The following is a 72089-nucleotide window of genomic DNA, read 5'->3' on the forward strand; positions in this document are numbered from 1 at the left end:
AGTCATTGTTCAATTTAATCCATGTTACCAAACCCCCTTTTGCCCTCCCCCTTGAGCTCGGGGTAGCTGAAATGAAGTAGTGTAAGTATCCCTGAATTGGATCTGGTTCAAGCTGCCAAGTCTCCTGTAAGAGGATTATGTCTTTTGAATCCAGGAAAGTTAGCAGATCCTGAGATAGAATCTTATTTTTTAGCCCTGCAACATTCCAGGACATTAAAGTGCGTTGAATATTAATTATGTCACTGGTAGATTTAGAACTATCAGTTTGACCTTCACACTGTTGTTGGCTAAGATGGTATTCGCTTGTGTTGTCATCTATACCAGCCAATTCGGAAGACAAATTTTCATTTGGCTCATTTATAACATTATTAGCAATTTGTTTGGAACATTCAAAAAATTGATAAGCATTATTCATATTACCAAGCACATCGTGGATATCGATTACATTAATCAAAGCATCAGTTACTCCAGTATTTGACCGAGTGGCCGTTTCCCTTACATCATGAATATCAGCAGGGATTAAAAGGTTCTCAGGACTATTGCCCAGTCAATCACAATCATTTAACCCTGATAAGGCTTCATATCTATTGCCTAAAACCATACCCCACTCGTTAAAGGGAACCCCTGGGCCTCTATTATTTCTCACGGTATTCCACAGAGGGCCAGGAGTCCTTGGAAAAGTCACATTCTGTTGCTCTCCATAGAAGAATTTTAAGGTAAGGGGAACAACAGATCCTGCTCTTCTTTGGGGGGGGTAAATATGGTTCAAAAGATTGGGCAAAACACCTGAATGGGAGAAAGTCACAATGACACAGTCTCCCTTGAATCTTTTTGGGCGATTTCCAATCCACGCAACCCTCTTGGTGGATTTAATTTCAGATGCGAGTTGGTGTTTTCCTCCTGGTGCCATTTGCGTGTTATTTGTTAACCAGTAGAGTGCCTTACTAGTCAAAGATGCCGGCGTTTCAGGTTGTGCATCTGTTGGCAAGGGAACATTGGCCAGGACCAGAACAACTGGAGAGGCTTCTTCAATGAATTGAAGGGGATCTGTTTCTTGCCGGTTTGTTGACACATTGACTGTTGGTCCTGGTGCCCCTGCAGTATTCACGGGTCGGCTGGCAGAATGAGTTTCATTCCTGGGGGGGCTTCCAGGAAGCGTAGGGCTACTCTCTTTTTCTGTAGAGCTCCTTGCCTTAGGTTCAATTGGTTTCGCCATTTGCGTCACTAAGATATTAGCCATCTCAACCCCTTCGACAACTTTAGCTTGAAGGCCACTCATCTTTTTTACCTCCGCGTTTAGTTTGTCAATTTTGGCGATTAAAGGCTTAATGATGGTTTTGATTTTTGAGTCGATAATATCTGCTATTTTCTGAAGCAAGTCGTCCTCGTTATGGCTTTTATCATGGTTGCTTTTATCGAGAACATCATTGTCGCCATCATCTGAGATTTTTGCCTTGTTTTTTCCTGTCGGGGTAGCTTTTTTCCTCCTGTTTCCTGAGCGTAACCCCAACCTCCTTTGTTGAGTTTTCCTATTCTTTCTCGAAGGTCGAGTCTCCTGCTCAGGGGATAACAGTTCGTCAACGTTATGCGTCAGAGTCTCGTGTTCAAGATCAATATTTAGTTCTTGATCTGATGCGACTATGTTTGCTACATCATCCAGGATAAGGCTATTCTGATCAGCCAAATTTGGAGTAGGGTGTACCGTAATGTCTATTAGGTTGATAGAGTCGTCAGGTGCTTCATCGCCTGAATGTTGGGGACTTTGGGTTGGACTTAGTAACTGTAAGTTGGGCGACTGACTTAATCCTAATGATTGTCTTCTGTCGTTATTTATTTTAGTTACGACTTGGAGCATATAATTTTCTATGGGCTTACAATTGACAGATGGCTGTTTTTTAGTAGTTTTCTTAGACATGGTAAAGCTATGTTGTTAAATGACTAAATATAAAGCCAGATATACCGCTTCCACAACTGCCCACCGGGCTTAGTACGTAGCTGTGCAAATCCTATGTGCAGGTTGTTGGATAGGTTTTAGCGATTGTCACCGGCTAGTTTAGTAAGGTTCGTGTGTCAGTGGATGTACGTTAGTAGCACACTTAAAGCCTTTCTAGGCAACACTGCACAGCAATATTAGTAGTAAATCAATTTTCTTACTTGCTTGGGTTGCGGATGTTAGGGAGGTGGTCCAGTCCAGTCCCGGCCAGTCTAGGACTGTCTAAGACTGTCCCGCCCTTGTCCCGGGCTTCTCCCGCGCGCGACTCGCGAGGCGAGTAGGGGGCGTCTCCCTTTCAGCGCCGCGTGGCGCTCCTGCCGCGTCACGAGCGCGACTCCCCTGGTGCTGCTGGGGGCTGTAGTGCGCTTGTGGACAGCGCGTTATCCCGGTCGGCCGTTTCCCTCACGGCTACACTGCCCGATGGCTCTGCTTTACTCTCCTCACGGTAAGCCTCTGAAATGATGCCAGCTGTGAGTCCACGAGGCTCCCGGCGGCGTCTCCCTTTCAGCGCCGCGTGGCGCTCCTGCCGCGTCACGAGCGCGACTCCCCTGGTGCTGCTGGGGGCTGTAGTGCGCTTGTGGACAGCGCGTTATCCCGGTCGGCCGTTTCCCTCACGGCTACACTGCCCGATGGCTCTGCTTTACTCTCCTCACGGTAAGCCTCTGAAATGATGCCAGCTGTGAGTCCACGAGGCTCCCGGCGGCGTCTCCCTTTCAGCGCCGCGTGGCGCTCCTGCCGCGTCACGAGCGCGACTCCCCTGGTGCTGCTGGGGGCTGTAGTGCGCTTGTGGACAGCGCGTTATCCCGGTCGGCCGTTTCCCTCACGGCTACACTGCCCGATGGCTCTGCTTTACTCTCCTCACGGTAAGCCTCTGAAATGATGCCAGCTGTGAGTCATGTTATATGTTTGCACTGCGTCATTGCTACACATGGCTAATATTCGCACACAGGCTTATAGTTGTCCCTCACAGTAAAGTCACAAGACTTTAGAATGTAGTCACTATAGATGTATGTATGTATGTATGTAGATAGGGCGTGACTCCAGGCGGGGGACCTCCGGATAGTGAGTTGGAACATCAGAGGAGCACTAGATAAAGTCAAAAGAGGGGCTCTACTTCAACAGGCCAAATGGTACCAAGCAGACATCCTGATGCTTCAGGAGACGCATTTAATGGGTAATACATTTCGTCTCCTCCGCGATGGCTGTGTGTAAGTGTACCACTCTGGCTTCACCAGGGGGTCCAGTGGGGTAGCGATTTTAATTTATGGTAGTGTCTCATACCAACATATAAAGGCATGGACAGACATCCAGGGGAGATACGTATTTATATGGGGGGTACCATGTATGAGGAAGAAGTGGTATTGGGCTGTATATATGCCCCCCGCCGCTGCAATGGACGTTAGTCAAGCGTCTCTTGACCCTGTGGGCGGATTTACCAGACGGATTGGCAATAGTAGGGGGGGGGGAGTGGAAATGATGTAATCGACTTGGCCATAGATAGATGGGGAAATTCAAATGTGCTCTACGGTACCAAACTGAACTCCATGGCAACTGGACTGGGATGGGTGGATCTATGGAGGGGGCTGTATGTTGAGGAGCAGGATACACATGTTTTTCGACAACCCATGATTCTTACTCTAATATTTATACCAATAGGAGCCATGGAGATTCTCCCTAGGGGTCTGTTAGATTAGTCCCCAGTGGTTCGGACAACGCAGTTGGGTCATGATAAACAGCTCTTTTGGTGGCGTCTCTCCTCCTGACATATGCAGGATGAGAAATATTGGGATTACATAGAGCAGGCAATCGAGCACTACCTGGATATAAATGTGGGAACAGTCGCAGAGGCCAAAATCCTATGGGAGGCTATGAAGCCCACCTTACGAAGGTAGACATTTCATTCTGCGCGGCAGCACGTCTAACATGGCGGGAATAGCTTATGCAATCGGAGGCCCATATAATGGAACTAGAGCAGAGCAGATGGGGCGAGGGAGGGAATAGGGTGCTCTGACAGCTGGTGCTGGTGCAACAGTCCCATGCTGACACTCCGATAGATGAGGCCCATCTTGCGTGGCTGGCGTTCCGTATCAGAATTTACCAATGGGGTGACAAGTCCAGTAAATAACTAATTAGAATTAGTCAAGGGAACTTGCATCCAACATTTCTCCGGAGCGCACCCGGTTTCAGTTGGGAGGGCTCTTAGCAGAGAGTTTTGCATGAAACTTTGCAGAGCTAAAAACCCCTAAGGAAAGCCTTCCCACACTCTGTACAAACAAATGGGGTCTCACTGGTGGGTATACTCTGGTGTGTGCACAAAGATGACAGTTCCCTAAAACCTTTCCAGCACACGGTGCACTTGAATGGTCTCTCACCAGTGTGTGTCCGCTGGTGATGTCGCAATGATGTTGAGTTGAATCTCTTTCCACATTCACTGCATTTGTAGGGATTCTCACTAGTGTGTCTTTGTTCATGTTGAGAGTTAGTCCCGAAAAGTGAGTGAAGCAGCTTCCACCCTCCTTACGTGAATATGGCTTCTCTCCAGTGTGTATTCGTTGATGTGTATCAAATGACCATCGGGCCCTAAAACTCTTCCCACACTCAGAACATGTATATACTTTCTCTCCAGTGTGAATTTGAAAGTGCTGAATCAATGCTTCTGGGAACCTACAAGTCTTTCCACATTCTGAGCACAGCTGGGCTTTTTCACCCACATGTTTTTATTAGAGTCAATCATTTTTATTATTTGGAAATCAGAATCATAGTACACAGCGTCCTGCATACATCCTAAGGCCGGCGGAGCAAAAAATGAATACCAAAGCATCGCTATAAGACATACAATGTGAAGGATTAACACAGTAAAGGCCAACGAGTAGGACTGTCATACTGATTTCTTATTTATGGACATCGATAAGAACAAAACAGCAAATCAAAGAAGAGGACAATCGAACTAAACAACCCCCACCTCCCAACCCCTCCCCCACCCACCTCCGCACCAGTTCCATCAATAGATGAAGACCCTCCATCATTCCTTCCGGATATCTGCAAAATCCACCTAAGATTGAAAGGGGCCCAAGGACTCCAGGGGGGCAAGCTTGAGGATCTGTAAATATTTCAGGCATGTCACTTCTGTCATGTCTTGAGTGAGGAGATGCAGGAAAGGTGCCCAGAGTTTCACTAAATCTTTACCCTTCCAATCCACGCTTAGTGACATACGCCCCATAGCTAGGAGATGCTACAGGTGACGCACCCACGTGTTTTTTGTGTGTGTCAGTTTAATTAGATTTTTCGACTAAATATCATTCCGCATTCATCACATGAATATGATTTCTTACCTTTGTGTATTTGCTGATGCCTATACAGAAATGATGAAAACTAAAACTTTTCTCACACTCAGAACACGTGTGTGGTTTATCACCTGTGTGTTTTTGCTGGCGCCTATACATTAATGATGGGTACGTCATTCAGTGCATGCATAAGGTTTCTCATCAGTGTGTTTTTTCTGGGCCGTACTCATTGCTGATAGGTCACTGTAACTATTTCCATACTTGAGCTCATAGTTTCTCAATAGGCGGTGCCCTTTGACTTGTTTCCAGTCGATATGTAAAAATGAAACATTTGTGTACACTTTTAGTTCATTCTTGATTCATGTTGTTTGCCGATAGATTCTGCTGGCTGCCAACCGGTTATTTCTTTATGTTTTGTTTTACGATGTTTTCTGCTCAGTGCATTTGCTGCCAAAGTCATTAGAGAGCACCGCAGATGGAACCAGTGGAGTCGGAATGTCCGTTTCATTACTTGACGTCCATGCCCTGTAGAATATAGAACACAAATTACATCAGGATGTTATGCTGACTACATTCTCCTTTCAGAGCAGTGGTGACCATGCAGGCTCAGAATGGACAAGACCAAGACAGATTCTCGGGATAACCACTGATTTGACATTTAAGTTTCATTTAGATTAAGTGAATGCAAATGCATTTGATGTGGACATCCTAAAAAGATGGATTCTGGGTCTACTTTGGCTCCATATGATTCAGAGATACAGATACACGCGCACACACATTCAAGGCACTCCACAGCTCAGGCCCCAACTACTAGAACAGCCTGCACACACACACACACACACACACACACACACGCACACACACACACACACACACACTCTCAAGGCACTCCACAATTCAGGCTCCACCTACCTGAACAGTTGCATCTCCTTCCACCAACCATCCTGACACTTCAGCTCTGCAGGAATTCCTACTTGCAACCATACCCACACATAGACGGAACTAGATCAGAAGGATGAGCGTTCTCTGACATTGCTTTTTAATGATTGGAACAAAATCCCTCTCCACATCAGAGCCTCCCCTCTTCTTGAATTTCACAAGAAGCTAAAGAACTGGCTTTTCAATTACCCAACGTACCATAGGTAGGGCTAGGTACACAAGGCTATTCAGTGCCAGGATCCCTCGCAGGTTATAGTGCACTTTACGGATACAGTTACCATAACATGTGACAGGAAACAAGCACTACTTGCAAAACCTGCCCATTCTTTAAAGTCCATTTTAGGAGATTATTAGACTAAACACTGAAAGATCCACAGTGTCAGAAACATCATATTGTGTACATTTTTGAGTGACAAAATTGTGAATTTTAACACATACAAATAAGCATTTGATATTGAGCAGTGGGTCAAGCACATAAAAAGTAAACTCTGCTGTCCACTCAATAAAATCTGATCTAATATACAAACCCCAACCTGGTTAACACTGTTGACATTCCCAGGTCAGTGTCAAGGTCACCGGGAGCTTGAAAACATATTTTGGATGTCTTTGAGTTCACATTTATCAACAGGCGGGATAGAAGAGAAAAAGATGTTATCAGTAAGAGGTTTAATGACAACTCAAGACTCTGCTCGTGGAATATCCTTGGTCTGGAGGACAAGATCAGTGACCCCGAAACACTGAGTTATCTCCACACATTCTCAATCGTAGCGCTCCATGAAACCTGGGCACCAGAACCAATCTCAATTCCGGTATTTATCAATGCCAGGATTTACTCATTCCTCGGTCCCTGCCACCTAAGACCCAAAATATGGTGGATGGAAAGGTGGCTTAGGAGTATATTTATCAAGGGCTCATAAAGTGAGGAGCAAGAACACAACAACAGAACACAACAGACTCCAGATACTGCGTCGAACTCTTGTAACTAAGGGAAGGACCAGGATCTCGTGCTGAGAACATGTACATGCCACCAGCACGGAAAGATCACGGGAGCTATAAAAAAGCTGATAGAACACATCATCCAACTGCAAGGACGTCATCCAGGCACCCCACTAATAGTGACAGCGGATTTCAATATGACGCGTGTAGGACACTCCATGAGGAGAGAAGACACTGAGGCTCAGGAACGGGAGTGGAGTATCCCCAAACAAACCCAAATCAGCACAGGGAGAAAGGATCAAATGGGCCTAACCCTGGTCAGGATTTGGGGCTGCATGTTCTAAATGGCCGCACCAACAGAGACACTCCCCCAGTCCTTTCGTTTCCCTCTCAATCTGGAAGCTCACTAATAGACTACACCTTGGTATCTATTCCCCTACTACACTCAGTTCTCTCATTTAAAATAGGCTCAAAGCCCAAAAGTGATAATCTACCCCAGGAGCTGGAATTTGCCATAACTCCCACAGAAAGTAAGTGCACAGCAGAAGCAGTAGGGTCCCATTTTTCAATCAATTTAAAAATAATTAAATTGTCCTCTGAAACAATAGGGAGCCTGGTACAGGAGGCAGTGCGCCATCTGCAAAAGGTTCAACAACTCCACGGCACAGCCGAAGATGAATGGAGGCATTTACAGACACTGAAACAAACCAGTTCACCACAAAAGTAAATCCAGCAAAGGAGCAGTACGGACACATCATATTGAATAGTCAAAAACTATACAAGACGTGCACACAAACAACTGAAATGGAAAGTTCATAGAGCCCAAGAGCCGTCCGACGCTTCCCACTCAACGAACCAAATGCGCCAGCTTGAAGGCAGCCAAATGGGACTTTAGGAAAGAAATATGGGCCATCAAGAGGCAAAATACAGAGACCTTCTGGGCAAAGCTCATCTGGGACCTTAAGCACAACTCGAGTAAGTGCTGGCAGACAGTGAACGCTTTGAAAAAAACACTTATGGGAAGCTAGGTTCAGACATCCCGGAAGTCTCCTGGACCACTTTCCTGCACGCCCACTTTAATCCACAAGCTGCTCCAGATACATCATGCACAACTCGGCGTCTGATCACCCGGCACCGGACCTCAGAGCGGACGTGAGGTGGAGCCGGACACGTGCGACATCTGCACAATCACGCCCGATGAGGTGCAGCAGCAGATAATCAAGGGGCAGAACACTGGGGCCCCTGGTCCAAACGACATCCCCCAGGCGATATATAAAACAGAAAAAACCCCTTTGGGAAAGCATACATACACATATACAAACTTTCATTCACAGCCCAGTATCACCAACATGAAAAAAATGGACATAGGAGCCACAAAATCAAAACATCAAAGAACAATATAAATGTATTCATTATACATGTATACAATTTACTGCACAATAATTATATTAAAACATGTTAAAAGACACAGTCAATTCATAGGTACAATTAGTAATGCCTATAAAAACCTAACCAGTACTCTCATTAAAAAGACACAAAAGTGTCCTGTAGCAGCAACATATAGCAGCAACACAAACAGTTGGGAGGAAAACAGGAAAATAATTCCTAATTATAGAGAGAGCCACTAAATCTTAAATGGCTCACCGTTACTGTACTATTACAAGAACATCATTCATACTATGTGCTCAACAACAGTTGTCCAAATGGATTCGTAGTGGGCCTCCCTTTTTTTTGAAGCGTCAACGCGTTTCGGTGGGTTCTATTATGTAACCAACACCTTCATCAGGACAGTATCTTAACTCAAAAGCTATAATTTCTCCAGTAGTTGACTAGACTTGATCAATCTAAGTCTCCTTTAGTGAGGGCAACACCTTTACCTTGCTCCTACCGGTATCTTAATATTTATGTCACACTATGTTTAAACTCGAAGCTCGCCTCAGGAATGTACACTGAAGACGCAGTCTGATTCCCAAATAAGATCCAATGCCTATTATGAAGATGAAAAACTCTAGTTCGTCAGTCAAGATCAAATGTGAGTAAAACTGATTTCTTACTTATGTGAATCTGATATTCTGTAAATATTAGGGGACAGATTTACAAGCCCCTTGCGCCACTTTTGCGTCACTTTTTCCATGTTAAAAGTGATGCAAAAGTGGCGCAAGGGGCTTGTAAATATGCCCCTAGGGGTATACTTCGTATTACGTCCAATTTCAGTCACTCTAATCACGTTTAGTGCATCACTTTCCCGTTCCAGTATCTGTACTCAGTTCCCCGTGTTGCTCCGAACCGAGTACGGACACTGGAACGGGAAAGTATGAAATAGTATGAAAGTTGAAATATATAAAACAAACCAACAAAATAGGCCGCAGATAGGGTGCCACTTTTCAATCACAATCTAGCAGGGGGACAATCCCAGCCTCCTGGAGAGGATCCACAATTTCATCTTTAAAGGAGGAAATAAACTCAAACCAGGAAATTATTGGCTGATAGATAGCCCTGATTGATAACGAGGTGAAATAATACGCTGGAGTCCAACTTGAGCACCTAAGCGACTGGAGCAATTTAAATCCCATCATCCCTTTCAGCCAAATGGGCTTCACCAGGAAAGCAGGTGCCACAATAAACGTGATGCCAGCCTTGTCTCTTATATTTGACTCTTCCAAAATCTCAAAGCTCCCCCTCTATTTCTGCTACATTGATTACCAAGCTGCCTTCGACAGTGCGGACCGTAACAAGCTCTGGGAAAAACTGAAGAACTGGAAAATCCCCCCCACACCTCCTGGAAGCAATAGAAACCCTATACTCTAACATCAGGGTCAGAATCAAATTGGGGAACGGAGGCAACCTTTCAAGGGTCACTCCAACAACAAGCAGTCTCAAACAGGGGTGCGTGCCGGCACCAATGCTAATCAATGTATTTATTGCAGACCTCCCCCCAACACTCTCCTCCTTCCACTGTCGAGACAGCTGTCCATCCGTCTGTACGCTGATGATCTGGTGTTACTAAGCAAAGCTTGGGTTGGGATTCAGGGTCTCTGGGAAGTGCCCGAGCCCTACGCCGAAGCGAATGGGCTGAAAATAAACTGTAAACAAAACAAAATTATGATTTGGGCTTTGAAGTCTGTGAAGGGGAAGGTCAGCTGGTGCCTTGGCGAGAGCAGGATTGATCAAACAACCTGCTACAAGTACCTCGGTCTCCTATGCAACAATAACAGCTCCTTCAAGTCCCATAAGGAGGAAATCAAAAGGAAAGGGATCGCTCTTGCGGCTAGCCTGGCAGCAATATTTAAGAATCTGAAGGGCACGAGTCTTGAAATCACTAGAGCAAAAGTGGTCCTAACCCTGGCCTATGGCAGCAAGGAACTTTGAGGCAGAGACATACTGGCCTTGGAGAAGACAGTAGTTTGTATACATAGGCACATCTTGCAGGTACCCCAAAACCCCTCACCGGCCCAGACCTGGCTTGAGTTTGAGCTAAGAAAGCAGTTCTATGCCGGACACGCAGCCTTTGCCATCTTTTGACGCAAGCTCAAAAACTCAGAGGAAAACTTCATCACCATCACATCTGGGAGGAGATCACAGAGAAACCACGCTCAACAGCTCATGAACATCTCAACAAAACTATCGACTTTACTAGGACTGGCTGAACTTTGGCCAGCTGTAGTAAGCAACGATCAATAAACAAACAGTATCAAAATCCAAGAACATATCAGCCTCGCTAGAAGACAGGGCAGCACTAGCAAAAGGCTCCCACGCCTGGGTCACACTAAACAGCTCTAAGACCTTGGGACCCCAGCAGTACCCGGGCAAATTTCTGCATTGCCGCTTGGGCAATTTATCATCACAACCGCACAATGGACCCTGGTTGAGGTCAGAAGGGGACACGACATGTCGGCTCTGTGTCCTCGCAACTGAAAACATGGTCCATACCATCTGCCTCTGTGAGACCACCCTAGGCATATGGCGCAAATGACTGCGCAGCAATAGAACCTGCAAGGGGTGCGCACCTGCAGAGAAGCCATTCTGGCAGCTTTAATTCCTCAGACCAGAGATCAATTTCTCCAACTGTTAAGGCCCTCCAGGGCATAGAGAGGACCCTCAGAAAGGCAGCAGTCGCAAACATCTCCGGACACAAACCAACCCACCGCCCCAGCAACTCGACCCTCAGCCTTCCTTCACACGAAAACAGACTCTTTCCTAACAGGGGTACTAGCAAAGATCCCAAATCTATACTGCCCCACCCGCACTTGGACCATTGGCTCCTCTTCCTTTAATTTATGTTTCACGATGCACATTCTGATCTCTTGCACATTGCTCAGGTTTTTACTGAAGCGACGTTATTTTACCATGACCCCGGCATATTGTAACAATTATAATTAACTTAACAATAAAGACTATTTATTATTAAGTGGTTTAATGAAAATAAGTGAACAATCTGACCCCCAAAGACATTGTACATTTTGCAGCTGCAGAGCACAACTTGAGGGCAAAAACTGCTCAAAGAAGGGATGTGGGGTGAAGGGTCACCATAGACCTTAACACCATCTCATCCCACGCTGCAATATTTGACCATTATAGGGAAACTGTCCAAGATTCAGATTGCTTGAAGCAACTCTCAAATCTAGACAGCGAGAGTTGAATTCCCCAAAGTGGAATTGAGCAGCAGGATTGTGTGCGTGTGTGTGTGGGTGTGTGTGTGTGTGTGTGGGTGTGTGCCTGTGTGTGTGTGTGTGTGTGTGTTTGGATGTGTGTGTGTTTGTGTGTAGGTGTGTGTGTGTGTTTGTGTGCGTGTGGGTGCGTGTGTGTGTGTGTGTGTGTGTTTGGGTGTGAGTGTGTTTGTGTATGTCTAAGCATGTGTATGTGTGAGACACAGTAAAGGCTAAGAGCCATGTGAAGTTGCTCGCCGTCTCCCGGCATTTTGGTAAATTGACGTTCATGGGCAGGCGTGAGGCAAGAAGTAAAGATACCAGAGACACTGATGGAGTGACTCCATAGGCAGAAGGAGTGTAGGTTCCTGAGAGATTGAAGAGTGCCTCCATTGACACTGGAGGAGTGAAGCTACCCGAGAGATTGGCGGAGTGACTCAAGATGCAGGAGAAATGAAAGCACGCGAGAGACGGGTGGAGTTACTTCAGAGGCAACAGGAATGAAAATACCGGAGAGACTGAAGGAGTGACTACAGAGGCTGCAAAAATAGCAGAGAGCCCCCAGGGAATGAAGGAGCGAAGGTATCTGCGAGACTGATGGAGTGACTCCAGAGGAAGTAGGAGTGTAGGTTCCTGAGAGAATGGATAAGCATCTCCCAAGGCAGAAGGATTGCATCCCGAGGGAGTGAAAAGGTTTGAAGAAAAGGGGAAGAGAGGCCTCTGACCGTCTGCAATGCAGCGGAGAAGGCATTTCATCACATCATATGCAGCGTGATAACTTAAAAACTTGAGTCTTCTAAGCACACAGCGTCCCACAGTATCTTCCTTCAGCAAACAGATACCCACATACTTCTTTTTTAGGTCTCGCGCCTGCGATGCATATGGCAAAGCCATATGCCATCGCGCAGGCGCGATACTATTGTTGCCGGGTCTGCTTCCCAGGAGACAGGAGATGTCACGCGCACGCTCTGGAAAGCGATCGGCGCCGGCCGCGCGCGCGCGTTTCCCAATCTCCTGTCTCTCTGGGAAGCACACAAGCAAGCCCAGCAAGCCCCGCCAAGGTAACTTTGAAATAATCTTTATTTCTTGTACAGACTGACCGTGAGGTGGACAGAAATGAAGGTTTACTGTTTGCTCGGAAACACTCGATGTGAAGTTCTCGGGACTCACTGGGCACCTTCCTCAGTCATATGAGGGCCGGCCATTTTAACCTCACTTATGGTGAGATTAATCTATTGACTGCTGGGCTAATCGCATCGGAGCTCCCTCTGGCGGCTTGTGATTGTAGTGTAGCCGGAGACTGAGCTCCCTCTATCGGCCGGCGCCCTTTGCTGTTGCTCTGAAGAAGCCCCCCTCAGATGCTGCGGCAGCCTCGAGTCGCGCAGTGTTGTCCCTGGACACCTGCGAGAGGAAACTCCAGACGCTATAATGCAATGCTGGCGAACTAAAAGTTTTCACTACGACGCGATATATAAAGGTCTCGTGTGGAAATATTTTACACCAAGGGTGACTTTGCAGAGGAAGGCCAACTATCTGTGGACTCTGTGCTTTCCATCCCCAACTTACAAACATATCACTGCACGAGCAGGAGCACAATTAAACAGAATAACCCAGCCCAAAGTAGCAGTTGTACACCATGGCATTATGGGTATGCAAATGAGCCCAGGAATGGCTTTTTTCTCCACATTGCAGTATGCAACGCTGTAAAAATTGAAGGCAGCATTTCAAGTCTCGTGGGAAAAAAATGACAATTTTGCAGTGAATCTCGCGTTTATTCAAAGACAGTTAAATAAGTCGCGCACACTTTCTTTGAGATATTCAGTGTAATTTCTTAAATGATGACTACATGTGGTAGGTATAAGTAGTTTCTTTATTGGTAGACGGAGCGCCGGGGACATACAACAGATCACCTTGAAACGGTCGGCGCCAATGAATAAAATGGCCGCCTTCCGTTTCCGTTTCCCGTGTTTCCTGTTCCGCCTAGCGGAACACTAGTGCGCTAACGCAAGAGCGTTACCACATATCTCCCCCCTTTACTCACAATGAATCAACAATAAAAGTTCTTACTTCCAGTCCATGTTAAAGTCCTTAAACCTCTCTGGTGTCTTCACTTCTCTTCCCACTCTGGTTCTCACCTTCATCGCTCCCTCTCTGCACTCCTGTTCCATGCTTTCTTTACCTTGAGTACCACTCTTGTCTGTCATGTCCTTGTTCCTCTCTCCCTTCCTTTCGCCCCTCTGTCCTTCTTGCTCTCCTGCGCCATTGTCATCCTCGGCTACCTCCTGCTGTCCTTCTTCTACATTCACATTTCTTTCTCTGCTACTTTCTTCTTCTCCATCTTCTTCGACATTCTCTGGACCATCTTCCACATCACATTCCTCTTTGATTGTCCTGCTGCACTTTGCCATCCTGTCCTGCGACCATACCTTTCCGTCGCTCAGCAAGGCCGATCGGTCGTACGGCTCCAGAACTTGTAATGGCGGCGAGAACTTGCTCTCACCCTTCTTCTTGTGGACTGCTAGTTTGACTCTTACCCAGTCCCCTTTCTCTAGCTCTGCTCTCTTCACTTTGTGGTTCTTATTGAAGTGTGTCGTGTAGATCTCCTGTGCTCTTTCCAGGTTCCTTTTTACCACTGCCGGAGACCATCTGCTCTGTATCACCAACTTCCTCCATGCCTGATTGTCCTTGGTGAACGCTTCTCTCCCCCTCAAAACCTTGAAAGGGCTGTACCCGGTGCTGCCCGGTGTGATCCGGTATGCCCAGACCATCTTTTCCAGCTCCTTTTCCCAATCTAAACCGTTGTTGATGGCAGCTTGGATGGTTCCCATGATCACACGGTTAAACCGCTCCACTTGGCCATCGCCCGCGGGATGGTATATGGGTGGGTGCTTCACTTCTATCCCATTCCTTTCGGTGAAGGTTGTCCATTTTGTCGAAGTGAACTGAGGACCATTATCACTAATGATGATCTTCGGAATACCTTCTCTTAGGAATGTGGACTGTAGGAAGTTCACCACCGCCTCCGTGTCCATGTTTTCTCTTACTTCAATTTCCGGCCATTTGGAGAATTTGTCCACCAGAGCTACTACGTATTTCTGAGTCCCTGCTTTGTTTAGGACTGGTCCTAAGATGTCCACTGATAGCATTTCCCACGGTCCATCCGGTGTGGGGAATTTCCCCAGGGGTGGTCTGATTAGATTTTGAGATTTGTCTGCCTTGGCGCAAGATTCGCACTGTCTCACGTGCCTTTAAACCTGTGTATCGATGGCCGGCCACCAGTAAGCTTGCCTGGCCAGGGCCTTGGTCTTGGTGATGCCCTGGTGTCCTTCGTGTACTAAGGCCATCAGATGTTCCAGTACGCCCTTAGGGGGTATCACCTTGTCTCCTCTCAATATGAAGATGGAGTCCTCGGCTAGCGACAGTTCGTCTCTGACCTCCCAGTACCTTCGGAGCTCTTCTTTTAGATGTCTTTTCTCCGGCCATCCGTGGACAACATAACCTTTGATGGCTTCCAGATCAGTATCCTCTTTGTACGCTTCCTCCCACTCTTGCATACTTATTACTTTCTCTGCCTCTTGGATAGTGGCGACCACATAGCCTTCCCATTCTTGGTCCTCTTGGTAATTTCCAACTTCCATGGCCGCTGCTCTGCTCAGGAAGTCCGCCACTTTGTTTTGTGGCCCGGGGATGTGTTCCACATCGTACATAAAGTCTAACAGGCGCAGAGTCATTTTAGCAATCCTAGGTGTGGCATGCGCATGACCACTCGATGTTAAAACTCGGACTAAGGGCTTGTGATCCGTTCTTACTAAGAATCTCGCTCCCCACAGGTACTGACGGAATCTCTCCATGGCCCACACCACTGCCAGCATCTCCTTCTCCACCACGCTGAACTTTTCTTCGTTGGGGGCTAAGGATCTGGATGCGAAGCTGACAGTGTGTATCTCTCCCTTTTCAGTTTTCTGCATTAGGACTGCCCCCAGTCCTCGGTCACTTGCGTCCGTCGTGAGGATTGACTCTGCTTGGGGATCGAATCCCTGGAGTGGGATGGTAGTACTCATCTCTTTCTTTAGTGTTTCGAACTCTTCCTGTTCTGCCCGACCCCACTGGAATCTGTTCCTCTCTTTGAGCAGCTGTCGAAGGTGGTGCGTCTTGGAAGCGAATTGTGGCACAAACTTGCTGTAGTATTCGGCCATTCCTAAGAATGACCGAACGTCCTCCTTCTTGCACGGGGTAGGTGCATCTTGAATGGCCTTCATGTTGGCAGTTTTGGGCCTGATCCCGTCTTCACTTATTTCGTGGCCTAGATAGGTGACTGATTTCACTCCCAATCTGCATTTCGACCATTCGGCTGTCAGTCCGTTGTCCTGTAGGATCTTGAATACTTTGTGGAGCTTCTCATTGTGGTCGTGCATGGACTTCCCCATTACAAGGATATCATCTTGAAAGAATTGAACGTCGACGACTCCTTTCAGCAATTTGTGCATCATCTTTTGGAAGACTGCGGCTGCCGAAGCTAAACCAAATGGCATCCTTAAGAATTCATAACAACCAAATGGTGTGATGAAGGAGGTGAGGTGTGTACAGGAGGGGTGTAGCTTGACCTGATGGTAGGCCGACGACAGGTCCACCGTTGAAAACCATTTGATGTTCTTGGTCTTTGACAACATCTCGTTTATGCGTGGCAGGGGGAACTTGTCGACGAGTATATTTTTGTTCAATTCCCTCAGGTCCACACATAGCCTGACTTTGCCATTGGGTTTTTGGGCTACCACCAAGGGAGAAAGCCACTCTGCACTTTCTATGGCTCTTATCACTCCTTCTTTCTCAAGTCTGTCTAGCTCTTGTTGTACTGCCTCTCTGCTCCTGAACGGGATGTTCCTCACTTTGTGCACCACTGGCGTTGCTCCTTCTTTCAGCTTGATTAGGTGCTTGTATCTCGCCAGCTCCCCGATTTGTCCATTAAAAACTCTTGGGTACGCCCTCTTCCAAGACTCCACGTCGTCTCTCTTCTCCATGTCCATAAGCAGGATTTTCTCGATTCCTCCCGGATTCAACTGGATCCCCAAGGCACCCTGGTCTCTCCAGCTCAGCACCGAGGGGCCTTTCTCCGCTATGTACAGTTTGCACACGGCTTGGCGATCCCTGAACTCGAACGACAAAGGACAGTACCCCAACATTGGGATCTTTTGCCCGGTGTATGTGACAGGACGCAAGTCCATAGGACGTAGTCTTTCTCCGTGTGTGGACGCAAATTTGTCTTCCCATACTTTCCTCTGAATTATTGAGATGGGAGCTCCGCTGTCCGCTATCATCTCCAACGGTATCCCTCCGATGTGCATGTCTAATCGGGGCTTGTCATTTCCTGAGTCGTCCATCTCCAATACCTGGACATCTATGTACAGGATTTCCTCTTGGTCATCAGTTTCTTCAGATTCGTTGGTGTCGTCTTGCTGCTCTCGGTCAACGAACTTCACAGTAGTTCCTTTCGGTTTCCGGCGGCACACTTTCTCGTAATGACCAAATATTCCACAATACGAGCACTTTGCTCGGAACGCCGGGCATGCCTTGTCGTTCCCCAGATGGTTGACACTCCCACATCTGTAGCAGCTCGGACGTCCTCCCTTATTCCCTCTCTGGTCTGTGGGATTGGCGGACTTCTGCTTCCTGCCATCCAGATGTTTCAGCGGCTGCTTTTGCTTAGGGCGTTCCCCTCTTTGTCGTGTCGATATCTGGCACACCGACTGCATACCTCCTGTTTCTTTCTTAGCTGCTTGGGCGCAGCGTTTTGATAGTTCAGCTTTCTTGACCATGGCCCAGATTTATTTGAGTGGGGCATCTCCGTTCACCCATAGTTTTTCCTGGACATGGGTGCTCGACGTGTGCATGATGATCTGGTCTCAGATTAGATCGTCGTGTAGTGCGCCGAATTTGCATGAGCAACTACATATTCATCTACCGTTTCACTGCTCTTTTGCTTCCTTTGGAAAAAGTTGTGACGGTCAATCGCGACACACACCACGGGCCGGAAGTGTGCATCTAGGTCGGCTATGGCATGGCTGAAGACATCAGTGTCTCCGGCATCTCTTTCCACCTTCACGATGGTGTCGTAGATTCTGATCCCCTCCGGGCCTAGGTTGTGTAGCAAGATTTTTTTTCTTCTTTTGCTGGAGTATGGAACGCCTGCCTCCTCCTCTAACGCGTCGAGGTAGTTAAGGAAATACCTCTTCCAGTCCTCCAAAAGCCTCTCCGGTTCCCCTGGATTGGTTAGGAACGGTACCAGTTGCGTGAGGGACGACGAGTGCACCGCCATTCTTCCCGCTCTGTTCCTGGTGGGTTGGACAGAGACTGTCTTCCCTTGGGGGCTGCCTGGAGTGTTTTGCTTGGTCGGGTCCCCTTCTTCAGGGTCACTCTCGCTATCTTCTCCTAGCTGTGCGTGGGAAGGGGTGGGTAGTGTCTGCGCCCCTGCCCCTCCTACCGCATGAGCGTCTGCTGTCTCTTCAGGGCGAGTGGTGGATGACTCCCCTCTGCCCTCTCTCTGTTCTGCCAGTTTGCTTGGCTGATCTTATTCTCCCTGGGGCGATGCTCCCACTGCCCCTCGGGTCGCCTCCTATTCGCACGGGCACTATCGCTATGCTCGCTCGCTCGAGCTTCTGTGGTGCTCGGTGCCCTGAGCGCTTGCAGGCTTACCTCCGCTTCCTGATTTTCCAGTGTGCTTCAGGTCGGGGTGCGCTCCTTGAGATGCCAGGTGTAGCCCTCTGCCACGCTCCGTCTTGGTGTATTGCACCTTGGTTGCCAGCACGCTCGATTGCTCGACCTCGATTGCACTTCTGCAATCTTTCCTGGGGTTCTGCGTTATATCTGAAGCCTCGTCGCCATTGTAATATCTTAAATGATGACTACATGTGGTAGGTATAAGTAGTTTCTTTATTGGTAGACGGAGCGCCGGGGACATACAACAGATCACCTTGAAATGGTCGGCGCCAATAAATAAAATGGCCGCCTTCCGTTTCCGTTTCCCGTGTTTCCTGTTCCGCCTAGCGGAACACTAGTGCGCTAACGCAAGAGCGTTACCACATTCAGGACCGGCGCAAAATACAATTCAGTGTCAAAATTACATTCTGTTCGGTTTTCATAAGTAGACGTGCTCCGCTGGAATTCATTCACCTTGACCCATCCCCGAGATGAACGTTAACATTGAAGTGCTTAAAAATTATGACACAAAAAAGTAGTTTGTCAAAGGCCAGTGCTGCTGTGCGGGGCGCACTTTATAGCCAGCCAGCAGACACCACTGATGTTTATTGTGGCCACGATCTGTATATTTCACAAAGTTTCCAGCAAGCAGAGCCTGTGACTCTGTACAGGATCCTGAGAGTGCTTACACCCCAACTGCTAGGGCTTTAATCACAGAAATGTAGGGCCTCAGTCGCGGCAAGCAGGTGGGTGTGATCTGTTCTGTGTTGCCGACCAGCAGACCCTCTGAAGCTCATTGCTGCCCCCATCTGTACCTTTCAAAGAGATGCCTGCCAACAGAGCACACAGTCTGCAGGGCTAGCGCCACATCTCTTACGACTTTAATCACAGAATACAACATCTCCAGTTCCCGCAAGATGGTCTCAAGGGCACCCTGGGGGGCGCTGGGCATAATTTGGGTGTGGGGGTGATTGTCCCTCCTCAGTCTCCAGAAGGGGCAAGGCTCTCTTTGAGGGCAGCTGCGTGCCCTCCTGCCCTGTCTCTTCCCCATGGTTGGAAGTCTAGCTCCTTACAGATGACACTGCGCAGCGCAGCTCTAGGCGCTGTTGGGTGAGGGCAGTTCTCTGCAGACTGCTGTTCCGATAACAGTTTGAGGCCAGTGATTGACTGGGAGGCAGTTCTCGGTATTTTTCACAGGTACAACAGTAGTTGTGTGATTGTGTTAATAGATCTTCTTTTCCTTCAGCAGGTCGATGTGAAGTTCTCAGGACTCACTGGGCACTTTCCTCAGTCATATGAGGGCCGGCCATTTTAACCTCACTTATGGTGAGATTAATCTAGTGACTGGTGGGTTTAGATGAATCTATTGACTGCTGGACTAATCGCATCGGAGCTCCCTCTGGCGGCTTGTGATTGTAGTCAGGAAAAGAAAATAGCCAGAGAACTGCCCTCACCCAAGCAGCGCCTAGAGCCGCGCTGCGCAGCGTCATCTGAGGAGGGACAATCACCCCCACACCCAAATTATGCCCAGCGCCCTCCAGGGTGCCCTTGAGACCATCTTGTGGGAATGAAGGCCTGGACTCGACAAACTTAATGTGGAGAAAATGGAGGGGCATGATTGAAATAGAGAAGCCCGGGAAACAAGGCAGATTGATTGGAATGAGAGGATTCAAAGCGCAGTAAACTCCAAACCATTATGGATGTCCTGTAGCGCTTGAAACGGTGTAATCTTCATAGAAGCCACCAGTGAGCTTTGTGCAAGTTCAAATGAAGAACAGGGGGCAGAAAAACAGAAATCTAGGACAAAAGTTTGGGAAAGGATATTAAGAATGAGCAGAGTGGGAGGAAAGTGAGGCAGGTTGGGGTGCTTGCTAGAATTTGAGGAAGAAGTAGACGTGTGGGTTGTAAAGAATAAAGGAAGGCAGGTATGTTGTACAGAAAGAAATACTTGTATTGGCACTTCACAGCTCGCGTAATTATTAATGGCATTTGTGTTATTGCTCATGCTGAGTTCCTGGAGTAGCAGATGTAGATGTTTGATCACTGCCTGCATAGTTATGATATGCAGACTCAGGACTCGAATCCAAGCCCAGATCACCAGGATCCAACCTTCTCCGGAGTTGAAAACCCATGTATTCAAGCAACTTCCATAACTGTGTAGCCTCTTCAGTGCTATCTGCTCCTAAAAGGAGGAGGGGGTAGGGTAGACATGGTCCTTTCCAAGGGCAGTGGTGTTATGGGTTAGTCCACCGCTGTGCTCAAAGGCAGTGAGGTACATTTATTTTCCCCCACATTTTCAGTGGGTACTTGCTGTCCTGCAGCAACGTTTGCAATTGTGACCTGGGCACCGGAGCAGTTGTCCTCTATACCACATTGAAAACAAAATGAGGTGAAGGGTCCTTGTGATAGCTGCAGTAGCACCCTCTCTGCTTCTGAATAGGGTGCTGGAGCATGTTTCGCTGTCCTGGTCCTTCTTGGCCTACAATGCTTTGAGGTACTGTCACCGTCTTCGAAATTTAGGGGCAATGGATTTCAGGACACTTGATAGTTATCAAACCAGTACCATAAGATCCAACATACATCCTTAGAAATCAATGACATTTCCTGAAAAAAACTAAATTTTAAGACAAGACAAGGTTGAGCATGGTTTTAATAGTGGCTACAGTGCAAAACCAAATTGTCTGCCAGGGTTTCTGTTGCTTTGTCAAGCCTCGCCAAAGTTACCAGCAAATTAAACAAGCATTTGCAATGCTACAGGTGTCGCATTTACTAGAGTTTGAGTTATTGGCATTGTAGATTACAATGCCTTTTATTAATGTGTTGGTTTTTTAAACAAATAAATAAAAGGCATTGCCATTTACAATGCCAATAGCATAAACTCTCGCAAATGCGAGACCTATTGCATTGTAAATGCTTGTTTTCTTACTGTGAACCTCTTGCCTTAAGCAACACAACCAGCCCACTTTCCTCCAGGAAAAAAAAAGGCAGCAGATGTGTTTTAAGAAGTAAATTCACTCTTGCCAATAGGTTGTGTCTACGAGTGTCTTCTACCGGCGATGCCTGCTGTGTTTGAAAACATAATTTAATGACTAGACAGTCCCTTGCAGTGGGATTAAAAAAAAACAGGTATTCAAGCAAAAGCACCTGGAAATGAAAACGCGGGCTGAAAGATCCATTTTAGACGTGTTGGCATTTTAAGGAACAGAGATTTACTTATGTCCCCCCGTTAAAGAAAACTCTTCAAGGTAGACCAATGTTTGCCCCTCACCACCTGGAGAGAGGTTGATGAAAATATGCTTCTAAAAAGCAGCAGGAGGGGGCACACAAAAAGGTCTTCACAATTGCAACAAGCATTTGCAATGCAATAGGTCTCGCATTAGGAAAGTTTGAGCTATTGGTCTTGTAAATGACAATTTATTTATTTATGTGTTGGTTTTGAAAATAGCTAAGTTACAATGCCAATAGTTTTAACTTTCGCAAACGTGACACCTATAGCATTTGTAATGCAATATGTGTTGTATTTACTTGACTTAGATGTATTGATATTACAAATAACAATGGCTTTAATTTATTTTTAATAATTAATACTCAAATAAAAGTTATTGTAATTTATAATGGCAATAGCTTAAACTTTTGTAAATACCTTTTGTGAAGATTATGTTCAGTGTATTTTATTGTGACTAAAATCCAAAAACAGAAGTGAAATATTAAATTTTTTGTGACATTTGTAATAAAGCTTGAAACATTGAGAGAACATATTTGAACCAGTTGTTGTTGAATGGTTGCAGGGATTGATGCTGTGGTGGCGCTGAGTGATGTTGTGGTGGCGACGAGCGATGCTGTGGCGTTCAGTGATGCTGTGGTAGCGCATAGTGATGTTGTGGTGCCCCTGAGTGATGCTGTGGGGATGCCATAGAGTGAGTGCAATAGATAGATAGAGCGAGGGAGATAGATGAATAGACAGATAGAGTGCGTTAATAATTTTCTGCTGTGGGCAGCGTGCTCCTCAGAAGCATTCCCCCGGTAAAGGGAGACTTTGTGTGAGCCGCATTCCAGGCAATTTACAGTGACCTTATGACGAGAGAGGCAGATAATGTGATGGGAATTGCTGAACTGCAGGCCTCCATTTTTGCTGATGCGCATGAATCTCAGTAATTAGTCTGCACACAAAGTGATAAATGTATCTCCCTTAGCCGTAGCCGTTGAACCACTGGCCCTATGTGTTGCATGCATGCGTTAACGTGTCTATTTTGGCCAGCAGGTGCACTCACAACACAATGAAAATGAACTACTGTTACCCAATGTAACTGTACTCAATTCATCCACCTTAGAAGCTGGAAGTGTGAGTTGGTCCTGCCAGGATGTGAATTGATGACCTTTTTTACATAACTGAAGATGTCAGCAGCGAGCGTTTAAAACACAGAATAATCTTGCTGTGAATGTGTGTGTGCGTGCATGCGTGTGAAAGAATTGGCACTAAATAGCACATGTGTGAGTTGGTCCTGCCAAGATGTGAACTGATGACCTTTATTACATAACTGAAGATGTCAGCAGCGAGTGTTTAAAACACAGAAACATGTTGCTGTGAATGTGTGTGTGTGCGCATGTGTGCATGCATGTGTGTGAAAGAATTAGCACTAAATAGCATGTGTGTGAGTTGGTCCTGCCAGGATGTGAACTGATGACCTTTATTACATAACTGAAGATGTCAGCACCGAGCGTTTAAAACACAGAAAAATCTTGCTGTGAATATGTGTGTGTGTGTGTGTGCGCGTGCATGTGTGTGAAAGAATTAGCACTAAATAGCATGTGTGTGAGTTGGTCCAGCCAGGATGTGAACTGATGACCTTTATTACATAACTGAAGATGTCAGCAGCGAGCGTTTAAAACATAGAAAAATCTTGCTGTGAATGTGTGTGTGTGTTTGTGTGTGCATGTGTGTGAAAGAAATAGCACTAAATAGCACATGTGTGAGTTGGTCCTGCCAGGATGTGAACACATTTTTTTTTTTAAATGTTTTTTATTGCAGAACCAAATGCGCAGTACATTTATCACTATGGGAACTTATCAGTGCAGATTTCTCATCCTCTTATCCCCGCACCCTTTCGGTATACACAGCCATTCAGCCCATATCCCGAAGGCCGGGCGGCGTCATTTGTTTTCTTGGTGCATTTTACATTTGCTATCATTTGTGGTCCCCGTATGGGGCGATCCGCTGTCTGCTTTACCAGTTTTTCTCCCCAGCCCCCTCTATCATCAAGCAATATTCATCCAGTTACATCTATTATGGTCGCTCTCAAACCTTCCCTCCCCCCTAACCCCCCAGTGTCATTGCCTACGCCTAGCTCTGAGAAACATGATCACGTGGTGGTGGACAGAAGCATCTTATCGTTTATTGGGTGTGTGTGTCTGGTGAGGGTCCCGGCACCGCGGCAATCCCAGCTGGGTCCTCAGGTTCCTCTAGCTCCTCCTCCCCTCCCCTTCCTCATCCACTGAACTATCTCGCAGTGCCTGCACTAACATCTCCCAGGCCATCGCTGCTTCCTGGGCGCGCTCATCCGATCTACGGCGAGCCAGTTGGTACCTGACCGTACTCTCGCCCGCCGCCCATTTTATAAATTCCTTCAGCCATCTCCGGTGTGTCGGCCCCGTCTTTGACTTCCATCCCTTGGTTAACTCCCTCTTAGCTAATATCAGGCCCATGTCAATGAACTTGCTCGATATTTTATTTTTAGGTGTGTGTGGGAACCAGTGTAGTATGCTAACCGCCCTATCGTATTGCAAGTCCCTCTCCGCCACTTCATTTAGCGTGTTGCCTATCTCCCTCCAATAATCCTGTAGGTGAGGGCAGTCCCTCAGCATATGCACCAAGTCCGCTCCTATCTTATTACATCTGGGGCACGCCGCGTCCTCCACTCTGAAGTATTTCGCGATTTTGCTCGGGGTGAGATAGGCCCTATGAATAATGTAGAAGTGTATTAGTTGAAAGCGCGCATTTCTAGTGCTCTTCCTAGCCCTCCGCACTAATTGGGACCACGCAGTGTCCGGGATTTCCATCTGTAGGTCCGTTTCCCATTTGGTCTTCAACGCCTCAAGCGGCCGCAGGGTCTCAGTCAGCATTCTTGAGTAGAGGCACGTTACTGCCTTAAAGGTGCCCGCCGACATCATTGTGTACTGACAAGCCAGTGTAGTCGGTGGTTCGATCAGTCCTTCCCCCAAATGTGCCTGAATGGCTCTCACCACCGCAGTAGGTAATCCCCCCTCGGGAGATCATAGCGTTCCTGAAAAGTCAGATATGGGGCCATCACACCGTCGTCGTATAGATCCCCCACCATCTGCAACCCTGCTTCCTCCCATAACTGTAGTCTCGACCAATCTCCGCCGTGTGTGGTTCTTTGAAATCTGAACCTGTGTTTAACTGTCATAATTCTGTTATGATTTTGATATCAGCGAACCGTAAATGGCGAGTTTAATATGTGCGTGTGGTTTCGTCACGATACAATGATGTATTCATGAATTATCAACAGATTCATTGTGAGCCCACAGGTTCCATGTTGTGAACAGCAGCCATTTTAGGTGTTGCCCTCTACATAGGCATACACATAGGCCAATGATTCTGGTAGAGCAAGTCTTAAAGGACACATACTCCTTAGCTCAAGTTCTTCCTGACTTCTATTTGACCTGAACAAGCTGACTCTGCCTACGTGATGCTGGCCTCGTCAAACCAGTCCATGCCCTCTAGTCAATCTATATTAAAGATCTGAGCAACAGACATTGCAATGGTTTATGACCTATTCATGCTTCTCTATCTCACTCTATTATCTGTTTCTGTTTGTGCCTTGTGGTCCTTTATGATGGGGAGGTGACCATTTTTATGATGAGGAGGTGACCAGTTCTATTATGAGTTCTCCGGCCTGCACAGGAAGGAATGTTTATCCTTGACAAAGATCAGTGATGTATTATAGGTTGGACAAACAGAATGGAATTTGCTGTTATAACATGTCTTGTTGTAGTAACATGGGAGTGATCTACAAAAATGTACTTCAAAGCAAGAATGTGCGCCCAGGGCATAATACAGTGTATAAAAGGCCTGCCTGAGATATCTCAGGCAGGCTGCCTCTTTCAGTTGTCAAGTACAGTTGGACGACGGAGCCTCACAATTAATTGTAATAAAGATGTCTTTTAATTTTCCAGATCTTCTGTCAATTCCTTTGCTGCTTTTAAATGCAAAACTATTGGATAGATCCCTGAGATGGAGTAGGAGAATTTTTTCATGTTCTACAGTTGGCGCCCAACTCGTGGCTCGATCATGAAGTGGCTATCTGGAGGAGTAATTGTGTCAGAGGATGGAGAACTAATTGGGAAGGCAAGACAGAATTCTACTAAAAAGAGGTACTCTGGGCACAGAGGGTTCTGGGGGATTATTTGTCTTTGCGGCCCAGCATGTTTTTGATTTTTCTGACTCAAAATCTCCAAAAGATGCCACTCCTGATTGAGAAACCCTTTCTTTTTTGTGGCGTAAGTATTTTAAAAGAGACTGTTAGGACAGTTGGGAGTTGGCAGTTAAAATGTGGACAAATATTTGTTTAGTATATAGCGTTGATAGGTTTAGGTTTGTATATGCGAATTGCAATTTGTATAGGCAGTTAATGAAGAGAGTTTTTTCTCCATCTGCTTTAGTTAAAGAATAAAGTGGGTCGCTCCCAGTCCTTAGTCAGTTTGGTTGCTTTCGGTTGCTTTTGTTTGGATTATCCCTGGTTGCTCTTGTTTGGATAATCATTGGTTCTGAGTCCTTAGTTATTTATTGATCTTGGTTATTTGAAGTCCTTAGTATCGGTTCCGAGTTCTTAGTATTGGTTCCTTAGCTTATTTGAACACTGCAGTATTCAAAAACCGAGGGTAACGCACATTTGCGAGTATATCGTTGGAGATAGCCCCTTGAAGTTTGAAACCCGATCAGTGAGCGAAGATGCCAGGTCGCGGTATTTTGTATCTGGTATTAGTATTGACTGGGTTGCAACAAGGATTCCCGAGTGGAGGATTCGTGTCTGATACCTCCGGTTGGAACTCCAATTTATGAGCTCTGTTTAAAGGTCTGTGAGGCTGTCCTTTTTGCAGCTTTTTGGAAAACTAATGAAAAACGTTTTTTTTGTTGTAAATACGACTTACAACGAGTATTTGCAGGTTATTTTTGAGCACAGTCTATAGGCTGTTCCTTGTTTCTGTCCTAAGTGTTGACCTATGGGTTAAAATGTAAGTTTAAATGCCTATTTTGTTTGTGGGTTTTGTTGTAAATTGCGACGGCGCTATTTACAAGAAATGGTTAGAGCGCGCTGTATTGTGTGTCCAGAGTGTTTGACCCCTTTCTGTTTGTGTCTGGAATGAGCTCAGTGTATGTGTGTGTGTGGGTCACATTCAATAGATATAAATAAGGCCCAGAAAGAAAGAAAACTAAAAAACGAAATTGCCTATTTTTGCAAAAATAAATAAATTTACAGCATTTTCTCTAGATGCACGATGTTAGATGTTCACAGGCAAGATTTTTCAGCTGCAGTATATTTAATAAGAAGGTTCATTCAGCCAGCACCTCTCTAGTTAAAAACGGGTGGAATTTTGCATAACAGTCCTTTTAAATAAATATAACGCAGGAATGTGACGCGTTTTAAGTTAGACATATGCGCTCAGGTTTGTGAGTTAATGCATCTAAATGATAGGCAAGGGATGTTAGGGACTCTTATATGTAGAACAATCACAGAGAGGAATAATTGTTTTTTTTTAGAAGAATAACATTATTAATTATGAAAAATAATTATTAAAATTCAGTGCTACAAAAATCGTTTTTTAATATTTATAAAGCTTAACACCCATACTATGACCTCCTAGCATTAAAATTTGATTTGAGTTTTGTTGCATCACTAAAATGACAAGTATTTGTGTGTAAAATTTTCCCTTAGCATAGGCGCAAATAAGCTCATTTTTATAAGGTATAAGTTATTATTTTCAAATGCCTGACTCATAAATTAGATAATAAACATTCTGGTGATACATATTATGAAAGAAAATTGTAGGATATTCACTTTTTTGTGCCCAAAACACAGAAGTCGATTTTGAGTAAAAGCACTGTTTAAAATGCATTTTGCTTTCATTCAGAGTACTTTTTTAAAGTGTCTCAGGCTTGAGCAAAAGCTTACATTTAGGTTTTAATATATATACTTGCAGGTTGTGCCTTCTTATGATTCAGTGGGTTAATGTGTCAGTACACAGGCTTGTTTTAATATCAGGGTTGAAGGTTCTGCCTTCAGCTAGGCCTACGGAAAGTTTGTTTATTTAAGTCTGATGAAGTGTGTACCATAGGATTGCAACAAGCATTTACTCTAAAAAAATGGTCTGTGTGTCTTTAGGTTTTGAGAAACATTGACAGTTAATGTAGTTTAATGATCTAGAAATAAAGATAATTTTGGCGCCTAAAAAAGAGTAATTATTTTTCAAAATAGAGTGACTTATAGCAGATTGGATAGAGCCTACTGGCTTTGTCAGCTTCAATGTGGCAGAGGCCGGGGCCGGGAGAATTTGCAGAGGCTGGTTCGAGCCGCGCTGCTGAAGATGTTATCTCTTAGTTTCCTGTAAACAATGGAGAAGGCCGTCATGTTGACATTTGCGACCTTTTAATTAGGACTTTACCTCTGAGGAATGCAGAATGACCTCTCTGAGCGGGCCTCTAGAGGTGAGGTTTCTGGTTTCTTTGTGAGAACATCAATCAAATAAAAGAACTTAATTTAAAAGGAAAAAAATAGGGGTTTCTCTGAAGGTCCCAAAACATGTGTTAAATAATATGATGAACTGATACATTCGTGTCTCCACGCTGAGGAAAATAATGTTTGCTAGCTGCTTTTATTTTACAGAAAATGAAGTGTTGCATTAAGTTTTAGATGGAAAATAAAATGCAGCCCCCTTTTCCGAAATTCTGAAGGCTACAGGCCTACGTAAAAAAGATATGCTCATTAGGTATTATTTTTTTCAGTGCACGTTATGGGTACCAAATTAATATGGAGTCTTAGTATAACAATTTCTTTTAGAAAGGTAAAAATAAAATGGCTTGATGTTGCGAGGTGAACTGGCAAAAGAGAGAACAGTTAAGTAATGTAACTTTATTTTTGTGTATGTTACAATGCTTTTTTGTGTGCTGTGTATTTTTCTGTTTCTGCCAACAGATTATTCATGGATTGTTCTAAGGCAGACAAGACATGTGAGTTTGGTTAATTGAAAGGAAATGTGTTTTTGTGTAATTTCTTTGGAGAAAAATGTTCATGTTTTCGTTTGTGTATTTGGCCTTATGGTGAGAAATTTTAATTGGTCCTGTATGTTAGGAGTGAGACAGTAAAGTTATACTTGACAGTAGACTGCAACTATGTTGTGTTCTACTGTCAAAAGGATGGTACAGGCCCAAATATTGGTTTTTTTGGCTGCAGGTTTACAGTGCATAAAGTACATATGCTATGGTGCTGTGTGGTACCGCCAACAAGTATATCTGATGGCTTGACATGTGCATTTTTTTGTATGTTTATGTTGTTACTATTACAAGTTCCCCTGTGTTGTGAAGGGATCTGTGTGACGACACGTATTGCTACACAATAATTGGATGAATTTGGTATAATGATAAATTTCACAGATATGGTTTTCATACTGTGAGAAAGACAGGCAGCACTTTTACGAGTGCATGCCTAAATTTGGCTATATTGATATTGAAGAAAACTAAAAAGATATACAGGTTCAAAGTGTATCACCTGATGCAAGTCACGTACTGCACATCCCCTTGAAGGAATAGGCAGCCCTAAACTGTTATGTATCCTTGATTGGACCTAAGGATGGAATTATAGATCTGTGACTCAAGGTGGCCTAATTTCTATATTGCATTACTTAATCGTGTTCCGTTTCCCAAGTAGCATATGGCTGTGTCCCTTGAAAGGAAACCAGGTTTCATTTTTCTCTCCCTGAAGAGAGAACAGGAACATTAGTTAGGATTACCGTATATGGTGTAGTTGCCAGAGGTAGAGTTAGAATTTATGTAACTCTGGTCTTTTGTGTATCCCCCGTACTCTTGGTGCTGTGTTACATACCTGAGGCACCCAAGCAAACTCTCCCCTGACCAATGTCGCACCATGCTTAGTCCCTTCTCCATATTCCTTTCACCAGTGAGCCCATTTATATGGGTGTATTGTTTTTGTGCACATTTCTAGACTGCAGTGATGTATCAGGGACCCCCCATGTTATGTATAATTTCTTTTTGTATGACCAGACTGGTTTGCAAGAATTTTCCTTAGGCCTACTTCAAAATATTTTTTCAGACTGACTGTCAGGGTAGTGATAGGCTGGTTAACTGACCCAACATTATAGTAAGACAAGTTTTCCATCTCAATAGGAGATACCTTAAGTTTACCCTTTTGAACATAACGAATCTTCAATGTCTATTTAACATTTTTCAGTTCTCTTTTGTTCCTGCTGCTTTAATTTTTGGGGGGATCAGATGTGTTCTAATCATGCAAATACCAGGACTTTCCAGTGTTTGTCCTTTGTCTGCACATTTGATCATTAGCCTTTGTATTGCATAATGCACCTGATGCACATTTTTTAAAGGGACTTTTCTTCATGTCCTTGATAAACTGTATCATGTCACTTCTCTATTTGAGATGTTCTAGATAAGGGATTTAGGAACATCTAGTGTAGCTATAGATGACAGAAAATAATGAAAAGAACATAATTGAAGATGCTAAAAATACTGTTTTGCCCTTTTGCCTTTGCTCTTGTATTTTATGCCCATGGCGTATTGTCACCCCCTTGCAGATTGCAGGCCACCTGCTTGCAGTCCTCTTGTTAAAAACCCAACCCATGAACTGTTTTTGTACTTGATTTGAAGGAAACTAACAATTGTGTTACATTTCCTATATCACCAGGTTCTGCAGGATCTTCCAGAGTTAAAAGGAAGAATGATACCCTGCAGACCTGTGATCGAGAGAGATCAAGCCTAATCCCCATCAGTGAACATAACAGATGACTTACAGACTTCTTGGCTCTACAATTCCTGCAACGAGAAAGCAGCGTGACAGCGATCATCAGCGTGCCCCCAATGGAACCTCCCAAGCAAGCCATTTGTTTCATCAGGAGGCGTTGTAAAAAGAAAAGAAAAGAGGAGCTGGTTTCAAAGATGCGAAGGATCCCTGTTGTTGATGGCAGGGCTGTCATCCAGTTTGTTCAGTTTGTTCAACTGTCATGTGCTTGAACCTCTGACAGCGCGCGGTCCCCCGATCCCCTTGGCCTGAGTTTTTGGCCCCCCACACACCTCTTTTCCTTTGCTCCAGCGGAAAGGCAGTGCACCTGAGGATAAAAAGGCACTACATTCCGGTGCCCATGAGAGACCAGCTTGAGCGTCCTCTGACATTAAATGATGAGTGTTGGAGTCTGAAAGTGCTGTTGATCTTCCTGGGTTGTTTCTCAGTAGTGCTTGGATCTGCACGAGATGCTTTGTGCCCTTGATCAATGAAGAGCACATCATTTGTAGTGTCTGCCACGAAGAAGAGACACTGGTGCATTTTTTTGAGACATTGAGACTTTCGAGTGAGCTGTGGGTGTTTTGCCAGGAGGGCACTCCAACTAAACAGTATTTTCTTTCTAATGAAAAGGCCTGAATTGGAGAGGCCCATGCGAGGAGGACAGTGGAGGCGGATTTGATGGACAATAGAAGCCTGCCAGGAGAGGCTTTGACGGACTCTGGGTATTTTCTGTGAGCTTGTATAGAATTGGAGTTTGGAAACTAATTTTTGCTGCTTTGTTGGCATTGTTTTAAAGTACTATTCTGTTTAGTAAAAGCAGAATAAAGCCCACTCTCTGTGGAAGAGTATCCCTTTTCATCTGAGAGCATTGATCAGGAACACCATTGTTTCACTTGAACATATAATAAATTACTGAAATGCATAGGAAGCTATATAAAATGTTATTAGATAATTCTAGGATTTGCTTTCTGCTTAGGATTGTGGAAAATTATGATTTCGTTTGTAATAGTGGTCACTACCTTCTCCTGTTGCCTATATGTTCTCAACAACGTGTTTTCTAGTGGTTTTTAAGAAATGACATTGTCTTTTATGGGTGGGATTGTTTTTGTTGCTACCCAATTGACATCTGTACCCACCTCCCAACCTATGACTCTTCCTACTATTACTCCTTTGCATTCACACTGAGACCAAAAAGAGGCAATTTCTTCAAGTATTTTGCATTTGACTTTTGTTTTTCTTTTTCTCTTGCTTTTTCTGAAATTGTATTATGGTTTTCTGTTAAATTTTTGATTGGTTACCATTTGCCAGTTGCAGGGTCACGTAGGAGTACCAACGGTTCAGTTTGTGACCTGAGTAGTGGCAGTAGGTCTGCAGGACTTGCAGTGTCCCTACGACCTGCTAATAATCACAGCTGAAGTACTCTATCAAGATTGCGTGAGCGACATTAGAAAATGGAGATTGTATTGAGGAATGACGATAAAAAGCAAGAGATGAAAAACTGATATTATAGAATGTTGTTCTCTAAGTGTGGTATAGCTTTATCTATTTTAATACTTTTATGTATTCTATTAGCTACTATATTCTGGTTTGTTTCTCCTACACAATTGACGTCTGCACCAACTTCTCAACCTACTCTTTCTTTTCCTACTGTTTCCCCACACTCCTTTCACCCTCTACCTGAACACGAGTCTGCCAGAAGGTTAGAATTTGTAAATAACTCATTCGTTCAACTCCTACACCAGCACCAGTCTGTAATGAACACAACGAATTGTTGGGTATGTGGACTTATGCCACACACGACAGATAAGGGTAAACAGTATTTTGTCCTGCCATTTAGCTACAATGGCTCTTTTTAGGCGTTTCAGAATATGTTTATATTTGCCATCGAACCATATTCCCCACGTTCCGCGAAAAGTAACTCAAGCAATAAAGCATTGGAAGAAGGAATTGCAAATATGAGCAGAACAATTGACTCGTACAGAACGATTCCTAGAGATGAGTTACAAGCTTCTGGGGTGGTTCTGGGAACTGATATCTGCCCGGGGATGGAAGATTCTGATATTCATTGGAATGGTTTTAGCCATCCTGTTTCTGTTCTGCCTGTGTGTGCAGTGCGCTCCTGCAATATGTGGCCTCTGTGCCACATCATGTGTAAGGAAGCCTGTGTCAGGAGACGGACTAAGTAACAGGATGATGCTACAGGAGCATCTTCATGACTTCATGAATATAGACCTGGACTCAGATTAAGCATGAGTATAGGTTATTGCCTATGTAAGGGCAAAAGGGGCGTCTGTGGTTCTTTGAAATCTGAACCTGTGTTTAACTGTCATAATTCTGTTATGATTTTGATAGCAGCGAACCGTAAATGGCGAGTTTAATATGTGCGTGTGGTTTCGTCACGATACAATGATGTATTCATGAATTATCAACAGATTCATTGTGAGCCCACAGGTTCCATGTTGTGAACAGCAGCCATTTTAGGTGTTGCCCTCTACATAGGCATACACATAGGCCAATGATTCTGGTAGAGCAAGTCTTAAAGGACACGTACTCCTTAGCTCAAGTTCTTCCTGACTTCTATTTGACCTGAACAAGCTGACTCTGCCTACGTGATGCTGGCCTCGTCAAACCAGTCCATGCCCTCTAGTCAATCTATATTAAAGATCTGAGCAACAGACATTGCAATGGTTTATGACCTATTCATGCTTCTCTATCTCACTCTATTATCTGTTTCTGTTTGTGCCTTGTGGTCCTTTATGATGGGGAGGTGACCATTTTTATGATGAGGAGGTGACCAGTTCTATTATGAGTTCTCCGGCCTGCACAGGAAGGAATGTTTATCCTTGACATAGATCAGTGATGTATTATAGGTTGGACAAACAGAATGGAATTTGCTGTTATAACATGTCTTGTTGTAGTAACATGGGAGTGATCTACAAAAATGTACTTCAAAGCAAGAATGTGCGCCCAGGGCATAATACAGTGTATAAAAGGCCTGCCTGAGATATCTCAGGCAGGCTGCCTCTTTCAGTTGTCAAGTACAGTTGGACGACGTAGCCTCACAAAAAATTGTAATAAAGATGTCTTTTAATTTTCCAGATCTTCTGTCAATTCCTTTGCTGCTTTTAAATGCAAAACTATTGGATAGATCCCTGAGATGGAGTAGGAGAATTTTTTCATGTTCTACACATGTGGGAGTGCTGTCACCATTCCCAGTGGTATTTCGGGTGCATACGAGTGCCTGACTCCCGCTCGTTTGTGCGAGCGGTACCAACATAATCGGAACGTCCGTTCCTCTTGGGACAGGTCTCTGAGCACTAGCCTTTGCTGCAGGGCAACGTAAGCCAGCACATGGCGGGGGGTGCCGTTGTCCCTTTCCTGGACCGGCCCGCGGTAAACTCTTGCAATTTTTTGCGTAGAGGTTTGCAGTTGGGCGGCCAAATAGTAGAGCTCGAAATCTGGGACCGCTAGACCTCCCTCGTCTTTCGGGCGGGTCAGCGTTGCCAACGCAATCCTGCGTCTGCCCTTCCCCCATAAGAATGATATAATCGCCGATCTCAACTGCCGAAAAACCGCTCTGCCAGGATGTGAACTCATGACCTTTATTACATAACTGAAAATGTCAGCAGCGAGCGTTTAAAACACAGAAAAATCTTGCTGTGAATGTGTGTGTGTGTGTGAGTGTGTGTGAGTGTGGCATGCCTGCCGGGATGCTACCAACTTCCTTTCATGGATGGAGAGGGATGCAGCATCATTGTGTCGCTCCATTCATATTCGCTGCAGGGCATAAAGGGAACCTGCGGACCAGCGCGGGGTCTTTGAGAAGGCGGACTAAAGGCAGCAGTGTACAAGCTAACTACAGAGGGAGGCGGTGTGACGGAGCCAACAGCTCCAGGAAGGAAGGCTGGGCCCACCTGCCTGGGCACCCTAATGACACATGTGATCAAAAGTCTGGAGAAAAAGCAGGAAAGGATAGAAAGAGCAGCAGAGAAGGCAGGAAGCGATGGTTGCGGTCAACTGAATGCTGCAGGAAGGGACGGTGAAGGCGATGGAAAGAGAGGAGGAGGACAAGCAAGATAAGGGGGAAATTTCAAGATCAGGTATGAGGTCTCTCAAGAGAAGATAAGAGGATGTGAACATCAGCAGAATGGTGGGATAGGGATGGGGCAAAAGGTTGGCATGGATGCAGGAGGAAAGGAGCACGACATGAACCAGGATCCAATTATTGTGCAAGATTGAAGGGAAAATATGGGATAAGAAGAGGAGAGAAGAGGAAGGAGGTGAAGAGCCAGGATCACTAGAGGGAAGACAAGGATTGAAGGGAACAGATGGGATCAAAAGAGAAGAGAAGAGGAAGGAGAGGAAGAGCCAGGGTCACTGGAGGGAAGACAAGGATTGAATGGAAAAGATGGGATCAAAAGAGAAGTGGAAGGAGGGGAAGAGCCAGGGTCACTGGAGGGAAGAGGAGGATTGAAGGGAAAAGATGGGAACAAAAGAGGAGAGAAGAGGAAAGAGGATAAGAGCCAGGGTCACTGGAGGGAAGAGGAGGATTAAAGGGAAAAGATGGGATCAAAAGAGGGAGAGAAGAGGAAGAAGGGGAAGAGCCAGGGTCACTGGAGGGAGGAGGAGGATTGAAGGGAAAAGATGGGAACAAAAGAGGAGAGAAGAGGAAGGAGGGGAAGAGCCAGGGTCACTGGAGGGAAGAGGAGGATTGAAGGGAACAAAGATGGGATCAAAAGAGGAGAGAAGAGGAAAGAGGGGAAGAGCCAGGGTCACTGGAGGGAAGACAAGGATTGAATGGAAAAGATGGGATCAAAAGAGAAGTGGAAGGAGGGGAAGAGCCAGGGTCACTGGAGGGAAGAGGAGGATTGAAGGGAAAAGATGGGAACAAAAGAGGAGAGAAGAGGAAAGAGGATAAGAGCCAGGGTCACTGGAGGGAAGAGGAGGATTGAAGGGAACAAAGATGGGATCAAAAGAGGAGAGAAGAGGAAAGAGGGGAAGAGCCAGGGTCACTGGAGGGAAGACAAGGATTGAATGGAAAAGATGGGATCAAAAGAGAAGTGGAAGGAGGGGAAGAGCCAGGGTCACTGGAGGGAAGAGGAGGATTGAAGGGAACAAAGATGGGATCAAAAGAGGAGAGAAGAGGAAGGAGGGGAAGAGCCAGGGTCACTGGGGGAAGAGGAGGATTGAAGGGAAAAGATGGGATCAAAAGAGGAGAGAAGAGGAAGGAGGGGAAGAGCCAGGGTCACTGGAAGGAAGAGGAGGATTGAAGGGAAAAGATGGGATCAAAAGAGGAGAGAAGAGGAAGGAGGGGAAGAGCCAGGGTCACTGGAGGGAAGAGGAGGATTGAAGGGAAAAGATTGGATCAAAAGAGGAGAGAAGAGGACGGTGGGGAAGAGCCAGGGTCAATGGAGGGAAGAGGAGGATTGAAGGGAAAAGATTGGATCAAAAGAGGAGAGAAGAGGAAGGAGGGGAAGAGCCAGGGTCACTGGAGGGAAGAGGAGGATTGAAGGGAAAAGATTGGATCAAAAGAGGAGAGAAGAGGACGGTGGGGAAGAGCCAGGGTCACTGGAGGGAAGAGGAGGATTGAAGGGAAAAGATTGGATCAAAAGAGGAGAGAAGAGGAAGGAGGGGAAGAGCCAGGGTCACTGGAGGGAAGAAGAGGATTGAAGGAAAAAGATGGGATACAAAGAGGAGAGAAGATGAAGGAGGGGAAGAGCCAGGGTCACTGGATGGAAGAGGAGGATTGAAGGGGAAAGATAAGGTTGTAGATCAGGGCGGTGGAGTTGGCGTCGTTGTTGTTCTTGAGGTGGACGTTCAGGTCCCTGAGGAGGATGTAGTCCATGGAAGCGAGGGCGTGGGTGCTGACGAGGTCGGCGATGGTGTCGCTGAACTGTGGTCGAGGTCCGGGTGGTCTGTAGACAAGTGTTCCTCGAAGGGTTGTGTTGGGGTCGGTGTGGATCTGGAAGTGCATGTGCTCGGCAGTGGTGAGGATTCTAGCGTCCATCTATACCACTGTTTGCAGTGATTCCTTATGGAGGGGGAGGGGCCACCTGCATAGCAGTTGTGTGGGCCCTTCAAAACATGGGCAGTGCTCTTTCTGCACAAGTGGAGGAAGGTTAGCAAATTTCTCCCTTCTTCCTTCATCCAAGTTGGTTCTGTACAAGGCAGGATAGCGTTATACTGTGAACACTGCACAGAGCCCGGAGCTTCAAGGGAGCAGAGATAGTCAGTTCTCTGCTTTGTTAATGAGACATTGCCCAGAGTCTTAAATAAAATATGGAAATCGCACACACATTTGTTAGCATTACTATTCATCTCTACGGACAGGCTCCTCTCTGTTTACAGGCACCTCTCAATGGACAGACTCCCCTTTACTGACAGACTCCTCTCTACGGACAGACCCGTCTCTATTGAATTGAGAAGAGTCGTCTCTATGGACAGAGTCTACAGTTTTGAACACAAGCTCCTCACAATCTCTGTAATTTAATATATTTAAGTGTAATTCAAAAACATTTATTTCAAGGAGTGAGTAGAACATAGGAATGCCATGTATCAGTGTTTTTTTAATTCCTTTATTGTTGTTGATTTTCCTCTGGGTCCGAAGTGAACTGTAAACTCATGAGAACCATAGACCCCTCCCAGGACAGACACAGGAATCTCACCTTGGGGTTCAGTTGCAGAGACCTCAGTCAATGAAGCTTCTCAGTGTGTATCGAGTTCGAATTCCCCCCCGTGACAGAAGAGCTTTTCTCAGGTCTGCAGAGCACTCATGTGAGAGGCGAACATCATCCAGGCTGTGGAGCAAAAGCAAGTGCATCAGTCAGACCCAGGGTAACTCATCCAGGGGGGTTTCATACAAACTCTAAGCCCCCCCTCCCTGAGGGCCGCCTCTGGGCACACACGCCCTGCAGACGAGCCCCTGTGTCCGTCTGTCATATCCAGGCCCCACCCAGGATGCGCCACCCAATCACACCCAATGTCTGGAGCAGCCCCGGAGTCTATGGAATCACAGGCAGGACCCTTGGTGCAGATCACACCCTGGACTGATTCGCTTCAAGGCGCTCTTAGATGATTAAAGAAAAGGAGGCTCAGTGCAAGAAAGGCGTCGCTGAGGATCACACCCCACAAAAAAGAGAGCGTTACCCCAGTTAGGCCAAAAGGAACCGGGTAGTTATAGCTCACAAAAAACAAGATTCCCTTCCTGCCACTGACCTCAAGTCGTATACACTGAACCAAGTCACACGATCCAATGCTCAACGTCTAACAAGTCTATTTGTATCAAATCATTTTTATTGTATACAACACGAAAATATAACTTTTGCTTTTAATATTTAAAATGTATTAAAAACCATTATTACAATACATCTGATTATCACAATGCATATTAATGCATATTAATCCAAACATAAAAAAATTACTTATCTAGTTATCACATTAGTTTTGCAAACATGGAATAGATTGTGTCCCAGAACAATAACCTAAGGAACAATGTGTCAATAAATTGTGTCAAATAACAAAGTTAATTCAGAACAATGTGTCGACGCAGCGTTTGGTGTATCTTTTTATTGTCTTGCCACCTTCTTCAGGACTCATTTATAATTCACATCTCTTTCATATAATTCATAACAATCAGACAATACATCTAAAAGCAGAGGATAAAATACAATGATTTTTTTTTAAACAATTTTTTGTAAACATAGACTCTCTTGGTTCAGCGCACACTCTCACGTCAGGATATAATGATTAATATTCAGTGGCGCCAAGTTTCATAATCAATTAGAAACCTAAGTCACTATATTTCTGCTTTTAATTAGAAAGTAAACACTTTGTGGAGACCAGGTGGAAAGTCACTTAGAGAACCTTGGTCTATATATTTACTTTCAGTTCAATCTAAAGAAAGCAAAACATATGGAATCTCAGCAAAATGTCTTTTAACAGAGAAATTCCATGTGCAGTAATATTTTTAAATCGCTTTGCACCTTTTCAAACATATGTTTTATTCAATTAATCTCCAATGTAGTTTCCTAAACATAATGAACCCATTGTTAGCGTCGCCTTACTAATGGAACACTGACATAATCGCTCAGGATCACACAATCCGCTCATGCAGGAAAGCTGGGAGTGCAGGTTATATGTTTGTATTCTGTCTCACAAACCTACACACATTCTCTCAAAGACCTACACACTGATTCTCAGGGGCTCGCTGCACCAGCTGGCAAATTAATGGCCCAACCACTGTGCTTGCTGCCTACATGCCACCCACTCACAAACACACAGATACACAGAGCCACACAGACAGGCACACACTAGGGGGAATCTCACACTCCCATCAGTGATGTCATATGAGAGTGACGAGCGCTGTCATTGGGCTGTCAAGAGGCTGAGACCCGACTTTAAGAAAAGATTAAGGATGATCCATCTCCTACACCCCCTTCAAGTTACGCCCCTGACCATATACTAGTTATGGGCAGATCTGCACCGTTCTTGGCATTTTACTCCAAATACCTACAAAACAAGCTTTAAAGTGTGCCCTTCTGCACCATTAGAGGGGCTTGTTCAAAACTCACTTCTCAGACGTGGCTTCCCCCACTTCACAAACCTCCCTTATTGCACACATTGTATTGTCATGAATGGATGTGCCGTTTCCACATCATTTGTAAAATATATGTGCGAGCCCCACCTACGATGTATATTTTAGAAATCTATGATTTGATTTGATTTGATTTATCTATTTCTAAAGCGAGCAAATGCCCGGAGGCGTCTTGGCGCTATGATATGTCCATAGTCCTGAACTGGTCTTAGGTTTATGCAGTGAACAACCATGTTTTAATTTGATTTCTGAACAAGTCCAAGGATGGGCTGTTTTTTATATCTAATGGAAGTTGATTCCATGTCCTTGCTGCGTGGACGAAGAAACTTCTTCCCCCCCAGTTCGCTCGTTTGAACTTAGGTATTGCTATCAGTTTTTGTTGTCCAGATCTTAGTGGTCTGGATGGTTCGTATATCCTCAATGACGTGATAAGAACTGCTCAGCTCTGTACCTCAGTTTCTGTAGTTTGCAGTTTGGATGTTTGAGGCCTTCACACAACTTCCATACTCCAGTGTTCCCCAGAGAATTGTTCCTGTTCAGGTCGAGCTCTGTGAGAGATGTGTTTGTTTCCAGGACAGAGGCGAGGTCTTCGCAGCATGAACCGGTGAGGGAGCAGCGCCACAACCTGCAGGAGAGAAAAGACATGGAGAGGAGTAAAGCAGAGCACAGAAAGGGGCGTCACAACTTCAGTTTTATCTTCATTTTCTTCCCGTCCTTGACTTACTACCCTCTAGGGACACACCCAGGTTCGGTTTCTTCATTAGGGCGGCAGGGCTCCAGCCCCCCCTTCAATATCTGCATCAATTGCCATCTTGTATTTTTTAATCCATTAAACCTTATGAGTGTGATCCTCTCTCAGCGCGAGGCAAACCCAGGCACTTCCAGTATAGGCACATGTGCTAAAGCGCACGTGCCGGCAGTCGCAGCAGGATACCTGCTTTCAGTGAAGCTCCATTTGTGTATTGAAAACTCTCCTCCTCCTGAGATGCGCCGCGCACGGCGTCACGCATGCATAAAGACCATTATTAGTCCAGTGCTTGCAGGTGTGGGTTTTATTAATGGGGAAGAGTCTTAAACGCTCTTCACTATAGTGAATCCATGTCAGAGGATCATGCTCACCGGTGATGTTAGTACCCTTGTTATACTACTGGCCAGGACCCACAACAGTCAGTAACCTTGTTATACTACTGGCCTTGGCCCACAACACAGTCAGTACCCTTGTTATACTATTGGCCAGAACCCACAACACAGTCAGTACCATTGATATACTACTGGCCAGGGCCCACGACACAGTCAGGGCACATGTTATACTACTGAAAAGTACCCACAACACAGTCAGTACCCTTGTTATACTACTGCCCAGGTCCTACAAAACAGTCAGTACCCTTGTTATACTACTGGCCAGGGCCACAACACAGTAAGTACCCTTGTTAGACTACTGGCCATGGCCCACGACACAGTCAGTACCCTTTTATACTACTGGCCAGGACCCACAACACAGTCACTACCCTTGTTATACTACTGGCCAGGGCCCACGACACAGTCAGTACCCTTGTTATACTACTGCCCAGGACCCACAATACAGTCAGTACCCTTGTTATACTACTACCCAGGGCCCACAACACAGTCAGTAACCTTGTTACACTACTGGCCAGGGCCCACAAAACAGTCAGTAACCGTGTTATACTACTGCCAGGGCCCACGACACAGTCAGTACCCTTGTTATACTACTGCCCAGGACCCACAACACAGTCAGTAACCGTGTGATACTACTGCCCAGGACCCACAACACAGTCAGTATCCTTGTTATACTACTGGCCAGGGCCCACGACACATTCAGTACCCTTGTTATACTACTGGCCAGGGCCCACAACACAGTCAGTACCCTTGTTATACTACTGCCAGGGCCCACGACTCAGGCAGTACCCTTGTTATACTACTGCCAGGACCCACAACCCAGTCAGTACCCTTGCTATACTAGTGCCCAGGACCCACAACAGTCAGTAATCTTGTTATACTACTGGCCAGGACCCACAATACAGTCAGTACCCTTGTTATACTACTGCCCAGGGCCCACAACAGTCAGTAACCTTGTTATACTACTGTCCAGGACACACAATACAGTCAGTACCCTTGTTATACTACTGCCAGGGCCCATGATACAGTCAGTACCCTTGTTTTACTACTGGCCTGAGCCCATGACAAAGTCAGTACCATTGTTATACTACTGCCCAGGGCCCACAACACAGTCAGTACCCTTGTTATACTACGGCCCAGGACCCACAACAGTCAGTAACCTTGTTATACTACTGCCAGGGCCCACAACACAGTCAGTACCCTTTTTATACTACTGGCAAGGGCCCACGACACAGGCAGTACCCTTGTTATACTACTGGCCAGGGCCCACAACACAGACAGTAACCTTGTTATACTACTGGCCAGGACCCGCTATACAGTAAGTACCCTTGTTATACTACTGCCCAGGACCCACAACACAGTCAGTAACCGTGTTATACTTCTGCCAGTGCCCACGACACAGTCAGTACCCTTGTTATACTACTGCCCAGGACCCACGACACAGTCAGTACCCTTGTTATACTACTGGCCAGGACCCAATAACACAGTCAGTACCCTTGTTATACTACTGGCCAGGGCCCACGATACAGTCAGTACCCTTTTTATACTACTGGCAAGGGCCCACGACACAGTCAGTACCCTTGTTATACTACTGGCCAGGGCCCACGAAACAGTCAGTACTCTTGTTATAGTACTGCCAGGGCCCACGACACAGTCAGTACCCTTGTTATACTACTGCCCAGGACCCACAATACAGTCAGTACCCTTGTTATACTACTGCCAGGGCCCACGACAGAGTCAGTACCCTTTTTATACTACTGGCCTTGACCCGCAACACAGTCAGTACCCTTGTTATACTACTGGCCAGGGCCCACAACACAGTCAGTGCCCTTGTTATACTACTGGCCAGGGCCCACGACACAGTCAGTACCCTTGTCATACTACTGCCCAGGACCCACAACACAGTCAGTAACCGTGTTATACTACTGCCAGGGCCCACAACACAGTCAGTACCCTTGTTATACTACTGCCCAGGACCCACGACACAGTCAGTACCCTTGTTATACTACTGGCCAGGGCCCACGACACAGTCAGTACTCTTGTTATACTACTGGCCAGGGCCCACAACACAGTCAGTACCCTTGTTATACTACTGCCAAGGCCCACAACAGTCAGTGATCTTGTTATACTACTGGCCAGGACCCACAATACAGTCAGTACCCTTGTAATACTACTGCCCAGGACCCACAACAGTCAGTAATGGAATGGAATGGAATGGAAATGGATTTATTGAGCGCGATTGCTGCCCAGGGGCGTCCAAGCACTGGGGGTAAGAATCGGAGGGACAAGCGACGTGACACATTAGAGCTTGGAGGCTTGGGTGAATAGTAAAGTCTTCAGCTTTTTACGGAATGACAGCAGGTCCGGGTTGGAACGGAGTGAGAGGGGGAGGGTGTTCCAAAGTTTAGCGGTATTCAATGAGAACAGCCTACCTCCGGATCTGGCTCTCTTCACTCTAGGAACCACTGCCAGGAAAGCCTCAGAGGAGCGGAGATTCCTATTTGGGTGGTAGGGGGTGACAAGCTTGCTGTTAATAGCGGGTCCTGTTTTCCAAAATGCCCGGTGTGCAATGCACAACGCCTTGAATGACACTCTGTGTTTAACTGGCAGCCAGTGAAGACTTTTCAGTGCAGGTCTGGCTGACTGGGCTCGTGGAATCTTTAACAGGGTGCGTGCTGCGCAGTTTTGCACTACCTTGAGTTTCCGGAGAGTCATCTCGGGAGCCCCCAAATATAGAGCATTGTTTGAGTCAAGGCGGGACTGGATGAGGCCTTGGACTGCCACTTTCTTGGCTTCTGGAGGCAGAAGTGGAAGGACCTTCCTTAGAGTTTTGAGGATACCGAAGCAGGTGGCGGACAGCTTGGTAGCCTGGGTGGAAAAGGACAGTTTGCTGTCCAGCCACACTCCTAGGCTCTTGACACTTTCCTTGGGGGTGGGAGGAGTGCCCAGGGCTTGGGGCCACAAGGAGATAAAAGGAGTTGGCGAGGCTGGGCCTAGAAGCATGAGCTCCGTTTTATCTCCATTTAATTTGAGGGAGGAGCTGGTCATCCACTCCTTGATGTCCTCTAGGCAGCTCAGCAGGCCTCCATGGGGGTGACTGATGTTCTCTTGAGCCAATGATACCACTAACTGAGTGTCGTCGGCGTACAACACAATTTTGATGCCGTACGGTTCGACGATTCCAGCCAGTGGTTTCATGTAGACATTGAATAACACAGGGCTCAAAGAGGAGCCCTGTGGTACTCCACAGCTGAGAGGCTTGCTGGTTGATATTGTGTCGCCATCTGATGTAAATATATAATTTACCGTCGTAATTTCTATGCAGGTAAGTACTTAATCAATAATAACTCAAAATCGGAAAGAAAGAACCAGAGTCCGTGGTGTTAGAGTTCTTAGGGGTTTTATTCCTTAAAAAGGAATGGTCAAGACCTGGATATCATGTTCTTCCCACCACAGGGGTGGAAGAAGGGATAGAGCGCTGCATTGTATTGACAATACATACTTATATACTTAATTCATGTCATAGAAAGCAATATAGTAGGCGTAACAGCTGAGAGAAGACAAGATAACAGCATCCACGTGTTACTAGTACGTAATCAGAAGGCGTGGACTAGGCGTGAACTGGAGGTGTGTGCTAGAAACGTCACAGATAGGTGTCACAAAAGGGGTGGCACTAAGCAGAAAGTTGCAATGTCAGCAGAAATCGGAAGCTTGGATGCGCGCGCAGCTGCATGACGTGTGATTGACGTGGAAACTGGAGGGATCAGGGGACTTGACATTTACACTGACGGAAAGAGACAGAAGTCTGGCATGTCAGATCAACTCGTACTTCTATCATATCTGATATCTGATGTTTGGGAACCATATTATCTGAACGGAAAGGTCTCTGGGGCAGAAGCTATTCTATACTGACTGTGAGTGCGTGCATGTGCGCCTAAGTGTCTACATGAGAAGCGTGGGGGCACGGGCCTTCCAGGGGAGCATGGTAACAGGGGCTATGAATTACTTGCACGGAGACAGGCCGGCCCTTTGGCTCTGCAGCTGGGGAATGTTTACTGAAGCTAGTAGGCAGGAATGTATTTTCGAGGAGCGGAACAGATAACCCGAAGGTTGTAGTCAGTCTTGGCAGGCAGCAGGCTGAGCGGAGCGCGGTGGGCCGCGCTGAAAGTAAGTCAGAGTTCACGGGTACAGAGGCAGCCTGGGCTGAGGCTTTCAGAGTCAGAAGCCAGAGAAAAGGCTCGATGGCAGAAATTCAGGGCCTACTTTGCCAGAGCAGAAAAACGTGTAAAGTACACTACAAAAGACGGTGGCATAGCATACTTAGGAACGGACTATTCAACCCATTCAGGGTGGGTCTGAAAGAGGACATGTTAACGTTGGACGCAAATGTATTTGCGTCTTTATAGCTGGCACAGGAGGGAAGTTACATGCACTTTAAGCTGGTACATGGAGACGGTGGGGTACGCGCTAGGGAACACAACTTGACCATAAAATTTATATTTCCTCATTCCCTCCTTGTTCCCTAGGGACCCTTCATGATATATCGATCCTCATGAATCGATCAGTTTGTTCTTGTAACATCATTTGCTCTTCTTTCTTTCTTTTACGTTTTGAAAGGAAACTGGAATGTTCAATGCATGAAGTGGCACACAGTCCACAAATCGCTGGCCCACACTGCGGCACAGGCAGCAACTGAATACTAGGACTAGGCCAATGCCTAGGAAGGATAGGATCTTCCATCCCCAAGCGGTTAACGTTGTCCAGAACCAACCGGACCAAGTCCAGGTGCCTGGATTCTGATGTATCAGATTAGCAATTTTATGAAGACGTGTAATAGCTTTGTATACAGATGGCGCGTTTTCTGGAATGAAAACACAGCAACTTGACCCGATGACCTTACAGGCTCCACCTCTATCTGCCAAGATGACGTCAATAACAAGACGATTCTGAAGGACAACAACCCGCATGGCGGATTGCTCTTCTGTTAAGTTACCTAAGGCGGAGGCAGTTTCATTTACTACGGCTTCAAGTGTTCTAGTTAATCTGCGTATTAGTTTACTATTTTGGACAGGGCCTAAAAAGAAAAAGAATCCTTTATTAAAATCGGTGTACTGTTCCCATGCCGTTTCTGTGTAGTCGACAAGTGGGATATCTCTTCTGAGTCTATTCTTTACTAGATTTGTATTTCTGTGATAATCAGGAGGAGCTAGAAAAACAGGTGGCAAAAGGAATGCAATATAACAGGTACCATCCCAATCCGGAGGTAAGCGTATGTATGCGGTATGACCACAAACAAAATAGGAATGACGGATAGCTTTAAAGGACGATTTACCATGATCACTGAATTCGACCACAGTAGTACATTTACTATGACCTAAGTGTACTGAACCTTTCTTCCTGACACATAATTCACCAGTGACAGGTAATACTGACATAGCGGGCAGAACTGGTGCAGCTTCGGATTCAACAGTAAGAATCATAAGGCTAATTGTGTAATTACCTAATCCATATACTTCATTTTCTAGATCAGTTCCTATTCTAATGGGGAGTCCCTCTGTATCAGGGTAACAGACGTCGAGCAGGACCAAGTTCAGGTTTCCCCAAACCCAGCCCCCGTCGAAAACAGCAATATCAGGATCTAAAGAATTAATTATTTTAAACCATGCACCACAGGAGCCATTGTGAGTGAACGGGTACGGAAAGAGGGGCAGAGCTCCCTTGTAATTCTGGTAGGGAGGGAGTCGGCCACATATCCAACAATTTGTAGCATTATTAGTCTGATGGGAATGATGTAACATACTAATGAATGTGTTGTTGCGCAGCGCAAGTCTGTAAGAGAGTTCATGTGGAGGTAACTCGCTAAAAGTATGTTCAGCAGAAACATTGTAAGCAGATTGTTCACGCTTGAAAATAGGACAATAGATAGGAAGAAGTATACTTGCAAGGATAATTAGAAGACTTAGAAAAAACATTATTAACAATGTCACTATACAGTGACTACGCAGTGATTTGCAGTATGTACGTTTCTTGAATTGTCTCTCTCTCTCTCTATCTCGATCTAGGGGATACATGTCAGAAACTATTTAACCGATTCACCTAGGGGAGGACTTAAACAATTAAACTGTCTGACTTGCTAGATCGAAGCTTGAATCTGTACTCCTCTTGGGGAGTTTTCTCTCGTTCGGAAACTTTAAAGTCACTGGGCTCGATACAGTCTTTGGAAGGGGTGGATGAGCCTGGGTCGGATTTCAGTTCATTGCATAGTTTAACATGGCTCATGTGGATCCACCCCTTTCGGCCCTCAACTTTCACCGCTGTCCTCGTAGTAAGTAGAACGGTCTTCGGCGATTTCCAGCGGGGCTCCAGCGGACTTTTCCGGTCAAAGTTCCTTATTAGAATTAGGTCACCTGGACGGACATCATGCGGCTTTACATCAGTGTTGTCAGGGAAGGCTGCGGCAACCTGTGAACGACATGATTGGAGTGCAGACATCAAGGAGGCAAGGTAATCTGTCAACATATTGCAATCAACATCAGTAATTTTCTTAGGAATGGGCGTCCCCCACATATTCGGTGGTCTACCAAAGACTACTTCGTACGGGGATAGCCCTGATCTCGAATGGGCAACCATTCTCATATAGAACAGTGCCACTGGCAGGGCGACTATCCAGTCGACCCCTTTCTCTTGACATATTTTAGCAAGGCGTGTCTTTAGTGTCTGATTATGCCTTTCTACAAGGCCTGCGGCTTCGGGATGTCGGACACAATGGAATTTCCACTGATATCCTAGCAGCAAGGAAACCTGCTTCATTAATTCGGATGAGAATGGCTGACCGTTATCTGAATACACGACACGAGGCATGCCGTACCGTGGGAAGAATTCACGAACCAACTGCCTGGCAGTGGTCGGAGCAGTGTAATCTGGGACTGGATATGCTTCGGTCCAACGGGACAGTGCACAAACAATTACGAGGACATATTTAAAACCTCGACAACGGTCCATCTGGATATAATCCATCTGGAGGACTTCAAAAGGGTGATCGGGAGGATGAAATCCACCTTGCTCTACAGGGACGCTTTTACCTGGATTGAACTGACAACAGATCATGCAAGTACGCACTTTCTGCTTTGCTGCTGCTCGTAAGTGTTTATTGCTCCAAAGATTTTATAAACTGTCTAACATCGCTTTTTCTCCTAGATGTGCTGGACTATGTGCTGTATTAATCATGACTTGAACCATAGAGTCAGGGAGAAACCATGTAGATTTTCCCTTCGTCATCCATCCTTGATCTGTCTGGATCCCTCCTAGTTCAATCCATTTCTTTATTTCATCTGGGGTAGCATGTGTCTGAATATCGATAACATCTAGTGTGGGATCCCTGACTGTCATACAAGTTGTCGGTCCCATTGTCTTTGTCATGTCAGTTGTCTGAGTGTGAGTCAGTGCTGTATGCTTCGCTGTCTGGTCTGCCAGGTCGTTACCCTGGGAAACAGAATCTGTAACTTTAGTATGTGCTTTACACTTCATGACGGATATTCCTGAAGGCAGATGTATTGCTTCTAACAGTGCTTGAATGAGAGGACCGTGTTGGATCTTGGCACCATGAGAGGTCAGAAAACCTCGTTCTTGCCATAACATTCCGAAGTCGTGTACAACTCCGAACGCATAACGGGAATCAGTGTATATGTTAACATTTCTGTTCTTGGCTAGAATACAGGCTCGGGTCAGAGCAATAAGCTCTGCCGCTTGAGCAGACAGTGTGTCAATACGATGTGTTTCTTTTACTTCGGTTTCAGTGGTCACTGCATATGCGGCCACTAATTCTCCTGTACTTGTTCTCATACATGAACCATCCACATAAAGTGTCAGGTCTGGATTTGTCAGTGGAACATCTGTTAAGTCTCGTCGGGGCTTTGTTACTGCATTAATGATTTCTATACAATCATGCGGGGCTGGATCTGTCCTAATTGAAGGTAACAGTGTTGCGGGGTTCAGAATGCTGCAGCGTTTGATTTCTATGTGTGGCTGGAATAGCGTTAATTCGTAACCTGTCAGTCGTGCTATGGTCAAGTGCTGAGTCTGGGTTCTGTTTAAGAGAACCTCTACAGAATGTGGAACTTGTACTGTTAACTGATGGCCTAAAACAATTGAATCGCTCTGTCTAATTGCTAGTGCTGTTGCTGCTACTGACTTTAAGCACGCAGGGAGTGCCTGGGCTACTGAATCCAATGTACTTGAAAAATAAGCGCAAGGCTTATGTGAACCTGCTTGGTCTTGAGTGAGGACAGACAATGCTGTGCCATCACGTTCTGTAACAAAAAGTGTAAACGGTTTGCTGTAACATGGTGTTGCTAAAACTGGTGCTCTGCATAATGCTTTCTTTAATTCCTCAAAGGCTTGTGTGTGTTCCTGAGTCCAAGGGAGGACAGTCGAAGTCGCTGCCTCCTGTGTCGTTAACTGGATGAGTGGTTTAGCTATAAATGCATATTGAGGAATCCATTGTCTGCAGTACGAGGTGAGGCCTATAAAGGCCCGCACTTCCTTTTGTGTCTGGGGTTGTGGCATATTTACAATTAACTGAATGCGATCGGGAGTGAGCTGTCTCCCCACTTTGGACAGCAAGTGACCCAAGTACACAACTTGCTGAACACAGAATTGTAGCTTCGAAGGGGACACCTTGTGTCCCTTGTCTGCCAGAAAATGTAAAACTGTCAGTGATGCTTGTTCACATTCGGGCTCACTTCGTGCGGTGATCAGCAGATCATCGACGTATTGCAGTAAAGAGGTGTTAACTGGCATTTGAATACAATCTAGTTGTCTTTTCAGTGCTTGGCTATAGATGCTGGGGCTTTCTGTGAATCCTTGAGGTGCGCGGGAAAATTTGAAACTTCGTCCATTTAAACTGAATCCGAAGAGATATTGGCTCTCTGGATCAATGGGTACACTAAAGAAAGCGTTCTTGAGATCAATTACAGTAAAGAACGTTGCTTCTGAATCAATAGCAGTCAATAGGGAAGAGATATCAGGGACCACAGGGTACTGTGGTACGATACATTTATTCAGCTCTCGAAGATCAATCACCAGCCGATATACTGGCGGTGCATTGGGATCAGTACGTTTAAGAATCGGAATGATTGGTGAATTACAGATATTTGAGTCGGTTTCTACGACCACTCCTTGGGCAATGAGCTCTTCAATGATTTCCAGTAAAGCCACTACAGCATCGGGTGGTAACTTGTATTGTCTGATTCGTGGTAGAACAACTCCTGTCTTGAGTGTAACACGGTATGGTGTGATATGCATACAACCTACATCAGTTGGGCCTTTTGCCCATAAGTGATCTGGTACATTTTTCAATCTGACATCAAATTCTCGCAACACATAATGACCCTTGAAATCCCGCAGAAAGAGTCTAACTCCCTCCGGGGAACAGCAAATTATGGCTCCTAGAGCCTTCAACGTTTTAATTCCTAACAGATTTTCTGGACATGATTTCGTGAGTAATAAGTCTGTAACTCGTGATAATGGACCCACAGCCAGGGGGACTGGTTCTGATACTTCATTTACAATGGGCTGTCCTGAAAAACCAAGGGAAACATTCTGTGAGCCTGAGAGGGGTGCCCCTGGGACTTCATTATGACTGATTGTTGTGCGGCTTGCCCCTGTGTCAATTAAAAACTTTCTGTCTTTTCCCAATACTTGACTGTGTACATAAGGACCTTCTTGATCTACAGGAATTTCAATAAGAGGCAAGCCAAACTCCCTCTCTAGGCTGTTTCATGTGTATCGCTGATACTCGGGGTAAGCGGACTGGGCATACTGGTACATCTGCTGTGAAACTTGCTGAGTTGCGGCAAGAGGCTGTGGCTGTGACACCGCTACTGTCTGTGCTGTATGGGATGAAGCATGTATAGGCTGTGTGTTCTGCATGGGCTGTACATTCTGTGAGGTCTGTTGCTGGGCCTGATCTTGTCTTGGTGGATGCGGTCTCTCTTTAGTTTTACCTGTTGCTATGTTATGCTTCAGGACTGGACATTCATGTACGTAGTGACCTGGCTGCTTGCAATAATTGCATGTCCCTTTGACGGGAGCTGCGGCGTGACCTGTCTGGGTCGTACCCTTTCTGTTTCCGTCGGTATGGACCGACTGGGCTACTAACATTTTCATTTTCGTGTCTTTCATACGTTTCTGTTCTTGATCCTGTTCTTCTCTAATTCTGTTCTGATGGTATTGTAACATTTGTAACATCTGTGATGGCGTGTTTGCTTGCCATGTACTCTCAACCTTGTATACACGATTCTTGACTGCTAACAGGGAATTCTCAACTAACTTGGATACAAAAAGATGCGGGTACGACTCGCTACTTGGTTTAAGACCACTATTAATAATAAAACATTTCTCGAATCTTGAATAAAAGTCACTAGTATCTTCGTCGGGTTTCTGTTTACATGCTGAGATTGCATCCCAGTCTTCTTTTCTAGTTGTCAATAATCTTGGCAGAACCTGTACTATCAAACCTGGTAATGCTTTAGTTTTGTCCCCAAGGCCTACCCCTGGGATACGTTTGTTCTCTTCGTCTTCTATTTCTGCCCATACAATCTTTTTCTCTCCCACCTCCCATTCCTTTTCCTTCAGTTTCTCGTAGATGCCCGTGGGCAGCAGTACCTTTAGCATTTTCATGATATCTTCATATGTGTAATCCCCCATCAGTAACATGTCTTTGAGCTCTCTGTGAAAACCTGCAGGGTCTTTATCATGGCACGGTACTAATTTCTTCATTTCTAACAGTTCTAACTTAGTCAGTGGCGTGTGTACATACACACGTTTCAAGATATGATCCTCACCCATAACTGGGTGCACTTCTCGTAATGGGTTCTGACTTTCAATGCCACTCCGGCATTCCATATGATACATTTTTCTCTCTGGGGGCGGAGCGGGAACATATTCAGAGCTTATGAAAGTGTTATATCTATGTCGTTGTTCTTGAATTATTTGTATTAACTTGGTACTGAGACCTCTCCATCTATCCATGAGTAGTGCTTCTAATGTCTCGTGTAAGGGACCTGGATCAGAATGTTGGTTTCTGTATTTCGTGAGGAGGTGCTGAATCATGTATACACCTGCTAATTTCTGCTCGTCTGGGGAAAGGTTCAGGAATGTCTGTGCTATGGTGTCATCATTATATATATCCGGATTTTCAGCCCATAATATGGCTGACCGGGCTAGTTCTTGTTCATCCATTGAATTGAGTACATGGTATCCCATTCTCTCTCGGAGTCTTTTATCAGTCTCTTGGAACTGATGTTCAGAAGAATTCGGGTTTGTTAAGGCAGAGAGAAAAACTCTCTTGCTTTCTGGACGGATACCTTTCCTAAGGTAAGTTCCTTTACCTACATACGCTATAGTATCTGTAGTCCTTTCTGGATCTTCAGGTTCGTCTTCCTCCTCGGAGGAAGCCTTTTCCTTTTCTTTTTCGTGTATGTCTATCACTGCCTTTCTGATTTTCTTGTACATACTGGCTATGCAAGTCCCCTTGTCGTGTTTTCCTTCAGATATATTTTGACCCCACCTGTTCAGTGCATCTAATTCACTCTGATCTGTCCCAGGCCTGTCTCGTTCTCTTATTAGGCAGTTTATAAAAAAACGTAGTATCTGTGCTTGAACATCAACTTTCTGATGCTCCATGGCATCCTTAATGCTGTCAGGGTCTTTTCCAGTCTGAATAAACTGATATATTCTATCGAGGAGCTCCTTCATTCCTACATAGTACAGCAGGAAATCAGTAGCAGATCTTAACCGTAGTGATGCCATCATCATTCTATCGTCTTTGCCGGGTACTGGATCATATCTGCAAACTGAAAGGTTTTCTTTGAGTATGTCCAGGCGGGGTGACTTGAGCGTGAAAGGACTCTGCAAGTCCCTGAGCTGTAACCTGCGTGTTAATGGCGGGGTGTGAAGACCCCCGGTTGCACCCCCTGAGGCGGAAGCTTGAACATCACCTCCCTGTGGAGTCTGTATTTGAACTTGAATTTGTCTTTTAGTAGGATCAGGTAGACGTGGCTTCGGTAAATCGACTTTAGGTACGGGAAGTGGTGGAGGTGGTGGACCAGGAGGAATCTGTTGTGGTACTGGCGGAATATGGTCTTGGGGCGGGTTACCACCCCCGTCCCTGTCGTTAGGCAGGGCGCGGACAGGCAGATTGGTGTAAGCGGGTGCTACATCCTCTAGATAGGAATTCAGGAATATGTCTTTAGTAGTCTTATGAATTACTTTAGTTGGCACTAATGGTGTCGGCAGATTTTTCGGTATTTCGGAAATGGCCTCAGGCGAACCCTCGGCCGCAAGATACATACCGTTTACGAGATTATTTTGTGCGCGGTCTACTTGCTCTGTTTTTACTCGGATCCCTTCAGTAACTAATTCATTTTCTTGGGCTTTATCGGATTCTCTAAGTTTGTCTTCCCTACGTAATTCTTTTTCAGTACGCTTATGTGATTCCTTACGCCAAAACTCTATGGCGTCTTTCTGAGATTGTCTGGCTTTCTTTTTCCATAGTGCTTCCTCTACCTTCATGATGCACTCGGCATCCCATGTTCCGGTAACAGGCCATCTGTGTCTTTCGTCTAGATGTTTAGTATACTCGGCCCATAAATCTAGATACAATATGGCGTCTATGCCATGCTTGTGGTACATAAAATTTCCTGGAGTGTCCCTAGGGGGGATAGGAATTGCTTCCTCTAGTATCCCTTTCCTAGTTCCTATTTGCTTCAACTTGTTGAAAAACGGCATCTTGTTTACTTAATACTGAATGCTCAATCCTGGCTACTTAATACTGAATACAGCTAGTTATACAAGAACACAATAATGCACATTAAGAACAGTCACATTCATACCACGACATTAATCACATGAAAAGACCTTTTGAAACATATATGACTACCCCCTATACCGGATGTACTGCTAAACAGCACAGATGCACTGCTAAAACAGTGCAGAAATTCAGAAATACTAGATATACTGCTAAACAGTACAGATACACTGTCTAAAAACAATGCAGACCGCGTTTGTGTACCCAAACCCGTCTTGATACGTCCCAGCAATGGTACTCACCGGGAAGCACGGAAACAGAAGGCCTCGGAAAACTCGACTGGACTGGACTGGACTCGGCGCGACACGTGGAACTTCGGAAAACTTCGGAAAACTGGTGGGCCTCTTGACACCTCGGACCTTGCTTCTTTCGGCTAGGCTCTGGTCGGGATCCTCCGCACTCCTCACCGCCTCGTCTGGGTACTGATCGCAGTCTTCGTCACCTCCGTGGGCCAGAGGGAGATGCAGGAAATCCTGCCGGTACGCGTAAGTTCCTTCTAGCTGATGGCAGGGGACAGAGCTTGCAACGCACCTACCGGCGCGTGAGGTGGGGGAGGGGTCCCTGTTCGGGCGCCAAAATGATGTAAATATATAATTTACCGTCGTAATTTCTATACAGGTAAGTACTTAATCAATAATAACTCAAAATCGGAAAGAAAGAACCAGAGTCCGTGGTGTTAGAGTTCTTAGGGGTTTTATTCCTTAAAAAGGAATGGTCAAGACCTGGATATCATGTTCTTCCCACCACAGGGGTGGAAGAAGGGATAGAGCGCTGCATTTTATTGACAATACATACTTATATACTTAATTCATGTCATAGAAAGCAATATAGTAGGCGTAACAGCTGAGAGAAGACAAGATAACAGCATCCACGTGTTACTAGTACGTAATCAGAAGGCGTGGACTAGGCGTGAACTGGAGGTGTGTGCTAGAAACGTCACAGATAGGTGTCACAAAAGTGGTGGCACTAAGCAGAAAGTTGCAATGTCAGCAGAAATCGGAAGCTTGGATGCGCGCGCAGCTGCATGACGTGTGATTGACGTGGAAACTGGAGGGATCAGGGGACTTGACATTTACACTGACGGAAAGAGACAGAAGTCTGGCATGTCAGATCAACTCGTACTTCTATCATATCTGATATCTGATGTTTGGGAACCATATTATCTGAACGGAAAGGTCTCTGGGGCAGAAGCTATTCTATACTGACTGTGAGTGCGTGCATGTGCGCCTAAGTGTCTACATGAGAAGCGTGGGGGCACGGGCCTTCCAGGGGAGCATGGTAACAGGGGCTATGAATTACTTGCACGGAGACAGGCCGGCCCTTTGGCTCTGCAGCTGGGGAATGTATACTGAAGCTAGTAGGCAGGAATGTATTTTCGAGGAGCGGAACAGATAACCCGAAGGTTGTAGTCAGTCTTGGCAGGCAGCAGGCTGAGCGGAGCGCGGTGGGCCGCGCTGAAAGTAAGTCAGAGTTCACGGGTACAGAGGCAGCCTGGGCTGAGGCTTTCAGAGTCAGAAGCCAGAGAAAAGGCTCGATGGCAGAAATTCAGGGCCTACTTTGCCAGAGCAGAAAAACGTGTAAAGTACACTACAAAAGACGGTGGCATAGCATACTTAGGAACGGACTATTCAACCCATTCAGGGTGGGTCTGAAAGAGGACATGTTAACGTTGGACGCAAATGTATTTGCGTCTTTATAGCTGGCACAGGAGGGAAGTTACATGCACTTTAAGCTGGTACATGGAGACGGTGGGGTACGCGCTAGGGAACACAACTTGACCATAAAATGTATATTTCCTCACATCGAAGATCTGAAAAGATCTGTCGGACAGGAAGGAGCCGAACCACCTAAGAGCGTCGCCAGAGACTCCGATGTCCCGGAGACGGTTCAGCAGGGTGGCATAGCTGACCGTATCGAAGGCGGCGCTTAGATCAAGGAGGATCACTGCCACTGATCCTCCCTGATCCAGAACCCTTCGAGATTCCTCGGCGACCGCTAATGAGGCAGTTTCGGTGCCATGTTTCGGCCTGAAACCTGTCTGGGATGTATCCAGTAGGGAGTGATTTTCAATCAACTGGACCAGTTGGACGTTTATATATTTTTCAAACACCTTGCCAGCCCAAGGGAGAAGAGAGATGGGATGATAGTTGGAATAATCGTCGGGGTTCAAGTTCGTTTTTTTTAGCAGCGCCCGCACCATGGCTTGTTTCCATGCTGTAGGAACAACACATGCGGCTATAGATGTATTAAGGAGTTCCAAGATAACAGGCCGGGTGGCTTCGTGTGCTTGCATCAGAACTTCTGGTGGGGCTGGGTCGCGTGGGGAACCCGATTTGACTTGCCGTGCCATTTTACCGAGGGTGTCGAGGTCCAAGGGAGGGAAGTGCTCGAGGGTTGCCTGGACAAGGGGAGGGAGTATACTAGGAGAGGGTGGGTCAGCTATATCTGGAACTGTGGCTCCTGTTTGAAAGGTGGAGTAAATTTTCAGGACTTTATTGTGAAAAAGTCCGCAAGCTCGTTGCATTGATCTTGGGTTTTATTCGGAGGGGGGGCGGTGGTGACATTTGAGCAGTGTTTTATTATCTGGAAAATTTCCCTGGGCTTTGATTTGGCCTCTAGGATTTTATCAGAGTAGAATGTTGCTTTCGCCGTTCTGATCCCATCTCTGTAAGTTTTTATCGCCTCTTTATATGCGTCCTTTTTTTCCAGGAGAAAATCCATACGCCAGGCTCTCTCTCGTTGCCTGCAACGACGTTTTAGTTCTCTTAAAGGGTCAGAAAACCAGGGCGCTGATCTCGGCATTCTTTTAGATGAGGATCTCTGGAGAGGGAGGATCGTGTCTAGTGAGTTAGTGATCCAGCTAACATAATTTTCGTTTGCTGCACTGGGGTCTGAGCAGGGAGGCGGATGGGTAGCGTCCAGGCTATGCAGCCAGGATTCCAACTGGAGTTTTGACCAGTTTCTCCTGAGTGTTGTTCGGGGTGGTAGCTGAGGGACCTTGTGGGTTGCCCAGGAAAACGGTATCAGAAAATGATCCGACCATGGGAGGGGGATAGGAGGGTCGACAGTCAGCTCGCTGCAGCTGCTGAAAATTGGATCGAGCAGGTTGCCCTTCTCATGAGTTGGAGCTGTGACCAGCTGGGACAGCTGCAGAGCTCCTAGGTCATCTATTAGCTCTTTGGCAATATTATCTGTGGAGGAGTTGAAATGGAGATTCAAATCTCCTAAGACTGTGTAGTTAGCCACGGAAAGAGTTCTTTTAGCAATAATCTCCGGGAGCGACCTATGAAACAGTTTTGTTGGGTCAGGAGGACGATAGATCAAGGTGCCCGAGAAGGAATTATTGGCGTTGAACTCTATGCAGAATTCTATGCTTTCGCATTCGGGAATACTTTCTGTTGTAGTGCGGCAACGGTACTGGTTTTTGAGAATAATAGCCAGACCGCCGCCTCTCCCTACTGGTCTGTCCGATCTGACGATGTAGTATCCACTTGGTAGAGCTGCGACTATGTCTGGGTCAGAATGGGTGGAGAGCCAGGTCTCGGTTAAAAAGATAACATCTGGCTTGCGCTCCTCTAGCAGTATGGACATTTGGGTGCTATGCTTAGGTAATGATCGACAATTTAATGCCAGCATGCAATATTTCAGTGTCGAGGGGCCTGCTAAGGCATTTCGGAAGGAGTGTTTGCATTCAGGGCAGCAGGAAGGAAGGGATATGGCTGCGAAAGTACGGGTACATGAGGCAGTAGCTCTGCTTCCTATGGACCGTAGGTCAATGGGGCTGTAGGTCCTGACCGGAGGAGCGGGAGAGGCAGGGGGGGTGGCCCCTGGTCCCGTCTGGTCGCGGACGGGCGCAGACGGGCTTGCCTTAGGCGCGCCATCGGCGCGCAAACGGCGCTCCCGCTGCGCTCGTCCGCTGCGCTTCCGGTGGCAACACATGATGTAGCTGAAGAAGGGGGCGTGGCCTGCAGTGTGGGCGTGGCCCAAGGTCTCGCCTGAATGGCGTCTGTGTGGTCGTTGCAGCCGGCGCTAAGGAGCGTTTCACGGCTGTTTAAAGGTGGGCTTAGGTAGGCTTTAGTTACAAGAAAGTACACAGAAATTCAACAATTTTAAAAATAATCGTCTCTAAAAGCTCCCGGCGTGTGCCTGCGGAGTCCGTTCAATTTTGTGGCGGCGCTCTGTTTTGGCGCGTTTTTATCTGTTTTCTAGGCGGAGGGGGCGTGGCCTGCAGTGTGGGCGTGGCCCAAGGTCTCGCCTGAATGGCGTCTGTGTGGTCGTTGCAGCCGGCGCTAAGGAGCGTTTCACGGCTGTTTAAAGGTGGGCTTAGGTAGGCTTTAGTTACAAGAAAGTACACAGAAATTCAACAATTTTAAAAATAATCGTCTCTAAAAGCTCCCGGCGTGTGCCTGCGGAGTCCGTTCAATTCTGTGGCGGCGCTCTGTTTTGGCGCGTTTTTATCTGTTTTCTAGGCGGAGGGGGCGTGGCCTGCAGTGTGGGCGTGGCCCAAGGTCTCGCCTGAATGGCGTCTGTGTGGTCGTTGCAGCCGGCGCTAAGGAGCGTTTCACTGCTGTTTAAAGGTGGGCTTAGGTAGGCTTTAGTTACAAGAAAGTACACAGAAATTCAACAATTTTAAAACTAATCGTCTCTAAAAGTTATACTACCGTCCAGGACACACAATACAGTCAGTACCCTTGTCATACTACTGGCCAGGACCCACAACACAGTCAGTAACCTTGTTATACAACTGCCAGGGCCCACGACACAGTCAGTACCCTTGTTTTACTACTGGCCAGAGCCCATGACAAAGTCAGTACCCTTGTTATACTACTGCCCAGTACCCACAACACAGTCAGTACCCTTGTTATACTACAGCCCAGGTCCTTCGAAACAGTCAGTACCCTTGTTATACTACTGGCCAGGCCCCACAACACAGTAAGTACCCTTGTTATACTACTGGCCATGGCCCACGACACAGTCAGTACCCTTTTTATACTACTGGCCAGGACCCACAACAAAGTCAGTACCCTTGGTTTACTACTGGCCAGGGCCCACGACACAGTCAGTACCCTTGTTATACTACTGGCCAGGGCCCACAACACAGACAGTACCCTTGTTATACTACTGGCCAGGGCCCACGAAACAGTTGGTACCCTTGTTATACTACTGCCCAGGACCCACAATACAGTAAGTACCCTTGTTATACTACTGCCAGGGCCCACAAAACAGTCAGTACCCTTTTTATACTACTGGCCAGGACCCATAACACAGTCAGTGCCCTTGTTATACTACTGGCCAGGGCCCACAACACAGTCAGTACCCTTGTTATACTATTACCCAGGGCCCACAACACAGTCAGTAACCTTGTGATACTACTGGCCAGGGCCCACAACACAGTCAGTAACCGTGTTATACTACTGCCAGGGCCCACAACACAGTCAGTACCCTTGTTATACTACTGTCCAGGACCCACAACACAGTCAGTAACCGTGTTATACTACTGGTCAGGGCCCACGACACATTCAGTACCCTTGTTATACTACTGGCCAGGGCCCACAACACAGTCAGTACCCTTGTTATACTACTGCCAGGGACCACGACACAGTCAGTACCCTTGTTCTACTACTGCCAGGACCCACAACCCAGTCAGTACCCTTGTTATACTAGTGCCCAGGACCCACAACAAACAGTAATCTTGTTATACTACTGGCCAGGACCCATAATACAGTCAGTACCCTTGTTATACTACTGCCTAGGGCCCACAACAGTCAGTAACCTTGTTATACTACTGTCCAGGACACACAATACAGTCAGTACCCTTGTTATACTACTGCCAGGGCCCATGACACTGTCAGTACCCTTGTTTTACTACTGGCCAGAGCCCATGACAAAGTCAGTACCATTGTTATACTACGGCCCAGGACCCACAACACAATCAGTACTCTTGTTATACTACTGGCCAGGGCCCACGACACAGTCAGTACCCTTATTATACTACTGGCCAGGGCCCACGTCACAGTCAGTACCCTTGTTATACTACTGGCCAGGACCCACAACACATTCAGTACCTTGTTATACTACTGCCTAGGACCCACAACACAGTCAGTACCCTTGTTATACTACTGGCCAGGGCCCACAACACAGTAAGTACCCTTGTTATACTACTGGCCAGGGCCCACAACACAGTCAGTACCCTTGTTATGCTACTACCCAGGGCCCACAACACAGTCAGTAACCTTGTTATACTACTGGACAGGGCCCACAACACAGTCAGTAACCGTGTTATACTACTGCCAGGGCCCACGACACAGTCAGTACCATTGTTATACTACTGCCCAGTACCCACAACACAGTCAGTACCCTTGTTATACTACAGCCCAGGTCCTTCGAAACAGTCAGTACCCTTGTTATACTACTGGCCAGGGCCCACAACACAGTAAGTACCCTTGTTATACTACTGGCCATGGCCCACGACACAGTCAGTACCCTTTTTATACTACTGGCCAGGACCCACAACACAGTCAGTACCCTTGGTTTACTACTGGCCAGGGCCCACGACACAGTCAGTACCCTTGTTATACTACTGGCCAGGGCCCACAACACAGACAGTACCCTTGTTATACTACTGGCCAGGGCCCATGAAACAGTTGGTACCCTTGTTATACTACTGCCCAGGACCCACAATACAGTAAATACCCTTGTTATACTACTGCCAGGGCCCACGAAACAGTCAGCACCCTTTTTATACTACTGGCCAGGACCCATAACACAGTCAGTACCCTTGTTATACTACTGGCCAGGGCCCACAACACAGTCAGTACCCTTGTTATACTATTACCCAGGGCCCACAACACAGTCAGTAGCCTTGTGATACTACTGGCCAGGGCCCACAACACAGTCAGTAACCGTGTTATACTACTGCCAGGGCCCACAACACAGTCAGTACCCTTGTTATACTACTGTCCAGGACCCACAACACAGTCAGTAACCGTGTTATACTACTGGTCAGGGCCCACGACACATTCAGTACCCTTGTTATACTACTGGCCAGGGCCCACAACACAGTCAGTACCCTTGTTATACTACTGCCAGGGACCACGACACAGTCAGTACCCTTGTTCTACTACTGCCAGGACCCACAACCCAGTCAGTACCCTTGTTATACTAGTGCCCAGGACCCACAACAAACAGTAATCTTGTTATACTACTGGCCAGGACCCATAATACAGTCAGTACCCTTGTTATACTACTGCCTAGGGCCCACAACAGTCAGTAACCTTGTTATACTACTGTCCAGGACACACAATACAGTCAGTACCCTTGTTATACTACTGCCAGGGCCCATGACACTGTCAGTACCCTTGTTTTACTACTGGCCAGAGCCCATGACAAAGTCAGTACCATTGTTATACTACGGCCCAGGACCCACAACACAATCAGTACTCTTGTTATACTACTGGCCAGGGCCCACGACACAGTCAGTACCCTTATTATACTACTGGCCAGGGCCCACGTCACAGTCAGTACCCTTGTTATACTACTGGCCAGGACCCACAACACATTCAGTAACTTGTTATACTACTGCCTAGGACCCACAACACAGTCAGTACCCTTGTTATACTACTGGCCAGGGCCCACAACACAGTCAGTACCCTTGTTATACTACTGGCCAGGGCCCACAACACAGTCAGTACCCTTGTTATGCTACTACCCAGGGCCCACAACACAGTCAGTAACCTTGTTATACTACTGGACAGGGCCCACAACACAGTCAGTAACCGTGTTATACTACTGCCAGGGCCCACGACACAGTCAGTACCCTTGTTATACTACTGCCCAGGACCCACAACACAGTCAGTAACCGTGTTATACTACTGCCAGGGCCCACGACACAGTCAGTACCATTGTTATACTACTGCCCAGGACCCACAACACAGTCAGTACCCTTGTTATACTACTGGCCAGGGCCCACGACACATTCAGTACCCTTGTTATACTACTGGCCAGGGCCCACAACACAGTTAGAACCCTTGTTATACTACTGCCAGGGCCCACGACACAGTCAGTACCCTTGTTATACTACTGCCAGGACCCACAACCCAGTCAGTACCCTTGTTATACTAGTGCCCAGGACCCACAACAGTAAGTAATCTTGTTATACTACTGGCCAGGACCCACAATACAGTCAGTACCCTTGTTATACTACTGCCCAGGGCCCACAACAGTCAGTAAACTTGTTAAACTACTGTCCAGGACACACAATACAGTCAGTACCCTTGTTATACTACTGCCAGGGCCCACGACACAGTCAGTACCCTTGTTTTACTACTGGCCAGAGCCCATGACAAAGTCAGTACCATTGTTATACTACTGCCCAGGGCCCACAACACAGTCAGTACCCTTGTTATACTATGGCCCAGGACCCACAACAGTCAGTAACCTTGTTATACTACTGCCAGGGCCCACGACACAGTCAGTACCCTTTTTATACTACAGGCCAGGACCCACAATACAGTCAGTACCCTTGTTACACTACTGCCCACGACACAGTCAGGACCCTTTTTATACTACTGGCAAGGGCCCACGGCACAGTCAGTACCCTTGTTATACTACTGGCCAGGGCCCACAACACAGACAGTAACCTTTTTATAGTACTGGCCAGAACCCGCAATACAGTCAGTACCCTTGTTATACTACTGCCCAGGACCCACGACACAGTCAGTACCCTTGTTATACTACTGGCCAGGACCCAATAACACAGTCAGTACCCTTGTTATACTACTGGCTAGGACCCACAACAGTCAGTACCCTTGTTATACTACTGGCCAGGGCCCACAACACAGTCAATACCCTTGTTATACTACTGCCAGGACCACAACACAGTCAGTACCCTTGTTATACTACTGCCAGGACCCACGACACAGTCAGTACACTTGTTATACTACTGGCCAGGGCCCACAACACAGTCAGTATCCTTTTTATACTACCGTCCAGGACCCCCAACACAGTCAGTACCCTTGTTATACTACTGCCAGGGCCCAAGACACAGTCAGTACCCTTGTTTTACTAATGGCCAGAGCCCATGACAAAGTCAGTACCATTGTTATACTACTGGCCAGGGCCCACAACACAGTCAATACCCTTGTTATACTACTGCCAGGACCACAACACAGTCAGTAACCTTGTTATACTACTGCCAGGGCCCACGACACAGTCAGTACCCTTTTTATACTACTGGCAAGGGCCCATGACACAGTCAGTACCCTTGTTATACTACTGGCCAGGACCCACAATACAGTCAGTACCCTTGTTATACTACTGCCAGGGCCCACGACACAGTCAGTACCCTTTTTATACTACTGGCAAGGGCCCACGACACAGTCAGTACCCTTGTTATATTACTGGCCAGGGCCCACAACACAGACAGTAACCTTGTTATACTACAGGCCAGGACCCGCAATACAGTCAGTACCCTTGTTATACTACTGCCCAGGACCCACAACACAGTCAGTAACCGTGTTATACTACTGCCAGTGCCCACGACACAGTCAGTACTCTTATTATACTACTGCAAGGACCCACGACACAGTCAGTACCCTGGTTATACTACTGGCCAGGACCCAATAACACAGTCAGTACCCTTGTTATACTACTGGCCAGGACCCACAACAGTCAGTACCCTTGTTTTACTACTGGCCAGGACCCACAACAGTCAGTAACCTTGTAATACTACTGGCCAGGGCCCACGACACAGTCAGTACCCTTTTTATACTACTGGCAAGGCCCACGACACAGTCAGTACCCTTGTTATACTACTGGCCAGGGCCCACGACACAGTCAGTACCCTTGTTATACTACTGCCAGGGCCCACAACACAGTCAGTACCCTTGTTATACTACTGCCCAGGACCCACAATACAGTCAGTACCCTTGTTATACTACTGCCAGGGACCACGACACAGTCAGCACCCTTTTTATACTACTGGCCAGGACCAACAACACAGTCAGTACCCTTGTTATACTACTGGCCAGGGCCCACGACACAGTCAGTACCCTTGTTTTACTACTGGCCAGAGCCCATGACAAAGTCAGTACCATTGTTATACTACTGCCCAGGGCCCACAACACAGTCAGTACCCTTGTTATACTACGGCCCAGGACCCACAACAGTCAGTAACCTTGTAATACTACTGCCAGGGCCCACAACACAGTCAGTACCCTTTTTATACTACTGGCAAGGGCCCACGACACAGTCAGTACCCTTGTTATACTACAGGCCAGGACCCACAATACAGTCAGTACCCTTGTTAAACTACTGCCAGGGCCCACGACACAGTCAGTACCCTTTTTATACTACTGGCAAGGGCCAACGACACAGTCAGTACCCTTGTTATACTACTGGCCAGGGCCCACAACACAGACAGTAACCTTGTTATACTACTGGCCAGGACCCGCAATGCAGTCAGTACCCTTGTTATACTACTGCCCAGGACCCACAACACAGTCAGTAACCATGTTATATTACTGCCTGTGCCCACGACTCAGTCAGTACCCTTGTTATGCTACTGCCCAGGACCCACGACACAGTCAGTACCCTTGTTATACTACTGGCCAGGACCCAATAACACAGTCAGTACCCTTGTTATACTACTGGCCAGGACCCACAACAGTCAGTACCCTTGTTATACTACTGGCCAGGACCCACAACAGTCAGTAACCTTGTTATACTACTGGCCAGGGCCCACGACACAGTCAGTACCCTTTTTATACTACTGGCAAGGGCCCACGACACAGTCAGTACCCTTGTTATACTACTGGCCAGGGCCCACGACACAGTCAGTACCCTTGTTATACTACTGCCAGGGCCCACGACACAGTCAGTACCCTTGTTATACTACTGCCCAGGACCCACAATACAGTCAGTACCCTTGTTATACTACTGCCAGGGCCTACAACACAGTCATTACCCTTTTTATACTACTGGCCAGTACCCACAACACAGTCAGTACCCTTGTTATACTACTGGCCAGGGCCCACAACACAGTCAGTACCCTTGTTATCCTACTGCTCAGGGCCCACAACACAGTCAGTACCCTTGTTATACTACTGCACAGGACCCACGACACAGTCAGTGCCCTTGTTATACTACTGGCCAGGGCCCACAACACAGTCAGTAACTGTGTTATACTACTGCCAGGGCCCACGACACAGTCAGTACCCTTGTTATACTACTGCCCAGGACCCACAACACAGTCAGTAACCGTGTTATACTACTGCCAGGGCCCACGACACAGTCAGTACCCTTGTAATACTACTGCCCAGGACCCACAACACAGTCAGTAACCGTGTTATACTACTGCCAGGGCCCACAACACAGTCAGTACCCTTGTTATACTACTGCCCAGGACCCACGACACAGTCAGTACCCTTGTTATACTACTGGCCAGGGCCCACGACACAGTCAATACCCTTGTTATACTACTGGCCAGGGCCCACAACACAGTCAGTACCCTTGTTATACTACTGCCCAGGACCCACAACAGTCAGTAATCTTGTTATACTACTGGCCAGGACCCACAATACAGTCAGTACCCTTGTTATACTACTGCCCAGGACACACAACAGTCAGTAACCTTCTTATACTACCGTCCAGGACCCACAACAGTCAGTACCCTTGTTATACTACTTCCAGGGCCCACGACACAGTCAGTACCCTTGTTTTACTACTGGCCAGAGCCCATGACAAAGTCAGTACCATTGTTATACTACTGCCCAGGGCCCACAACACAGTCAGTACCCTTGTTATACTACGGCCCAGGACCCACAACAGTCAGTAACCTTGTAATACTACTGCCAGGGCCCACGACACAGTCAGTACCCTTTTTATACTACCGGCAAGGGCCCACGACACAGTCAGTACCCTTGTTATACTACAGGCCAGGACCCACAATACAGTCAGTACCCTTGTTATACTACTGCCAGGGCCCACGACACAGTCAGTACCCTTTTTATACTACTGGCAAGGGCCCACGACACAGTCAGTACCCTTGTTATACTACTGGCCAGGGCCCACAACACAGACAGTAACCTTGTTATACTACTGGCCAGGACCCGCAATGCAGTCAGTACCCTTGTTATACTACTACCCAGGACCCATAACACAGTCAGTAACCATGTTATATTACTGCCTGTGCCCACGACTCAGTCAGTACCCTTGTTATACTACTGCCCAGGACCCACAACACAGTCAGTACCCTTGTAATACTACTGGCCAGGACCCAATAACAGTCAGTACCCTTGTTATACTACTGGCCAGGACCCACAACAGTCAGTACCCTTGTTAAACTACTGGCCAGGACCCACAACAGTCAGTAACCTTGTTATACTACTGGCCAGGGCCCACGACACAGTCAGTACCCTTTTTATACTACTGGCAAGGGCCCACGACACAGTCAGTACCCTTGTTATACTACTGCCAGGGCCCACGACACAGTCAGTACCCTTGTTATACTACTGCCCAGGACCCACAATACAGTCAGTACCCTTGTTATACTACTGCCAGGGCCTACAACACAGTCAGTACCCTTTTTATACTACTGGCCAGTACCCACAACACAGTCAGTACCCTTGTTATACTACTGGCCAGGGCCCACAGCACAGTCAGTACCCTTGTTATCCTACTGCTCAGGGCCCACAACACAGTCAGTACCCTTGTTATACTACTGCACAGGACCCACGACACAGTCAGTACCCTTGTTATACTACTGGCCAGGGCCCACCACACAGTCAGTAACCGTGTTATACTACTGCCAGGGCCCACGACACAGTCAGTACACTTGTTATACTACTGCCCAGGACCCACAACACAGTCAGTAACCGTGTTATTCTACTGCCAGGGCCCACGACACAGTCAGTACCCTTGTAATACTACTGCCCAGGACCCACAACACAGTCAGTAACCGTGTTATACTACTGCCAGGGCCCACAACACAGTCAGTACCCTTGTTATACTACTGCCCAGGACCCACGACACAGTCAGTACCCTTGTTATACTACTGGCCAGGGCCCACGACACAGTCAGTACCCTTGTTATACTACTGGCCAGGGCCCACAACACAGTCAGTACCCTTGTTATACTACTGCCCAGGACCCACAACAGTCAGTAATCTTGTTATACTACTTGCCAGGACCCACAATACAGTCAGTACCCTTGTTATACTACTGCCCAGGACACACAACAGTCAGTAACCTTCTTATACTACCGTCCAGGACCCACAACAGTCAGTAACCTTGTTATACTACTGCCAGGGCCCACGACACAGTCAGTACCCTTTTTATACTACTGGCAAGGGCCCACGACACAGTCAGTCCCCTTGTTATACTACTGGCCAGGACCCACAATACAGTCAGTACCCTTGTTATACTACTGCCAGGGCCCACGACACAGTCAGTACCCTTTTTATACTACTGGCAAGGGCCCACGACACAGTCAGTACCCTTGTTATACTACTGGCCAGGGCCCACAACACAGACAGTAACCTTGTTATACTACTGGCCAGGACCCGCAATACAGTCAGTACCCTTGTTATACTACTGCCCAGGACCCACAACACAGTCAGTAACCATGTTATACTACTGCCAGTGCCCACGACACAGTCAGTACCCTTGTTATACTACTGCCCAGGACCCACAGCCCAGTCAGTACCCTTGTTATACTACTGGCCAGGACCCAATAACACAGTCAGTACCCTTGTTATACTACTGGCCAGGACCCACAACAGTCAGTACCCTTGGTAAACAACTGGCCAGGACCCACAACAGTCAGTAACCTTGTTATACTACTGGCCAGGGCCCACAACACAGTCAGTACCCTTTTTATACTACTGGCAAGGGCCCACGACACAGTCAGTACCCTTGTTATACTACTGGCCAAGGCCCACGACACAGTCAGTACCCTTGTTATACTACTGCCAGGGCCCACGACACAGTCAGTACCCTTGTTATACTACTGCCCAGGACCCACAATACAGTCAGTACCCTTGTTATACTACTGCCAGGGCCCACAACACAGTCAGTACCCTTTTTATACTACTGGCAAGGACCCACAACACAGTCAGTACCCTTGTTATACTACTGGCCAGGGCCCACAACACAGTCAGTACCCTTGTTATACTACTGCCCAGGGCCCACAACACAGTCAGTACCCTTGTTATACTACTGCCCAGGACCCACGACACAGTCAGTACCCTTGTTATACTACTGGCCAGGGCCCACAACACAGTCAGTAACCGTGTTATACAACTGCCAGGGCCCACGACACAGTCAGTGCCCTTGTTATACTACTGACCAGGACCCACAACACAGTCAGTAACCGTGTTATACTACTGCCAGGGCCCACAACACAGTCAGTACCCTTGTTATACTACTGCCCAGGACCCACGACACAGTCAGTACCCTTGTAATACTACACGCCAGGGCCCACGACTCAGTCAGTACCCTTGTTATACTACTGGCCAGGGCCCACAACACAGTCAGTACCCTTGTTATACTACTGCCAGGGCCCACGACACAGTCAGTACCCTTGTTATACTACTGCCAGGACCCACAACCCAGTCAGTCCCCTTGTTATTCTAGTGCCCAGGACCCACAACAGTCAGTAATCTTGGTATACTACTGGCCAGGACCCACAATACAGTCAGTACCATTGTTATACTACTGCCCAGGACCCACAACAGTCAGTAACCTTGATATACTACCGTCCAGGACCCACAACACAGTCAGTAACCTTGTTATACTACTGCCAGGGCCCACAACACAGTCAGTACCCTTGTTTTACTACTGGCCAGAGCCCATGACAAAGTCAGTACCCTTGTTATACTACTGCCCAGGGCCCACAACACAGTCAGTACCCTTGTTATACTACTGCCCAGGACCCAAAACAGTCAGTAACCTTGTTATACTACTGCCAGGGCCCACAACACAGTCAGTACCCTTTTTATACTACTGGCAAGGGCCCACGACACAGTCAGTACCCTTGTTATACTACTGGCCAGTACCCACAATACAATCAGTACCCTTGTTATACTACTGCCAGGGCCCACGACACAGTCAGTACCCTTTTTATACTACTGGCAAGGGCCCACGACATAGTCAGTACCCTTGTTATACTACTGGCCAGAGCCCACAACACAGTCAGTAACCTTGTTATACTACTGGCCAGGACCCGCAATACAGTCAGTACCCTTGTTATACTACTGCCCAGGACCCACAACAGAGTCAGTATTCGTGTTATACTACTGCCAGTGCCCACGACACAGTCAGTACCCTTTTTATACTACTGCCCAGGACCCACGAAACAGTCAGTACCCTTGTTATACTACTGGCCAGGGCCCATGACACAGTCAGTACCCTTGTTATACTACTGGCCAGGACCCACAATACAGTCAGTACCCTTGTTATGCTACTGCCAGGGCCCACGACACAGTCAGTACCTTTTTTATACTACTGGCAAGGGCCCACGACACAGTCAGTACCCTTGTTATACTACTGGCCAGGGCCCACAACACAGTCAGTAACCTTGTTATACTACTAGCCAGGAACCGCAATACAGTCAGTACCCTTGTTATACTACTGCCCAGGACCCACAACACAGTCAGTACCCTTGTTATACTACTGGCCAGGACCCACAACAGTCAGTACCCTTGGTAAACAACTGGCCAGGACCCACAACAGTCAGTAACCTTGTTATACTACTGGCCAGGGCCCACAACACAGTCAGTACCCTTTTTATACTACTGGCAAGGGCCCACGACACAGTCAGTACCCTTGTTATACTACTGGCCAAGGCCCACGACACAGTCAGTACCCTTGTTATACTACTGCCAGGGCCCACGACACAGTCAGTACCCTTGTTATACTACTGCCCAGGACCCACAATACAGTCAGTACCCTTGTTATACTACTGCCAGGGCCCACAACACAGTCAGTACCCTTTTTATACTACTGGCAAGGACCCACAACACAGTCAGTACCCTTGTTATACTACTGGCCAGGGCCCACAACACAGTCAGTACCCTTGTTATACTACTGCCCAGGGCCCACAACACAGTCAGTACCCTTGTTATACTACTGCCCAGGACCCACGACACAGTCAGTACCCTTGTTATACTACTGGCCAGGGCCCACAACACAGTCAGTAACCGTGTTATACAACTGCCAGGGCCCACGACACAGTCAGTGCCCTTGTTATACTACTGACCAGGACCCACAACACAGTCAGTAACCGTGTTATACTACTGCCAGGGCCCACAACACAGTCAGTACCCTTGTTATACTACTGCCCAGGACCCACGACACAGTCAGTACCCTTGTAATACTACACGCCAGGGCCCACGACTCAGTCAGTACCCTTGTTATACTACTGGCCAGGGCCCACAACACAGTCAGTACCCTTGTTATACTACTGCCAGGGCCCAGGACACAGTCAGTACCCTTGTTATACTACTGCCAGGACCCACAACCCAGTCAGTCCCCTTGTTATTCTAGTGCCCAGGACCCACAACAGTCAGTAATCTTGGTATACTACTGGCCAGGACCCACAATACAGTCAGTACCATTGTTATACTACTGCCCAGGACCCACAACAGTCAGTAACCTTGATATACTACCGTCCAGGACCCACAACACAGTCAGTAACCTTGTTATACTACTGCCAGGGCCCACAACACAGTCAGTACCCTTGTTTTACTACTGGCCAGAGCCCATGACAAAGTCAGTACCCTTGTTATACTACTGCCCAGGGCCCACAACACAGTCAGTACCCTTGTTATACTACTGCCCAGGACCCAAAACAGTCAGTAACCTTGTTATACTACTGCCAGGGCCCACAACACAGTCAGTACCCTTTTTATACTACTGGCAAGGGCCCACGACACAGTCAGTACCCTTGTTATACTACTGGCCAGTACCCACAATACAATCAGTACCCTTGTTATACTACTGCCAGGGCCCACGACACAGTCAGTACCCTTTTTATACTACTGGCAAGGGCCCACGACATAGTCAGTACCCTTGTTATACTACTGGCCAGAGCCCACAACACAGTCAGTAACCTTGTTATACTACTGGCCAGGACCCGCAATACAGTCAGTACCCTTGTTATACTACTGCCCAGGACCCACAACAGAGTCAGTATTCGTGTTATACTACTGCCAGTGCCCACGACACAGTCAGTACCCTTTTTATACTACTGCCCAGGACCCACGAAACAGTCAGTACCCTTGTTATACTACTGGCCAGGGCCCATGACACAGTCAGTACCCTTGTTATACTACTGGCCAGGACCCACAATACAGTCAGTACCCTTGTTATGCTACTGCCAGGGCCCACGACACAGTCAGTACCTTTTTTATACTACTGGCAAGGGCCCACGACACAGTCAGTACCCTTGTTATACTACTGGCCAGGGCCCACAACACAGTCAGTAACCTTGTTATACTACTAGCCAGGAACCGCAATACAGTCAGTACCCTTGTTATACTACTGCCCAGGACCCACAACACAGTCAGTAACCATGTTATACTACTGCCAGGGCCCACGACACAGTCAGTACCCTTGGTATACTACTGCCAGGGCCCACGACACAGTCAGTACCCTTGTTATACTACTGCCAGGACCCACAACCCAGTCAGTACCCTTGTTATACTAGTGCCCAGGACCCACAACAGTCAGTAATCTTGTTATACTACTGGCCAGGACCCACAATACAGTCAGTACCCTTGTTATACTACTGCCCAGGACCCACAACACAGTCAGTAATTGTGTTATACTACTGCCCGTGCCCACGACACAGTCAGTACCCTTTTTATACTACTGCCCAGGACCCACAACTCAGTCAGTACCCTTGTTATACTACTGGCCAGGGCCCACGACACAGTCAGTATCCTTGTATTACTACTGGCAAGGGCCCACGACACAGTCAGTACCCTTGTTATACTACTGGCCAGGACCCACAATACAGTCAGTACCCTTGTTATACTACTGCCAGGGCCCACGACACAGTCAGTACCCTTTTTATACTACTGGCAAGGGCCCACGACACAGTCAGTACCCTTGTTATACTGCTGGCCAGTGCCCACAACACAGTCAGTAACCTTGTTATACTACTAGCCAGGACCCGCAATACAGTCAGTACCCTTGGTATAATACTGCCCAGGACCCACAACACAGTCAGTAACCGTGTTATACTACTGCCAGGGCCCATAACACAGTCAGTACCCTTGTTATACTACTGCCCAGGACCCACGACACAGTCAGTACTCTTGTTATGCTACTGGCCAGGGCCCACGACACAGTCAGTACCCTTGTTATACTACTGGCCAGGGCCCACAACACAGTCAGTACCCTTGTTATACTACTGCCAGGGCCCACAACACAGTCAGTACCCTTGTTATACTACTGCCAGGACCCACAACTCAGTCAGTACCCTTGTTATACTAGTGCCCAGGACCCACAACAGTCAGTAATCTTGTTATACTACTGCCAGGGCCCACGACACGGTCAGTACCCTTGTTATACTAGTGCCCAGGACCCACAACAGTCAGTAATCTTGTTATACTACTGGCCAGGACCCACAACACAGTCAGTACCCTTGTTTTTCTACTGGCCAGAGCCCATGACAAAGTCAGTACTCTTGTTATACTACTGCCCAGGGCCCACAACACAGTCCGTACCATTGTTATACTACTGGCCAGGGCCCACAACACAGTCAGTACCCTTGTTATACTACTGGCCAGGGCCCACAGCACAGTCAGTACCCTTGTTATCCTACTGCTCAGGGCCCACAACACAGTCAGTACCCTTGTTATACTACTGCACAGGACCCACGACACAGTCAGTACCCTTGTTATACTACTGGCCAGGGCCCACAACACAGTCAGTAACCGTGTTATACTACTG

Source organism: Lissotriton vulgaris, chromosome 8 (genome assembly GCF_964263255.1).
Source record: "Lissotriton vulgaris chromosome 8, aLisVul1.2, whole genome shotgun sequence".
In the NCBI taxonomy this organism is placed as follows: domain Eukaryota; kingdom Metazoa; phylum Chordata; class Amphibia; order Caudata; family Salamandridae; genus Lissotriton; species Lissotriton vulgaris.